This window comes from Sipha flava, unplaced genomic scaffold, assembly GCF_003268045.1.
Source record: "Sipha flava isolate LNK unplaced genomic scaffold, YSA_version1 164_pilon_pilon, whole genome shotgun sequence".
Lineage (NCBI taxonomy): Eukaryota > Metazoa > Arthropoda > Insecta > Hemiptera > Aphididae > Sipha > Sipha flava.
The window spans coordinates 270182-339409 of NW_020271825.1; the positions used below are offsets into that span (position 1 = coordinate 270182).

The window sequence follows — 69228 nt, forward strand, 5'->3', positions numbered from 1 at the left end:
GAATCATAGACCCATTATTTAGTTGATTTAAGTCTGTAGTGATGAATGTATGAGTGACAGATTGTATATGTTAGGACATCAGAGTTACATGGTGATGTGGGAGCGTAGTGCCTGCAGGTCTGTGTTGTCTTAATACTTTACCCCAGATATATGATTCAGTTGCACCTGTGAGGAAACACGAAGTCGATTTCAATCAGGTGCAACTGGAAATCCACGAAAATTCATTCCTTCGTCACAAAAATAAAAGTCAACGGTAAATTTTTCATTCTTTTTTTTTTTTAATGCAAATCATTATGCCTTGCAGAGGTCAAAACGTGTGTTGCCGCGGAGATCCGGGTGAGTTGTACCTGTATCAACCGACGACGCTGATCAACCATCACCAGTCAGCTGACTATAGCGGTCCGCCCAGTTACCGATCGCGGACCAGCACGTTGCGGCCGGGCTGTCAGTTGATGGACCCGACGGCCGCGATGGTGATGGGCTCAACGACTGCGGTCAGCAGCCATCATAGCCGCAACCCGTCGCAGATGAGCGCCATGTCGGAGGCCGTTGGTGGTGGCGTCGGTGGTGACATATTGTCCGCGGTCGACAACAAAGTGCCGCCGCCGCCCGACGACGACGACAATAATGACGTGGTCGGAAGCGGCGTCACGGACAACGGTTGCGGAGACGACAACGTGCGCAACATTGTAGTGGTGGACGAGAAGACGGCCGTGGCCGACCACATCGACTGCAACCCGGTGACCATCGTGCAGACCACGCCGGTGACCAACGCACCGGGCACGGTGATCGTGACCGTGTCCAGTGCCAACAATGACGCCACCAACGTGCGGTGCCGGGAAACCGAGATGGAGATCTTGGCCCACCTGTGAAACGCGGACCGTAGTCTTTCGCGGTCGGCTCGTCGTTCTCCTGACTCGTCCACTGCAGCTGTAATCCTCTATATCACTACGTGTTTTTCAAATATACAATGTTGTTCTGAAAATTTGTAAAATTATTCCCCAACGTTATTATTATTATTATTATTATTATTATTATTACTATTAATGTATTCTTATTAGCGTATATTTCAGTCGATTCCTTTTGTTTTGTACACGATTTTCTATAAACTAATAGACGCCATAAAGTTTTTTTTTTTTAATAAAATAAGTAAAAAACATAACGTTCTCGAACGTTTCCAATTATCCGTAACACTTTGCACTGTATGCAGCTTGCACCGACTAACGGTAAATATATTATGTTTTATTTTTTCACGACTAATTTGCTGGAAAAAAAAAACGAATCAATCGAGCCGTTTCTCTACTCCATCGTCGTACATCGCGTGTGCATTTATCTTCGACCGAACAGCAATAATCGTGCAACGAACGAGGTTTCACGTTTCTCAAGTGTCATCCAACCGACGGGTATTTAAAATATTTATTGTGTACAATTTTAACGATTGTCCGCGTCGTTTTCGATTCGACTCGCAAGACTCGTGAATCACGTGTGAAAAATAGTGATTTTGCACCAATGTAGTACGGTATTGTTTAAATCGTTTTTTTTTTTGCTCACGTTTTATTCGTCCGTTTCCTAATCTTATATCATCGAAGCGGTTTTTTTAATGATGTAAAAAGTAAGCGCCCACGCATGTTGACCCGAACGATGATATTACGCGTGTAAAATGAAAATATTTCTATTATTATTATTTTATACAGTTACCTCATAAATAATTAAAAATCTATATTTTATAAATATAATTCGATTATTGATTTTAAAATTAAAATGTATGTATAGTTATTATTTTTTGGTGTTCATAAATTATTATGTAAAAACAAAATAAAAGTACTTCGTAAATCAGCTGTACTCCTATGTAACATGAGAATCACATCAGTGGGGATATGATGATAAGAAAAAGCTCAGATTTAACTGATAATTAATGTGTATTATTTTTCTGCGACCTTATATTATATTATAGACACTTGAATAGACTTTTATGAACTGTTGTTAAATTATTACATTATAATGCTGTTAAGTGTGTAAAACATCACTTTTTTTTTTTTGTTGTTGTTAACCATTTCTATTCATAGTTAAGGAACTGTAAAGATTTTGGATGTGATGTATTTTAAGTTATTGTAAAAATATACATATTACATGTGAAATAATATTTATGTATTAGTATGAAATTGTACAAAATTATTGTGATTATATAAATAGTGTACGTAAATAAAGTTAAATAAAACGAAATTATACAATCATTGCTAATCATTGTTTTTTCACAATCAAATAGATCATCAGTAATAACGGTTCGGTCACGACCGGTTCCACGTAATCGACCGACTTATGGACATTACGGGTCCAGTCCATAATTTTTCTCGGTGCCCTTTTCCAGTCGAAATTATGGATGCTGCTGTCTTCCTGCACGGCATGCACCTCAATTGTGTCTGGCTCACAGCCTTGCATATCGCACCACCCGTCCACGGACGTGGGGCACATGGCGTTATGTCGATTTCGGTCGCCAATCGTATACCACTAAGAATGACATTGGAATTTCGAAAAAACTTATTTTTTAATTTAATTTTAATTCATCCCTGTACATAATTTTATAAATAACTTATTATTAACTCGTGTCAAACTCTGATGTCGGCCTTATGTTACTCTGATCAAGGACCAGCTGAGCGCTGTTGCTCGGCCATCGGATCCGTTGCTGCAGAGACATATCTAACTCTAAAGCATTAGATCGGATGAAACACCAATAGCAACAAATACCTCATAATTTTTGAAATATGCAGATATTAAAACAAGCATTTATTATATTTGTTTTAAATCGTTAAAAATATTTGTTTGCTAATAATTGACTAGCTAAAGTCCTAAAAAAGTGGTTATAAGTTAGACAATTTAACTTCTTAGAACCATATTCAATATTTTCAATAAAACAACTTGATTTCAACAGAAATAAAGGCTCTGATAAAGCTTTAATGACAGTAATTAGTCATATATCACCGTAGTTAGGTATGTTTCGAATAACTTTACAGTCACATACAGTGTCTTACAGAGTGATCATTTGTTATTTAACCACTACTTTTTATTTTGTACATAAACGACGTTGGCTCAATTTTTAAACATGAAAATTTTAATATATACACTGATGATTTAAAGCTATATTACAATATTAATTCATTAAGATACAACTCTAAATTACAAGAAGACTATGATAATTTCAGAGCCTGATTTTATGAAAATGGACTACAGTTGGCATTAATAAATGTAATTCTATTTCTTTTTATCGAAATAATCCCCCGATCAATATTGTATATTACTCCGATAATTACAATCTACCTAAAGTTGACTATATAAAAGATCATGGAATTATATTTTCAAATTTACTCTCTTTTTCTACTCACATTCAATCATGATAAAAGCAACACGGACACTTGGCTTTATTATCAGAAATACTCGAGACTTTACAACATTTTATCGTTTAAAGACTCTTTATTGTGCGTTTGTTCAATACTTGAATATAGCTACATCTCTAAATCAACAGTATTAAAAAAGTACAAAATAAATTTCTTAGATTTATTATTACTAAAATTCCAAATTATTGTATGATCACCGATATTTGCTATGAACCTCTAATAAGACTTGTATCAATTTCTAAGTTCAAGATGTTTATATTTTGACCTCATATTTATTTACAAAATCTTACATAGCACAATAGGGAGGACGGTTTTCTTCTTAGATTAGTTAATTTATCAGTTCCCACTTTTAAATATAAAAACCAGCCAACCTTTCATTTTACTAAGCACAGAATACTTTACAGTTATTTTTCCCTTATCAACAGAGTACGATCCTCCTGTAATAACTTATAATATAATTTTAATATTTTACATTCCTCTCAAAGAACGATACAAATTAATATCTTCTCTTTTTAACCATTTTTTCACATTATATTTTCACACTGTTTACTAATTTATAAACCTAGAACACTAATAGATTTATTAAACATTGTTTTTATTTCGCTAAATTTTCAAATTATTATATGCCTAAATCATTCTATACTGAGGCTTCAGGGGGCGTATATTTTAAGAAAAAATTTAAAAAATATATTTAAATATGTAACAAATAAAATGAGAATAAAGCAGTAAAAGGACTTCTTCTAAATGTTAAAAAAAAATTTCGTTCGGTTTATCATTTAATATTACTTGCCAAACTACAAAAATAAGGTATCAGGGGCAATGCAAAGAACCTAATATATCATTTTCAAGAAAATCGTATTCAACAAGTTAGAGTAAATGATAGTTTAAGTGATTGATTTCAAATTATGGGATACCACAAATTACTATATTGGAAAATATTTTTTTTATTGTGTATATTAATAACTTTATGAGTATAAACTCTAGAGGATTAATTTTCTGTTTTGCTGATGACACATCAATTATTATTGATGACATAAATAAAAATCATATTCGTAATAAGTTTACTCATGTATTAAATATTATAAAACTATGGTTTGATGTAACTTATAATCTATTAACCTTTTTGAACTTAATTTCTTAATTTAACAAAAACTTGTTGTATGAACTTAAACATAAATAAATTGTCACTTATTGGAAATAATTATCTTAAAGCACCCCAAAAAAAAAAAATTTTAATGAATTTAATTTAAATATAGTGACTGCTATTATTAACAAGGGGGTACTCTGGAGGAGGGTAGGTGAATTTGATATTCGCCTCCCTCATGGCCTTTTTTTTTCTTCAAACTGTTGTTATTTTATTATTTATATCGTATTAGAAAAATACATGAATGTGAATATATATATATATGAAGTTCACTCCTCTTCCTATAAAAGGGTCTAAGGAATCCACTAATTATTATTGACAGTAAATATAATTACGCTTCTATTTCTTTAGTTCAAAGGAGTAAAATATTTAGGTATTACTATAAATTCTAACCTCAAATGGTTAAATCATATTATTATTACACCTACAGATTATTATTTCATAAACTTAAGACCCATAGAAATATCCTTTCACCAACTACAATAAAAATCTCTCTGTCTCTGTCAATATATTCATATGGTACTGGGAGTTGGAGTGGTACCTACAATATATTCCTTAATTCACTTGAAACTACTAAAAATTATCTTATTTAAATATAATTTAAAAATCTATATAGGATAACATTGTATTGTTTTATAAAGAATATAATTGATTTAATTTAAATTATTTATATGCGAGAAGTGTATTATCAAATATGTTATTTTTTGATATTCAAAGATTTAAATTTAAACATGAACATTCTACAAGAGACAAGAGACACCTTTAACAAGATGCACAGTGAAATAATTATTGTGTATCGCATTGCAAACCAAGAAAACAAACGATATATTTCTAACCATGGGATTCGTGTATTACTTGATTATACACATTATGCACTGAGAATGCAATGGAAACTATGAGTAAAAGTGTACTAACGAATATGACGGTATTATGACTCACAACCATCACAAGGGTAGTAATCGCACATTATGTGTATAGGTGTCTATAGTAACAAACAACATGTTTCTGTTTAAAGCCACACGTACATTTGTTGTGTATATAGTACGCCATTATAAAACCTAATAATGCGTAATAGTTCTAGCGATGAGCTGGCGTGGTTACTTAACTTTATGATATATTCAATTTAATTCATTATAATATTTCATAATTAAATAATAATAATATGAGTGAACAGCAGGAGGATAAAATGGATGCGTCCACAATAAAAAAACTGGTAATTATAAATTTTGAACATTTTCATGAATATTGATAAAGTAACTTGGCGTAGATAAATATCATTAACATCATTAAATTAAACATAAAGGAAAACCATACCAATCGTACGAAGTATATTATTAGTACTAAATACTACCAAATTACCGTAATAGTATAATTAGCTCTGTAGAAATACGTCTATTTTATTTTATAAAAATGTCATTTGTTATTAAAATTTCATTATTCAGATTCATGAACAAGGAAACTAATAGATTTTAAAACCGTATTTTTAATTTTTATTTCTCCTCCTTAGATTTTCAACGATTCCATGAAAAATGCAAAAAAATTAAATTTTAGTTACTTTTTGTTTTTGTATTCTTAAAATTAATTAGTATAAATACTGAGTTCAACTGAAATAGAATAATATTTCAATTTTAATGATTTATCATCTCTTTCAAATGTATACAACCAGGCGTGTTCAGCTGTAGGAAGATAATTAAGGATAATCCTACCTTTATTTTGAATAAACTTTGAGACTACACTGTACAAAATTTAATTTAAATTAAAAATACCCACTTTGATCTTGGCGGGTACCGTTTTAATAAAATATGATAAGGGAATGATACGGGAAAATACTAGGTGGTAATGAGATTAGGGAGGATTTTAATTTAACATTACAACCGTTCTTAAACTACATTTTCCTTCAACATTTTTCGAGCACTACTGTGTAAAACAATATTTATATGTAAAGTGTTGGTTTTCTTTGAGATGAACACAAGGCAAGAACTCGTGCGGCACCCTGCAGATTATAATAGGTGCCATTAATTTTTTAATCGTTTAATGACTGCTAAGTGTATCTTAATGATGATAAAATATTTTTTCATCACTTACTGTTATACTTTTAAATCATGCTGTATACTCGTTTTTAAACGATAGATCAACATGTTGTTTCTGTATGATTTTAGGTAAATCGTATCAAAGCGTGCACCTTTCTGCCTTACTCAAAAGAATCTGACTGGACGGCTAGCGTCATATCCATCATCGAACAGTTCGTTAGTACGGATCAGAAAATACTCTGTTTGTTTTATGAAAACGACACGCTTAAAGCTACCTTTTGCATACCCGATGCTCGTACCGATTCCATAATGTGGTTCCTGAAGATGATCGAAAACGAATCCACACGTCTGGACAACACAAACTTTTTGAAACTTATCTCATTTGGTAAATTGGACACGCAAGTGGAGAAAACTATGTTTCTACTGTTGGATTCCTTGTATTCTCCGTTCATATTCTCGTGGTCAGCCAGTATCCTTTTACATATACAGATAATATACACGGTTTAACAACGTGTTCAAGCAATTTAAATGTCTACGTTATTTCATTGATCTATGGTGTTATTTATTTGCTCGATAAATTTACATTTTTCTTAACCCGTATTCACCAGGTGAAAAAGATCAATTTTTTGAACAATACAGAACAGTTATACAAGAATTATGTTCATTGAGGTATAAATTCATTGGGATGCCCAGTATTTACATTCCAACGATAGTTGGGAAAATTAATGATCATTCAAAACACGTGAGCGAAGAAACCCTTAAAGTACTTGAAAGTTAGTAGTTTATATTATGTGTTAAATAAATATAAAAAATTAAAAAAATATTAAAATAAAAGGTCATAAAACATTTCCAATACATTTAATTAAATTAATTTTTTAACTTTATTTGATTTTGTAAACTTTAAATTTTTTTAAAATATTAAAATTCATAAATCGAGTATTGAGTGTTTAGTTTTATTAATATCTGTAGCAATAATGATAGCAATGTTATAAAAATGTGTATAATGACTTATAAGCTAATTTGTATTATCAACAAATACTAAGTAATTTTTAATTATACTACTTAATTACTTATTATTAATTATATTGTTTATAAAGTTATATAGTTCAAATGTAATCTAAATCTAAATCAGAGCACTTTTAACTTCAAATGAATTGCATTGTATATGATTTATAAATATTGTTATACAATATAACAAAACTACAACTATTTGAACAATATCATTAAATTTAATTCCATAACGTTTTGCATTGTTTGTCTTTTATAGATATTTTAAACGTATATACTCTAGAAATTCAGAAGTGTTTAATGGATACCGAAAGAGTACCTAAAAAATGTGAATATATGATGGAACATATTATAGACGAAATAAGTTATTGGAAAAATCGACGTAAGAATTTACAAATAAGAACATAAATATATTGTTTAAATTAGTATTCAACAATATATGAGCCATATTATATTAATCTCATAATATAAGATTAAAACATTTATTGTTATATATACATCTATAGAAGTAAGTAATTAAATTTTAAAAAGCTATACAAATATTATTATTACAAATACAACAAATATTATTTGTATAACTTTTTAAAATTTGATTATTTACTTTTGTAGATGTATGCATAACAATAAATGTTTTAATTTTATAGTCATTGATTTATTTTTTCGTTTTAGTTACAAACTTACAATTTATAACTACTTTACTAAGCTATAAGAGTGTCAATGAAATTCTTACAATACTGAAGCAACATCAATCAATTCTTGTTAATTCATTCAATAATATTTTAGATGAAATTGAGGTACTCTAACTTCCTTTTTTTAAACTATAATATTTCTATTGTATAAAAAAACCATAAAACCACCAATTTTAATTGTTATTTTACACTTGTAACTTACAAGTTGTAAGTGATTAGCCATACATTTATAAATAATATAAGGACTATTGGTAAAAAAAATAATGAACGATAGTTACTATACTCGCAACAAATTAATAAAATATGTGCCGAAAAATCAATACATAATTTTATTAATACATTTAATATGATATTAAATTATGTAGCCATTATAACTTTTCAGTAGTAAAATAATAAGGATGTCACAGTAGTCTTTTACTATTGAAAAAAACCCATGCTCGAGCTACATATAAAATAAACAATAACTTTTAATCATTCCTCGAACGTATAAATAAAATAAGAATGCATATCAATATAAATGATGCAATGCTAATGTATTTTAAAATATTATAAGGTTTTCCAAATCAATATCGGCGCTTTATAATACTACCATATCATGAATATAATATAATAAACTATATATTTGTACAAACAAGTACATGTTTAAACTATTTTTCACCACAATCGTACTCGGGTTTTTTATTGTTTAACATATAGGCAGCAAAAATGGAATCCACGTCCAATCTTAATTACTTGCAAATTTTATCAGAACCAATAATGAGTTTGTACGATATAAATTCACCAGACGATGTTTTATCAAGATTACCTGATATATTTGTAAAGTTTATTTTTATTTTCGAAGAGTCGCCGTTCTACAATAAATGGTAAAATATTATCGTAATTTTATTATTATGATAAGCGATCGATTTTCAACGGGTAAGATGATTTAAACAGGTCTGATATGAATCGGTTATACGAATATCTTGGAAATCAAATCGTATATATCTGTCGAAAAACCATAAAAATGGCAGATTTATTCTCAGGCAATACGGAGAGCGTTTTGGACAAATTACAAATTTCAATGAACTGCTGTGAAAATTATATTTTAGTGTACAATAAAGTATAGCTATAATAATATTATATAAATCTATAGCTAAAAATATAAATATACATATAATAATTTAGTTTCGTATTAAACGTTTCTCAGGTTATTCAAATTTATAATTCCAAAAATAACCGGCAATGGTCAGTGGAAACAAAAGATGTGCATATGTTTTTGGACCGATGCAGAGATGTACACTACATATGCAAATCAATGATTCTATTCAAAAGGTATACCTAATAATAATTCAATATTCTTGACAGCTAGTTAAAATTTTCGATTTACAAACTGTATAACGTAGTGAAAATAATAATCAATTTTAAAACTCAGTATAACTTCTGATAACTATTTATATACAATATATTATTATTAATTGTACTTACTATTGGGGTTAGGATGGATGGAAATCATCCCATACCGAAACCGAAATTCTCGTTCACCAAAGAGTTGGAGTTTGAAAAAGTTATAGAGTCCATAGAGTTGCGATTCAACAAGCTAATCAACAATTTGGAAGACGTTCAGAACGTGATATTCAACATAAACACTACCGATTGGTATCAACACGAACTCGAGTAAGATAATCTGATCGTTAAAATATGTTTATATGTTTATAGAAACCCCGGTAGATATTTTATTAGAATATTATTATGGTCTACCGTAGTAGTAATTTACTATAACCCTTGCGTAGGAGCGCCTTCAGTTCAATTCCAGGGGAGGGGGATGAACATTTTTTACTCAAACTAACAAAAATATTATAATAGTCTCTCAATTTTTTTTTTAAATTTTATTAGCTTTAAACTATATATACATCGTAAAAATACCGTAAAACAGTACAATTTAAATTAATTATTTCACATAAATAATAATAATAAGGGACATTTAGTTACCTATGTAAAACATTTTAAAATTCTTTTGTTTGAAGTTACAAAGCGATCAATAATCTTATCAATATTGATACATCAATTTCAATGTATATTTAAAAACGCTAATCCAATCAGCCTCTACTCACTCATTCGGTTTCTTAACCTACTATTGATCTAATAAACTACACAGCAAAGCAATAATAAGCATAAGCTATAAGCGGTAAATCATTTATTTACTATTATTACATTTATTATTATACATTTATTTAATATTTTAATAGTAAGTTTTTAAATGAACTAGTGCATATTAATGAATAACCATAATCAATATTAAAGTATAATAATGGAATATGAATAAAGCTGTTACTAATTCTTAGTGTAGGTAAGTAAAAATATAAATGCATCTATTAGTAGTACAATTTACAGCACGTATCATTTTTATACTTTTATATAGGTATTTAAAATGTAAAATTCAAATTATGTTTTAGAAAAATTATATAATTTAGTGATAGGTTTAAATAAAAGTATAAAAATGCATTCATATAGTCTTTCTAACTGACAAATGAAAATGCTAACGGCGAAGTGACGAGAAGTTACGTTCTGCAGTTTCTGCACTAAATGTTTAGCCAACAAAACAGAAAAAACAAGATGTATTAATTACAATTTTTTTCTTAGAATTTTGGGTATTTTTTAAAACAAAACTATCGCTCGACGTATGAGGGAAGGGTCAACCGCCTCCATCACCTAGGGAAACATCTGCCTTTATAGTTTTTAATATCGATACCAATCATTCAAATGAATTCGAATCGGATCGATGGTGAATATTTTAACGTTTCTCAGATTCAAAAACGAAATGAAAGATTTGTGCGCGATCGTGGAGCAATTGTTAGACGACGCGCTGAGCATCACGTGCAACGTAGAAGATGCTCTGAATGTGTTGCAGAGTTTGCATTACTTCTCAAGTTGGCCGCAGTTAAATTCGCATTTCAAGAAGAAGACGGACGAAGTGTATGCCATGCTCATCAACGAAATAACGTTCGCCATGCAGTTCTACACGGGCAACAGCTATAGGATACCGTCGTTCGTAGCCAAATACTCAGGCGTATGTCTCACCGCCATGACCGAGTACAGACGGATCACATCCCTTAAAAACGTGAGTACAGAGTTACTTATGTTTGTTGCACAACTGATTTTAGAAATAATCGATAATACGAAATACCTGCGACGAAAAACGCGATATCGAAAACGTGTTCGAATCAGTTGATAATTTATACACCGTGTGCGCAAGTCCAGATTAAGGGAAGGAGCCACGTCCCGGAAATAAAAAGTCTATAACTTTTCGTCTTAAAATTATATTGAGTGGTAGTTTGTATTTTTTTATATTAACTACAAGAATATTTTTATTTTTTTCCTGTTGGGTCCTGTCAATCACCTACCATATTTATTACCGTATATATGATAAATGGGGGCACATGTCCAGGTTTGTGTGTATGGAGATAAATATTTTGATATCGCTTTATTTAAAATTAATCTAGGACAAAATATCCAAGGAAAAAATATCCTGTACTAAAATATCCAAGTCAAAACATCTAAGGTTAAAATATCCAATGGATAAAATATTCAGGGATAAAATAACCAATGTATAGGACAAAATATCCAAATAAAAAAATTATAAAAATTTGTATATTTGTACATAATTTTCTTATTTTTTTATTTATTTTTTATTTAGATACATTGTTTATTTTTAAATCAAAATTAACATTATTTAATATTTTATAATATAGTTATAAAATAATAATAGTAAAAATAAAACTATGTTACGTTGTAACGCACTACATAAAATTAAAAATATAATTATTATATAACACAACATATTATTTTTATTATTATTATTTTATAACTGTATTATAAAGTATTATTAATTTTAAATGTTATTAAAATGTAATCTAAAAATGAACAATAATATATTTAAATAAAAAAAATTATACTGTTATTAATAATACAGATTTTTATAATTTTTTTTTTATTTGGATATTTTGTTTTATATATTGGTTATTTTATCCCTGGATATTTTTTCCTTGGATATTTTGTCCCAATACCATTTAAAATAAAACCTTAGAAGCATTTGATACACAAAAAGCAAGGAAAAAAACTTTTACATAAAATACTTAATTTTTTTTTTTATTATACTTATTTAAAAAAGTTTAAATTAGTTTTATTATATATTTTAATGATTTTAAAGAATTGTTTTCTAATTGGGGGGGGGCTCATAACCATTTATTGGCCCCTGGACCCCTGAAGATTCTAATCCAAGCTTGTAGGTTCGTTTTAGATCATGTACACTGGATTGAACTATATATAAATCCTAATTATCACATGTAGTCTATTCAGTGTGTAAAGCATGTGTGTCATAGTAGTTGGCTGTTTTGGGTCCAAATTCTCTATCTTGCATATGTTACAGTAAACGCGGCTCGAAAAATGACGGTTAAAAACTTTTTCAACTATAAGCGCACGTTCGCACTAGTAACATCGTATCTTAATCATATACTTGATGTTTTTATTCCATATCTCTATTCAGTGTATATGAACTAAGTTGTGCGTGTAAATATAAATAGAAGATATAATACCGTAATAATGTTTAGTTATGCATACCAAATTATATGTTATGCATAGGCTCTGATCAAATTTTTAATCACACCTAGGCAAACTTAAGTTTTGTCGCCCCATACATGTAAGTTCTACAATAGATATTTTTTTTTACATAAATGATACTAAATTAGATTTAATTCTGAGTTTATTATACTTATTTATGTAAAATTAACAGTTGATTTGAACAATACATATGTAAACAAGTAAGTCACTACTTATTTAAATAAAACAAAACAATTTTTAAAGTCTTTTTTTTTACTACACATAATTTGATATAAATAGGTACTAGGAATTGTAATCATTTTTTTAGAAAAATTATTCATATTATAAAAATGTTAAATGTCACCCTAGGCGTTTTTTATTTAATTTATTATTGGCATACACAGACAATACATAGACGAAACACACCTAGAACGCAAAAATTAATATTTTCTACATTTTTGTTTCGATATCTCGGTAATTTTATTTAGGTTATATGAATTGTTTATAAATGAATCAAAAATGTTTGTTATGATTAGACTTTCAAAGTACTGAGTTCGATAGACTGTGAAAATGTACCTGTTCTCGATAATAATAGTATCACAATAATATACCATATTCGCATGTTTCAGTTTGAACAACCCCTCAAAATATTATCCAATGTAATGAGACGAGTACGGTTTAAAATATTTTCTGTACTTATTCGTGGACAATTATATAAAATATTTAAAATATCACCAAGAACATTTTCTTTCGATATTCAGCTACTGAATGATAAACTATGTACTACTTTATACATTTTTTATATTTATTTATATTTTATATTTTATATACATATCTAATGTAGATTCTGGATATTTTATTTAAAATAATACAAATATACTTAATTTAAATAATAATAAAAATTTATTTATTCAAAATAATAAGAATATTTTTTTGTTTTAAACAATCTTTTACATTTGGTTGCAATTTTACAACTATCGTTTGTTGTAAGCTTATCAAAATTTAAAATATATACAAAGTAATTTTTACTGAAAAAAGGTTTAGTTACTATTTATCACAGTAGATATTAAGACCGGTGAAATTCGGTAACAATTTGATAGTGAAGAGATGGGGTCTAATCATTTCTGTCCACTCTCTAGATTTACCACAGAACATAAATGCCATCATATGTTTATGTCACGTCTAACATTCTTTGAATACAGAAACACTATTAATTTCGAAATTTCATTGCAACTTAATTAATCTCTATAAATATCTATGAAAAAGCACCACTACTGAAAATGATTATTATGTAATTAAGTGTTTTACAAGTGTGCTAATATAACTCATTATAGTGTAATGTAGGTATATATAATGTAAAAAACACGATTGATAAAACTACGTCATAATTCATACCGGTATAATGCTGATTATGTTCCTTCTCTCTTTAGTAAATTATGTTGTTGTACTCATGATAAATAAATAATAATACATAATTTATTTTCTAAGAAATAAACAAATACATTTACTGAAAATCAATGATTATACACCTCGGAGAAAGAAGAAATAAAGAAACGAAAGTATTACTATATTTATAGAGTAATTGTAGTTGTAAACATGACCAAACAGAAGAACTAACGTAACTCAGAAACACATCGACTGACGACGATCACACGGTCGATGTCTCGTAATAATGTCAACTAATTCCGGTAGAAGGATTATAAGTACAGAGTGGAATTCAGAAAGACCAAAAAGCACTGAGGACTTAAGCTAGTAATTAGTGAACACGACTTTGAAGATAGTTGTTGATCCATTGCAGCTAAAATGTCAACCAATAAACAAACGTACACGACAAGCTTTAGTCCGAATTGCCAGTGTAAACTCGAAAATACTTATAAAACAAAATCAATTTTTATATTATACAATCAAGCGATTTCATAATATTCTTCTCACAGTATAATTATAATATAAACGTACATCAATTCATACTAATAATTTTTCACAATCTAACACGATTTATTATAAATATTGTACTTAAATAAATAATAAAATATAATAATATAATATTGTATATTTTAGATGATTTTTGAACGTCCTTGGTTATTGTCATGTACGAATATGAAAAAATTCCAAAAATTATACAGAAGTTTTAAAATTACGTATAAAGAGCTAATAAATAATGTATATGAATTGTGGAGTGATCAATTAGATAATGATTATGGGAAAAAACTAAAAAAAAATATTTTAGTTGGAAATCAAAATGATCAATATTGGCATTTGACTATAAATTTGGACAGGTATTATACTTTATACATTATACACTAATACTTTATTGTAAACCTATTTGTATTGAATTCTAGTGAAGTATTTGATTTGGTAACTGAAATCCAGTATTGGACATTGGTTGGTTTTGCAAGTACATTAAAACCAAATTATATCGTTAAAAATGCAGAAAAAATTAAGCACCTTCATCGAAACTCTTCAAAAATCGTTAACGACTACAATATTCTTATAGCTGGTATTTTATCTTTAATTAATTTTAGTCTTGAAGTTTTACATTTTAATTCAAATTAAAGTAATTTTGGTTATTTATTCATGGAAAAATTTTTGCCGTAGTAAAACATAATATATTTTTATAAATATTTTATGTGGTTAAGTTTTCTTTGCTTTAAATTATAGAGTATTTAATAATTTGAATTTACAATTACTTATTTTGTTACTATATTCAATAACATTTTGTTTTCAGTTTTATTTCAGTTTAAATAATGTAAAAAACAAATAAAAAATCTAACATTTTTTTTTTTTAATGTGACTAAAATACTAAAACTTGAAAAAGTATGTATGATAAAATAAAAATTAAATATTTATATACGACATAACTGATTTTCAATCCAGTGAAGTGTTTTAGAAATCCTATGATTCAGTTTGATTAGCCAAAAAAGTGTTTATAGAAAGAAAAAAATTATCGCAAAACGGTTTTATTTAAAATATTTATCTAAGCTGTATCAATAATATTTTAAGCATTATTATTTTTCATAATTTTAATCTTGAATATATTTCTCCATCATATACTGATGTGGAATTCAGTCTGCCGAGTAAACTAATTAATATAAACAAAATTAATACATTCCTTGCTTTATTCAAAATGTAAAAAAAATTTTATTCGATTTTTTTTTTATTCGTGCTTTTAAAAGAAAATGGATCTATTTTCTTTTATTAGTACAATAAATTGTATAAATAAATTCAATTATTAAATTTAACTATTACGTATTATATGAGCTTGGTATGGAAATTATAAATAATATTATTTTATATAAGACCATATTTCTTGGTCGAATAAAAAGTATAAAATGGAATTTTGGAAAATACGTAGGAATATGGTAAAAATGATTTTTATTGCATAAATCTAAAAATAAATATATACATAACAACATACAAGTAAAATGTGTGTAATTAACAAGATTAATATGAGATTATTTTAAAATTATAGATGGAACGAATTGTGTGAACAATTCGCTCATAATAAATTATAGGCATATCAATAAAAAAAGAAGTACCTACTCCTAGTACTCGTTAAATCTCGATCAGTATTTTTCTACATAGACGATAACAAAATATATTTTTAAAATACACATCAACTATATTTGATACATAATTAACCACTAATCTTTTGAGTTACATTTTTATTTAATTGTGAATCTATGGAAATTTAATGTAGGTTTATCCGAGCAAGAAATGTTATTATTTAGTGAATCGATAGAGTTATGCAACAGAATAACGAAACCGATGATTCAAAGCTATACGTGGAATGAACTGGATATTGATAATTATTTACTCGACTGTTTTGATCAAATAGAATCAGTTAAGTGCAATTTTAAAATCTAATCAAAAATTATTATAACTCTTAAATATTTTAGGTTCAACGCTGTATAGATGATTATAAATACTGTAATATAGAAATTGTAAATGTATGTGAAGATATGTCAAATTTAACCATTTTTAAAACAGACCAAGTGCAAGCTTTGGAGCTCAAGGATATTAAAAGAAAAATTGAAATAAATAAGTACAAGTTTATAATCGTTTACATATTTTATTCATTAGTGGTTATATTTCATGTTATTTTTCATGGAATTAAGTTTTTAAATAATAAATAAAAGGGTATACAGTAATCTTCTTCAAAAATTTTTTAATCCATAAGTTTCCGACACAAATCTATAGTATACCTAAAATTATATTTAATAACTAAATAAAACAGTTGTTAAAATGAAATTGTAAACATTTAATTTATTTACTACATTATTTGTACATAATTTTTAATAAATAAATTTTGGATATTAAATTAATTCAAATAGGAATTACAGTTTAGGGTAAAATAAAAAAAGTATTCATAATTTAAAAAATACAGAACTTTGCGTTGTTTTGTAGAATATAACTAACTTCGGTTACAAATTCATAATAAAATTATGGGGCTTATGTTTCAGGAATAATAAAATAATGAAAATATTTGATAATTACCAACTTATTATCAAATACATAATGTTCATCTTTGAAGGATTTAAAGAATACATCAATAACGTATACTACTACACCTTTTCATATATAATAATTCGTTATACTTCCAATAAAATTAATTTTTAATAACTTTTAGATCATGGTTTATTGGACACATTATGTAAAGAAAATAGATAGTCTAATTTGCAAAGCGTTAATTCTCAATTGTCAACATTCATTGGAAAATATTTTAGAATTAAGTGTTGGTGATGGTTCAGGTCCAACACCGGTAATACTAATCCACGTTAGCTTAAAGAACAATAAGGTAATCCTTAATGTAAAATAATAGTGAAATTAAAAATAATATAATTACTAATAATAATTAATGGTTATAAGCAGATTCATTTTTCTTCGAGTCTTTCCGAAATCTTAGCGTTTTCTGTAAACTTTCTAACAGATGTGTTAATAACAATAAAAGCGATACCTAACTTAAGTCAAACATTAAAATTATCTGCAAATAATTGGATGCCGTATGAAGATGAAATTTCCAGAGATCGGATATGTATAAAATTACAAGAAAAAATTAATATAAGTAAGAAAAAAATGTTCAACGACCTTTTATTAAAATGTATGTAATTATATATATATTTGATACCCATTATCAGGGACTATAAATGCTTTAAGACGGTTAAGACAGTACATGCACGAGTTTTTAATGTTCCGTGACATATGGACAATGGATAAGAATTTATTTTTTGAGAAATATAAAACTTTCAATAATTCAGCGACTTATTTTAATCAGGATATGACTCAGTAATTCACAGTTTGTTTTATTATTAATATAAATATTTTCTATACTTGATCATGATACTAAAGAAATTAATTAAATTCACAGATACTCAATTTATATACGAAATATATTCCAAATTAAGCCCGTAGCACAAGTTGCTCATTTCCTAGTATACACAAATATGTTAAAAGATGAAATTATTGGACACTGTTATGAATGGATAAACAACTTTTCAGATCTTCTTCTTGATATGACGGTTAAGCTCTTGGAAGGATTTTATCAATATACACAAATTAATAGTATTCGGTATGTTAAAGTTAGATAATAAATTTAAAAATTTGTGGGCTATTTTTTTTTTTCAATAGAGTGATGACACCGCCTAAAAATTTGGCCGAAATGACTTCATTTATTGAACTACGAAAACAAATTTTTTTGGAGTACGATAATAAAGCAAAAGAATTTACGATAATCTCTGATAATTTTCAAGTATTAGGTATAATATTAAATCAAATAAAATTAACTTACAGTTATTTGAAAAATACTTTTAATTATATTTTAGAAATTAATAATATTCAAATGCCAGAAGTAATGAAAATTAAATATGAAAAATTATTTAAAATATGGAGTGTATACAAGAATACTCTTGAAGACGCCGAAATAATGTTAAAAACAAAACAAAATGAATTTATGAACTCATTAATGGAAAAACAAACGAATTTAAAAATAAATGCTAAAAATCTATTGCAGTCATTTTTAGAAAATGCTCCAATTTCTACAGAATGGAACTCAAAAGGTAAATTAAAAAAAATTCTTTACAATTTTAGATATTTATAATAAACGATTCTCATTGATTTTAAACAAATATCTTTTTTAACAATTTTCCAACCATTAATTAAATTATTAAATGCTGTTTGAGTTTTAGTAATAATAATAAATATTCAAATTCTAATACTGAAGGTTTTAAATAATTATATATATTATAATAAATAATTTATTTTAAATACATATACATGTTTCAAAAAAACTATAATTTATTTTGTAGTTTTAAATTAAAATATCTGATACATATATTAAAATAGATAATTGGTAGGTAAACTTTTTATCCACCTTTCTCATTGTTACATAAGAGAAAAAATATAGAAGTTAATATATAACTTTAAAAATGTATATTTAAAAACCTAGTATTAATCATGTAGTGTTATTTCGAAAATAATAAAAATCAGTCTTACAATTTTCTTAGGAATAATTTCTTAAATTTTAAAATCATTAGTTTAATTTTATACTTTGTTCACATTAAATCAAAAATATAAATAAAATTGTTGTATACGTATTGATGAATATTATTATTAAATATAGTAAACTTCATTATTGTTTTTATTTCATAAAAATATGTAGTATAAATCACATATTTATGTGCCTTTTTTTTATTTTATATACAATTATTTTTTAGATGCTTTAACTTACACTGAACAAATACAAAATAAATTAGAATTATTAAAATCTGAAGAAAAGCAAATAAATGACGATCTCGCTGTATTTGAAATAAGATATGTCCATTCAAATGAACTTGGTAAACTACAAGAAGTAAGTGGTATACATTAAAAAAATAATAACATAAACAATATCCTCAACTAATCTTATTTTCGATTCTTAATAAAACGAGGAATATGTTGATTTAACTATGATGTGAGTTTTTATTTATTTTTTTTTTTATGTCTATGTACAATATTTTGATCACCGCAATAATAAGAAGTTTCTGATAAAAATTGGTGTTTAGGTTAGGTTATGGAGGTTATGGGTTATATATAGGTCATTTTATAAATGTTCTCACAGTTTCACACAGTAATCCTAAAGCTAACGAAAAGTTATAAAAAAAATACAGCAACGTTTACGAAAAATTGATTTTCGACAAAATTTAATTTTTCTTTTCATCCTAATTCAAAAAAAATGATTACTAAATATTTATATTATCATAGGTTTTAGATAATATAATTTTCAAATAGTATTTTTAAGTAACATATAGATAGTCGAAAATGTCATTTTTCCTTAATTTATTTTTCAAAATGTGGATAAAATAATTTTGGCCTGACAAAAAATCTTTAAAATATTAATCAATATTCCTCATACATATCTGCTGATTATTGAAAGTAAAATTTTTTATATTACATTTTTATTTAACAATAATAATCATGAAAATCCACTACATTTTTTTAGTGAAAATTCATAAAACTTAATTTTTTTTTTTTTTAAGGCCTATTAATTGGGTATATGATTTTTCAATAGTTGAAAAAATTTATTATAAAGTCACAAGAAACTTATAAATATAATTAAATGAAATTTTGATAAAATAATAGGATATTTCAACGAATTTGAATTTAACGATATTAGTTATTTATTTGTTATTCTATAAATATTAATCGTAGTGTCTCAATATATTTGCTGAGTTCTTATATTAGCATTTTAAAGTCATTTAATAGTTTCAAAATATTTAAGTAACCGTCATTGGACATTTGAAATTTTCGATTTTCGCAAATTTAAATCCCTTTTGTTTTGCTAATAGTATCACGTAAAACACCATTACAGCAATATCTTTTCTCTTATCTTATCTAACCACTGAATTTTACCCAACCTCAGATTTCTACCCTTTATTTAATATTTGACTTCGTGCTTATCTAAATATATAAACACAAATATATAAAATATGTATCACCTATATCTAATTTACTATAATCCACTGTTAAAGGTTAAATTGTTATATTTTAAGGAATTATTAGTTTTGCACTCGGTTTGGAAACTAGTCAATACGTGGGATAATATGATTAAAGGTTATAAAGAAATCAAATTTTGGGATGTCCAAATTTCCGAAGTCAGTATAACAGTAGATGCGTTTTTCAATCAATTTATTAGTTTGATTAATGGATTAACAAATAAGAAATTGGAAATAATAGAAACAACATGTAACAACATAAACGAATTCCGTCGTTTATTACCGGTGATCGATGATTTAAAAAATGCAGCCATGAAAGATAGACATTGGGATGAAATACGAGATATAATAAACAAGTAATCATAATTCAACAATGTTAAATTGTATTGAAAGAAAAAATAAATAGATTTTTTTTCAATAGTAAATTATTGTATTTGATTAGACGATTTGACGAAAATAGCTCCGACTTTACGTTAGGAATGTTAATGGAAGTTAAAGTGCAGAATTTTTACAAACAGATTAACGAAGTGTCAAAAAAGTCGACCATGGAACTTGGCTTAGAAAATGTATAAAATACACATACAAAATATTAACAAATTGTAATTATAATTTTTGATATTTCTAGGCAATAAAAAATATAAAAGAAATATGGTCAAATATATATTTACAATTAGAACCTTACAAAGATAAAGGAATTTATTATGTGAAAGTTAATGATGAAATATTTCAATTGTTAGAAGACCATTTAGTGCAACTGTCATTAATTAAAACATCCAAGTACGTTATAAATCTGAACAATAATTTGAATATACATTAATTGTTTTATTTTACCAATATATGATCCATAGAAATATTTCCGTTTTTCTTAACGAAGCAGATTTTTTAGAAAAAGCCCTCGGTCTTATCATTGAAGTTTTAGAAATTATACTTTCCGTCCAACGACAACACATTTACTTAGAAGTAAGCATTTACTAACTCAACAGTTAAGTTTTATAATAACAAATTATTTTATAATAATTTATTTAGAATATATTCATAGGAGATGACATTAGACAAAAAATGCCTATTGAAAGCATCGACTACGATATTTTAACGGAAGAATGGAAAGATATATCCACAAAAATGTACAATGATAATAATTTATTCAAAGCTTGTTATTCCAAATGTAAGTTTTTGTCTTTTCTTTGCAAATTATCAAAAATATATAATATTGAACAAAAATTCATGTATTTTTAAGCTTTGTTCAAACATTTAAACACAATGAACTATCGTTTGGAAGTTATCCAGAGAGCTTTAGAAGTTTATACGGAATCAAAACGTCATATATTTCCAAGATTTTATTTTATATCAAATTGTGAGTTATTAGAAATATTAGGGAACTCCAGAAATCCTGACTCTATACAACTTCATTTCAAAAAAATTTTCAACAATATTCATAACCTCAAAATAATTGTAAGTTACTCTTTCATTTAAATATATTTTATTATTTTTATATTTTTTGTAGTAAATTGACGTTAATTTAACGATTAATTTATTTTTAGACAAATAATAATCAAAAGAAGGAAGCTCGGGGCATGTTTTCTGAAGATGGCGAATACGTAGATTGGAATCAACCGATTGTATGTGAGGGACCAGCTGAAATTTGGCTCAATTCTATTGGTAAACAAACAAACCCTAAAATTCTACATAACACTAATTCTACATAAGACTTATACAATATGCTTAATCAAAAACTATAGAAACTGCAATGCGAGATTCTCTAAAACAAACATTGAATCAAGTAAAAATATCGCTAATGAAAAACTTAAGAACCCGTGAGAAATGGATATTGGAATGGCCAGGACAACTATGCATCATAGCGTCACAAGTAAACTAAAATAAATAATAAAAAAAAGAAAATTAACTAAAATTCATAACTATATAATAATAGATTCAATGGACGGCTGATTGTACTCGAGCATTAGTACAGTCTAAGTACTTGAAACACAAATATCCTTTGAAAAAAATGGTGAAAAAACAAAAACATATTTTGTCAAGGCTCTCGAAGGTTATTCGATGTGAATTAGCTAATACTGAAAGATTGAAAGTCACTGCTTTAGCGGTGGTAGAGATACACGCAAGGGATGTGATTGAATATATTTATAAATCAAGTATGTACTATTGTAATATTATTATGTAATATTAATATCAAATCACCTGCTTCAATAAATTGAAATTATTTAGATTGCATGGACGTATCTGCGTTTGAATGGGTATCTCAATTGCGATTTTACTGGGACAAAAAAGCCAACGATATTATTATAAAACAAACTAACACCAAACTACAATATGGTTATGAATATCTTGGAAATTCCGGAAGATTAGTTATCACTCCTTTGACTGACAGATGTTATATTACATTGACCACAGCCATGCATATGTGTCAAGGTGGGAATCTTAAAGGTACGACGTGCACAGGAAAAACGGAAACTGTAAAAGATTTAGCAAAACAATTGGCGCAATACACCGTTGTCATCAACTGTTCTAAAAACCTAGACTATAAAAGCATGAATCGGATTCTTTTAGGTAAATGTATTGTTTTATATTAGGTATAGAAAATATTTGTTTTTTTTTTTTTTACTTGAAACGATTATTTCTACTGTTACCTAGTTTTATTTGTTCAGGTCTAGTACAACAAGGAGCTTGGGGTTGTTTTGACGAAATTCATCGGATGAAAATTGGAATTCTGTCTTCTATTACACAACAAATATTGTCAATATTTTTGGCTCTAGCGGCTAATTTAAAAACTTTGGTCATTGAAAATATGAAAATTAATTTGGTTCCAACTTGCAGTATATTTATTACGACATGTTTCACTAACGAAGACAATTCTAACCTACCTGACAACTTTAAATCGATGTTTCGCACTGTATCTATGATTGTCCCAGATAGTAAGATAATCGCTGAAGCACTACTTTTTGTGGAAGGATTTAAAGAAGCTAAGAGTTTAGCTGATAAAATATTGAATCTGTTTTCGCTGTGCAAACAACTGTTGAACAAAGAAACCCATTATAAATACGAACTTCGAGATTTGATCGAGTTAATAAAATACGCCGGCAAGTGTAAATGGAAACAAATAGAAGTGCCTGAAGAAGAAGTATATTTTATTGTATTTTTTATGAATCCACAAAACACCAATTTAATGTACTATGTGTTTAGGTTATTTTGTTAGCAATTCATAAAATATGTTTAGCAAGTATAAACAACGTATATTTACCAATGTTTATGGACATAACAAACAATTTATTCCCCGGTATAAAGTCGCCAGAATCAAATCACGGAGTCTTAGTAGATGCAATCAAACGAACCATGCTAAAAAAAAACCTTCAACCTTCCGATGCCTCTATCTTGAAAATAGTCCAGTTGTACGAAATCAAAAATTATCGACGTTCCGTGATCATAATAGGACATTCTGGTGCAGCTAAAAGTACTACCTGGAAAACTCTGAGAGATACCTTAGTCTTACTTAACAGAGAACAAATCAATAAATTTGAAACAGTTATCGTATGTCGTATTTCCATCGTTATTATTATTCATGATAAAATAATTTTAAAAATATACTTTTATGTACTGCATTTTTATCACTAAACAACTATATCATATTTCATTATAAATACATATGTTATTACAATTTATCTAGGATTATGTTTTAAATCCAAAAACATTAACTTTGGAAGAACTATACGGCCATTATAATCTAGCTACTCGTGAATGGATGGATGGTATTTTGTCATCAATTATGCGTAAAGTGTGTTCGGGTAAATATTATTTATTTACTATTTTACTGTGATAATATTAACATACATTGTATTGAATTTAGACTCATTATGAATAACTAAAATTATAATTGATATCATATTATAATGAATAGAATTAAATTCTTAAAAGTTTAATTTATTATTGTGGTGTTGTTAAACATATACATTAAATTACAAATTATTTTTTAGACTCTAAGTAAGTGACTTTAATATGTATAAATTAAAATATTTTGAATAGATGAAGGATTAGAACAAAAGTGGGTGATATTTGATGGACCGATTGATAGTGATTGGGTTGAAAATATGAACTCAGCAATGGACGAAAATAAAAATTTAATTTTAGCAAACGGAGAACGCATTTCAATACCAAAACAAGTAATAATTTTTTTACTGTATTACGTCTTTATGATTCGAAGGAGAGTTGCGTAGAACATGCATTAGATATATAGTATTTAAATTCAATTTTTATAGCAAATATGTTTACAATTCAAGGTGTCGTATTTATTTGAAGTAGAAGATTTAAAATCAGCATCTCCTGCAATTGTCTCAAGATGTGGTATAGTCTATAATAATCACAGTGATAATAGTTGGCGATTGTATGTTGATTCTTGGCTGAGCAGTTGTAAATTCAAAGCTTACAAAGATGCAGTAAGATATTAATTAATGCACGTCTTTTCCCTAATTTTAATAAAGAAACATTTAAACATATTAATATAGATGAGTCTTTATTTTGATCATTACATCAGTGATTTACTAGCATTTAAAAAATTAAACTGTACTGAATTAGTTTCTTTGACGGATCAAAATTGTATAATATCATTGTGCAAATTGTTAGAATGTTGTACATTCAATAGTTTAGCCAATACAATTCCGATAAACTTAAATAATAGTCAATATCAATTTCTCATAAAAATATGGTTTATATTTTGGTACGTAAATCAATTATTTAATAAATCACCAAAAATCAATTAAATTTTTTTTAAAACAGTATGATCTGGTCGATATGCGGTTCACTGAACGAAGACGGGAAAAAAAAAATTGACGTTTATATCAGAAGGCTAGAAAACGTTTTTCCAATAAAAGATACTGTTTACCATTACTACGTGGACGATAATTACGCTAAATTTAAACATTGGGAGGAAAAGCTATCTATGCATTTCTGGAAATATAATACAGGGTATGTAATAGATACATAATATAAGAAACGTAAAAAAAACCTTCTGTACTAATTTATTTTCAGAACACAAATATCTAAAATTATAATTCCGACAATAGACACTGTTCGTTATAATTATCTAATACAGTTATATCTTAGTAAAAGTCAACCAATTTTGTTGACTGGTCTCAAAGCATGCGGCAAAACCATGAATGTCAATAATTCATTTGAAACTATGAATAGAAAAGAGTTTTCATTTTTGAATATTAACATGACAGCTCACACTACATCTAATGACGTACAAGAATCGATCGAAGAAAAGTTAGAAAAACGCACCAAAGAACTATATATTCCATTATCTGGTATATTTTTTTCGAATAATATTGTAAACTTTATACATTTTTTTGCATGTTTCAAATGTACACAATTTAATTTAATTCAAGGGAAAAAAATGGTCACGTTTTTGGATGATATGCATATGCCTATAAAAGAAACGTCCGGAGCTCGACCTTCATTAGAATTAATTAGACAATGGGTTGATTATGGATTTTGGTACGACAAACGAAAACAATGCCCAAAATATGTGAAAAATATGCTACTCGTGTGTGCCATGACTCTATGCGATAGAGTTCATCACTCCATAAGCAATCGGATAATGAGTTGCTTTAGTGTTGTTTCTGTAACAAGTCCCGAAGAAAACGTTTATAAAATATACAAAACCATATTGGGTGAACATTTAAAAGATTTTGATGAAACTGTATCTGAACTAAGTAGTATTTAAATCGCATAGTATTTTACAAAACAATTAAATATTTGTAATTGTTATAGACCATGGTTTGACCTCGATGACGATTAGTCTTTATAAAAATTTGATTATCTACATGATTCCAACACCGGCAAAAATTCATTATTTATTTAATTTGAAAGATGTATCTAAAGTAACGAAAGTCCAGATTTATACACGTAATCTCGCGAAACTATAAAATATTGTTATTCCTTAGGTATTCCAAGGTTTACTGCGTAGTAATGTCGAATATCAAAATTTTAAAGTTCCTATGTTACGACTTTGGTGTCATGAAGTGTTTCGTGTTTTTTATGATAGATTAATAGACGAAAAGTAATATCTTGCATTTTTATAACGAGTATTAATTGTGAGACATATTTAATGTACATTATTATTTATTACAGCGATCAAAAATGGTTCATAAATCACATAAATAATCAGCTCGAAAGCAACTATGGTTTAAAATATCGCGATTTATGCGCATCAGAAAAGAATCCGATATTTTGTAGTTTTCTAAACGAAAACATGCTATACCAAGAAGTAGATGACGAAGATTATTTGAAAAATTACATCGAGAACTGCATAAAAGAATACAACTCAAACTCGGAATTTGTACCTGTTGATATTTTACTGTTCAGAAATTATATTGAACATATAAGCCGTATTGTTAGAGTCATATCCCAACCGATGGGTCATATACTGCTTATTGGCATTAGTAAAGATATATTTTTCATATGCACCTGATTCTCGATTATTATTTATTAAAATTTCCAGGTGGGTCGGGTAGATCATCATTAGCAAAAATAGCCTCGTGGTTATGCAGATACAGCATATTCACCATTGAACTATCTAAATCGTATGGAACATCGGAATTTAAAGAAGACTTAAAATTAATTTATTCAGAAACGGGAATAAAAAATCAACCGACATCGTTTTTGTTTAACGATACACAAATAGTTGACCATTCTTTTTTGAAAATCATTAATGATATCTTAAGCACCGGAGAAGTGACTAAGTTGTTTAAAGAAAACGAATTCGAAGATGTAAAATTATTTTAACAATATTAAAATAAATACTTGATACTATATTTTAATTCGTATATACATTTTAGATTAAGAAGTCGTTGTTAGATGCTATTGAAAATACAGATGAAATACAATCAGATGAAGATATTAATTTAATTTTTATAGAACGCGTTAAATATAACTTACACTTTGTTTTATCTTTCAACCCTGTCGGAGATTCATTTGGGTAAGTACTATACTTGGCTATTCAAACAATAGGACTGTAAAAAACGTTAAACTATTAATATAAGCCATTACTGCTTTTTTAAGATATTTAACAAAAGTATAATTTAAATTTAAATTATTTGTATTTCTATTATATTATATTATAATAGAATAAGGTTGCAACAGTATCCTTCGCTAATAAATTGCACTACAATCGATTGGTTTTTGAATTGGCCAAAAGAAGCTTTGTTTGAAGTAGCATCGATTTCGCTCAAGGATGTCGACTTTTTGGTAACGATTACAGGAGAACCGAGAGTAAGTTTAATTTAAAAAATGATAATGGAATTAATAAATTATAAGTCTTAAATAACTCAAAGATAAAAAAAAGATTATTATATATGATCTTATAGAAGATATTAATGATTCATTTATTTGACATTCAGAGAAAAAAGTTTTTTTTTTGTTACATTTTTAATAGTAATTTGATAAATATATTTCCTCGTAGATTCAAAAATTTTTTTCATTACATTCCTATAATTATAAGAGCATCATTAAAACAAAATATATGCATTAAAATAGTATAGCTAGGGATAGCATAAACATGTAATAAACCATGATTGTTACTGTTATTGTAAGTAAGAGATTACGCACCATAGTCTGTTTGGTAAGTTCATTAAGGTTTTTTAAGCCGTCAAAAGCAAAAATATTTTTAGCCATCAACGAACCCTTACTTGTAATTATATTTTATGGCTTTATTTTTCTATTATATTACACTTTTTTAACTTTTATTTTATTTTATTTTTTCGCCATATTAATTGCTGTCAAGTATATTTAAAAATAATATAATTTTAATTCTTAAACTTATAACTTTGCCTAATATCGTTTATACATTTATTTCATAAATCATCCTAATTGTTACATTTTTTTTTTTTGAATTCTTCTCTAAATTATATATAATTTAAAAAAACAAAATGAGAAATGTATTTAGTTTATTTGTTTTACATAACAGTTAAAACTACTACCTATAATCAAAATTTGAACTCTTTAATGTGTCCTTATTTATCCTACTACTTTTACCATGACAATTGTCATGTACCTATCTTATAATTTAACGCTCTAGTATAGAAGAACGCAATGAATTGAACATTACTTTAATATTTTAATCAAAAAAATTTATGTTTACAGATAAATGAAATAGAAGGCGAAGGTCCAACTCAGGTAATTGATGAACAAAAATTGCTTATAAAAAACAAATACTTTTTTAGTTAATATTATGTTTTTAAAGGATAAAATAAAAATATTTCTGGCATCTATTTTCACCTCCATCCACCAATCTGTGATTGAATATTCCAACAATATGAAAGTCGAATCTAAACATACCAATAGTATAACATCTGCTATTTATTTAGAAATGATATACAGATACAAAAAGTAAGAAAGTTTACGGTTAAGTACAATTTATTTCAAAAAATATATTTACAATTTAAATTATACAGAACACTTCAAGATAAGCGTATTAAAAAACGAAATCAATCAATGAAATTAAGAAATGGTTTGCTTAAAATTAATGGTATGATTCGGAAAATAAGTGAAATGTCAAGTGAATTAGAAAAAGTTACAGAACTTATTTCAAAACATACTAAAGAAAGCGAAGAGTTATTTAATGTAATTACAAAATATAATATGAAAATTGACAATCAAAAAAAAGAAATACACATGACTATCAATAAGATAAAAGAAGACGAACTTAAATGTCAAGAAATGTATGATATAGCTTTATCTGAAATGAAACTTATAATTGCCAAATTAGAAGAAGCTACAAACGTCAGTAATATAATAGTTTAAAATACTATAGGTATATTAAATGTTAATTTGATTTTTGATATATTACAGAAAGTATGTGCTCTTAACAAAAAAGATCTCTCGGAAATTAAAAATTTCTCCGTGCCACCGGAAGGTGTCAAATTAGTTTTGGAAGCTGTTATGACCTTAAAACAAGCTGATCCTAGCTGGGCTGAGGCTAAACGACAATTAGATGATCCCAGTTTTCTAAATCAGGTAAAATGCATTTCATAATTAATGATAATACTGATAACTATTGTTGATTGATTATTGTAGTTAAAATGCTTCAACAAAGATGATCTATCGGATTCTATTCTAAAACAAATCGAAACATTTGTAAAAAATCCAGAATTTGATGTGGAAAAAATCGGTACTCAATCAAAATGTGCTAAATATTTGGGCATGTGGGTAATTGCTATTGAAAAATATGCTAAAATGTACAGGTAAAATATTCGAAATAGATATTTAAATAATAATTCATCTTACAATTGTCTTCATGAATATGAGCATTACTAAATTATAGAGCTGTAACTATAAAAAAAGCATCTGCTGACCTAGCAATGGCAACAGTTAAAGAAGAACAAAAAGCTCTTGGAGAAATGGAAAAAAATCTTTCAGTAGAACAACATTGCCTTGAAAAACATGTAATTGAATACGACGAAAAAGTTATGGAAAAAGAGCATCTTATTACAAAAGTAAATATTTATATTTTTTTGATTACAGCATTTTATCAAAGTTGTGATAATTTTACTTTAATAGGCAGAAGAATTGAAGAATAATTTAGAAAAAGCAACAAAACTAATTGATGGATTGTCCAAAGAAAGAAAAAAATGGAGTAAAACGGTAAATCAAATTGACAAGGAATTTGATTATTTGCCAGGAGATTGTGTTCTAAGTACCGCATTTATATCATACATGGGACCATTTAGATTTAAATGTAGAGAATTTATTATGAATTTATGGTTGGCATTTATGAAAGAAAATGGAGCACTTAACAACCCTAATTTTGAAGTCACTTTATTTCTAACAGACCCAGCAATAATCAGAATTTGGAATACCAACGGATTATCCAACGATAGATTTAGTTTAGAAAATGGTATAATTATCAGCCAAAGTTATAGAAATCCGTTTATTATAGACCCGCAAAATCAAGCTTGGAAATGGTTAAAAAATATTGAATTAGATAATGGATTAACCATTATTGACGGTAGACTAGAAAATTACACGCAAAGTTTAGAAATCGCACTACAAAATGGATATTCAACATTAATGCAAATCGATTTTGACAAACCAGATCCTTATATTATATCATTATTATCTAAATCAATTGTGAAAAAAAGTGAGTTGAAATATTAAATTTTTTAATTACGTTAATACGTAATATATGTGTATCCAGGTAATGTAATAATTAACTTTTGGTTTTAGAAAACGAGCTTTTCATAAGAATGGGTAATAAGCTACTAGCATACAATGAAAATTTCAGAATGTTTATTACTACGAAAATTAAGAATGCGCACTATGATCCTGAAATAATAAAGTGGACAACAGTTGTTGATTTCACGATTCAAGAAGAAGGTCTCGAAGAACAATTATTAACAATTTTAGTCAGTATGGAAAACTCTAATTTAGAAGAGCTTAAGGAAAACACGATCATTAAAATTGAAAAAGATAAAAAATCTCTTGATGAAATACAAGACGAATTACTTAAGTTGTTAGATGAAAGTGAATGTTCATTATTAGAAAATGAACAACTTCTCAATACTTTAAAATCTTCAAAAGCGAAGTTGAACATCATTAAGGAACAACTTCAAAGTTCTTTAACTAGTCAAGCAGAAATATACATAGCTCGAGAGGTATAATTGCATCAGTTTGTATCATTGTTAAGACCCATTATTTAAGTTAAAATTGTTGGGGAGCGCGTCCGATGTAGAACGCACAATCCAACATAATATGATAATCAAATAGCCATGATGTTCAATAGTATAACAGTGTTTATTATGGTGATAAACATGGGTACTTGCGCGAGTTACGTGGATTTATACAATCGATACACAAAACACAATCGACAGAAATAATGGTTTCTGGTGGATGGTCCATGACGCGAGGTTATGGTTTTCCAGTCGCGGGACGCATACACCGACGGACTTAGTATCGGTGCGTATCCGACGTCCTGGGAACGTCCGTTCCCAGTCTCACTCCTATGATGGATCGGAAACCGGGTGTCATGATGACGGTACGATCCGTGATCTAATGGTTGATTGGAAAAATAGACGCGGTCGTCGACGGCCGTTGTGATAACGTTCACCGCGCAGTCCGCTTCAAAATGTTTTTTTAATCTTGATTTAATCGTACACGATAAAATATTTTAGTTTTTCAAATGTGAGATAATAAGTTTCAATCTTATAATTTTACATTGTTATTATCTTTTTGAACAGTTGATTTGGGTATGAACAATATTTTAATATGTTATATAATAACAATGTATTTTTTATTGGAATCTAACCATCAATTTTATACAAACATCTAAAACACTTAAAAATGCAATTTATTATTGATTTTATAAACAACTGTACCTTTAATATCTAATTTTTATTACAAAATTATATTAGTGTTAGAAAAATTGAAAGTATAAAATTTTTAAAACAGTAAGGTTAACCTAACCTAATTTTATCTAATTTCCATGTCACAGCAGTATTTAAACATTATTTAATTAATAGCATTTCAAATAAATATGTGATAGCGTTTGACAACCAGAAAATATTTTTAAAAAACATTAATAACGTTATTGTTACAGATGGGGGGCTTATTTTACTTAATTTAATACAAATGCTAAGGACTTGAGATTATTGACCATAAATAATCACATTTAAATAATAATCAAATAATTATAGGTCATTAGTATAGTAATCTCCGTTTTTTTTTTTTTTTTTAGGGCTATAGACTATGTGCCAAACGTGCTTCCATACTATATTTAATTCTCGATAATCTAGATAAAATTAATCCAATGTATCAGTACTCGTTGGATTTTTATATCATCATGTTCAAAACTTCAATTAAAAAAAGCAATGCAGCAGATCAAATCCACGAAAGACTTACAAATTTAAACAATTATCACACTTATGCAGTTTACGAAAATGTCTGTTGTGGACTGTTCGAACACCATAAATTAGTTCTATCGTTCCAGATTTGTATTCAGATATTGATTTCAGAAAAAAAAATAAATGTAAACGAATTGGAATTTCTTTTAAAAGGTGAAATCAAACTGGAGAGAAAAAAAATCGTTACGGCACAACGGCCCGGTACTTCCACAAGTCAATAACTGTATTGTATATAAATATCTACATAATACTTAAGTATTATGTTTTTCTCTTTTTAGATTGGTTACCAGTAACGTGTTGGAACAATATTTTGGCGTTAAGTAACTTACCCTGTTTTTATGAAGTAGAAAAATCATTTGAACGATATTCAACTGAGTGGCAAAAGTGGTATACATCTCCAAACCCGGAAAATCAACAACTCATTGGTATAATAGTTTATGAAAATAAATACATAACATTTTAAAACAAATTAAAATAATTTTATTTCTTAATAGACCGGTGGGAAAACGAATGTAATCAATTTCAACGAATGCTATTCATAAAAAGTTTACGACTAGATCGATTATCGTTCTCTATAAAACAATTTATTTCAACGAATTTTAGTCCTCAGTTTTCTGAAATACCGATCAACAATTTTAAAAATATACTGGATAATTTTAATAATAAAAATTCTCTAATTTTTATTCTATCACCCGGTGCTGATCCGACAAATATAGTTACCAACATAGCTACAAACTACAATAAAAAAGAAAATATTCAATATCTTTTCATGGGTGAAGGCCTAGAATCAACTGCTACCAAGTAATTTATTTAAAAAAAAAATTACACAAATGCTAATAATTTTATTTTAATGTTAGTTTAATTCAAATGGGCCAAAAAGAAGGTCATTGGATATATCTGGCAAATTGTCATCTCCTATTATCATGGATGCCACAACTGGATAAAATAATTGATATTATGAAGGAAGGTAGAAGCCATCCTAGTTTTAGATTATGGTTAAGCTCAAAACCACATCCGAGATTACCAATAACATTACTACAAACTTCTATCAAAGTATCAGCTGAACAACCAAAGGTCAATAAATTAATTAATGAAATAAATAAATATATAACCACTAATATTATATACATTTGTTCAATATGAATCACACTACATATCGTATTTATGGTATTATTCCCATTTCTCGGATTGGTGGGATGGTAAGGGGATAATACTTCCCTTCTATATGATATTAAATTTTAAGATCAATCCCGCCCATAAGTTTTATTAATAACAGAGGAACGGTACTTGCTTTTCATAATTGCTTCTTTAATACACACAAAATACAAATAATGATAAGTTATAGGCACTTAAATTTTATAGTTATTAGTTTACAACCAAATATCAACATATAAACTTATATTAATGTTGTTAGAGTCTGAAATCCAATTTGTTGCATTTATACCATAATGTAAACGAAGACCAATTCTCTCAGAATCAATCGACAATCACATACAAAGCATTACTGTTTAACTTGTGTTTATTTCACTCTATATTAATTGAAAGAAAAAATTTTCAAAATATTGGATGGAACAAAATATACGAATTTAATGATTCTGATTTCAAGGTAAATATTTCAAATAATAAATTGATATTCCTCATAGCAGACTTTAATTTTAATATAAAAATATTTTATATAAAGTAAAAATTCCACAACTTGAAATACAAGAGAGATACAAAAAAATTTAATTATAGATCCCTCAAATAATATTGAAAGCCGTGATAAAATAGTAAACTCGTATTTTTAATTTCGAAAGAAACGTTACATTTTTCAAGTTGGTTTATCTCGTTCAAGTTGTGGAAGTTCTACTAAAATTATTCATATTATATAATTATATTCTGTACATATTTTTCGTCAATAATGAATTAGCATCAAAAATATTATCGAACACTATTTCACTGTTCAAAAAAAATTCACCTACATTTACAAATGCGCAGGCATCTGAAAGGATTTTGTCGAATTGTCTCAGTGAGTACGACGAAACGCCCTGGACAGCGCTAAAATATTTAATAGGAAATGTTATTTATGGTGGTAATGTAACTGATATTTGGGACAAAAGACTTTTGGACACTTACAATAAACAACTGTTCGACGAAAACGCTATTACATCACCGTTTCACGAGTATGATACATAAGTATCTTTATACCGCGTAAACACAAAATAAATTTATTATATTATTCACGCTTTGGTTTTGCATTTATTGTTTTTTAAAGGATATCGTCGCTGATGAATTCCTTCGTCCCAAAAAACGATTGTCTGCAGTCGTACAAAGAGTTCATCAAATCGTTGCCATCCGAACATCTGGCTCAGTTGGTCGGTCAACACTCAAACGCTAAAGTGATTTATTTAACGAGAGAAAACCATTTGTTATGTGAAACACTTGGGCTTCTACAAGAAAAAACGAATGGACCAATGGACAAGACAGCGGATATTGAACAAAAAATACCATTTCAACTATCCCAAATTCTCGAAAGTTTACCAGAATTAATTGACCACGAACACGTGATTCAAAATATTAAAATAAAAAAAAATCTATTGGATTTTGTACTTTTGCAAGAGGTATCGTTTTATTGTTATTTTCTTAAAAGTAAACCTCTGAAAACCTCAAACTTCTTTAATTATCATTAAAACAAATATATAGCGATGTTTTATGGAAAAAATAAAACGACATTATGCTTATGATTTTTTTCTTATTCATTTGAATATAACTTAATATGAACGCATTAGAGTTCAAATACCAACGTGAAGCAGTAATTTTTTAGTGACTGTTCGCGTCTCAAATGTGATACGATAAACTCGTCCATCTAGTTATTTTTAATAACGAATCATTCGTTTTATTTTCTTAATGTTGGAGAAACTCTAATATAAAAATATATTAAAATAAACATAGCTAGTATTCGTTATGTATAAACGATATTCATTTAACAATATTTATAATAACAAACAATAAAAATAATCAGATCAACTATTCAGATTTAGAAATGCATAAAAATATAATATTACGATGACTAAACAAATTTGTATTATTTCCGCGAGATAAAAAAATTATATTACAATATTTAATACATAATGCGATATTGACACGTATTCATCTAAGTCGTTTTAATTTCAGGTGACACGTTATAACGATTTACTCAAAGAAATTAAAATGACCGTGACAATACTAAATAAAGGAATCGCAGGCCAGGCTGTCGTGCCGTCCGATCTCAAAAACACACTTCGAATTATTTACGAAGGCAAAGTACCAGACCAGTGGCTTAAAAGTATTATTACAAATATATAAGCACTTATAGAGCATTTTACTATGTATAAATATGTTTTTCAAAGTTGTAAAATGTATATTATAATATAATACAAGAAACACTCAAAAATATATGGTGCTAACTGGTTAAATATATTACACAATTTTTTTGTAGTGGGTGATATTTAAACTGTATTTAACAAAACTTCAATGAGAAGTGTAAATTATAAAAAAAGTTCAGCACACAGATCACTATGAAAACGATCACATACGAGTATTGTTTGACTGATCGCTATAGAGCATACTTAATTTGCATTATATGCAATTTTGCTAAATTTAATTTAATACTACTGTTAAATTTATACCTAGGTAACAATACATGTTTATTTTAATCTTTGTGTTAGTCTTTGATGTTTGACTATTGTGATCGTTAAACAAAAATGTGAAAGTAAAACATAGAATTAATTATAAATTAAGCTCAAGAGAAGATATCTCTTTGAATTTAAACTGCTACCAAGATAAAATTGTTTATTTTTTGCTATATTAATCGATAAAATTATATTATGTCATACTCATATCATGACAATACATTTATTATATTATTTTTAGCATATCCATCTTCGATGACTTTGGGTGCTTGGATTCAAGACTTAATTAAACGTGTAAAATATTTTACTACTTGGACAAACTCGAGTCAACAGCCCATTTCGATATGGTTGGGAGCTTTCACGTTACCCGCCAGTTTCTTGACCAGTGTAATGATGGTATGAAAATGCACCATCATGAAAGCATTTATTACTACATAATAATGTTATATATAAAGCCTCATCAATAGCTATTGCATAAAACTGTCATGATTGATTTTACTTTACAGAATGAATCGAATAATTCTTCCATAAGAGTAGATTTACTTAATTGGGAGTTTATACCAATTTTAAAATCTTTGGATGATTTAATAGCGCCGCCAAAGGTACGTTTCATTCAAAACAATTTTGTAATGATATTCATGCTATAATATGTAAAACGGTATAATAGGTTTTTATATTTACTATTATTTTCTAGAAAGGAGTATATATACATAATCTTTACTTGGAAAATGCTGGTTGGGATAATGAAAAAACCTGTTTGTGCGAGCCATTGCCATTGCAATTAGTAACTAAATTACCTATTATACACTTCATACCAGTGGAAGGCAAAATGAGGCTCAAAGGTTTTTGAACATTTTTTTATAATTTAATATTAATACCTTCTCGAATTGTCCGTTGAATTTTGTTTTTAGACTTATACCAGAGTCCTGTATATTATTGTCCACAAAGAAACGAGACTCGCGACAGAAAGTTTTTCGAAATTGCACTAAACTTAAAATGTGGGTCACAAAAGCCAGAACATTGGATTAAACGAGCTACAGCAGTACTATTAAACTTAGAGTGATAACATAATTATATATTTCATAATTTATTATCTGTATAGGTAAAATATGAATATTGTGAATATAGTACCTACCTATATAATAATGTTTCGGTTTTAAAGTCTTATATTATTTTTTTTTTAATTACTTTTCTACAATCAAAAATTTAGATAGTTAAACTCTAATAAAAACCCTGAGAATTAAATCGAAAAAAATTTAGCATTTTATCTCAACTTATCGTCATTTTTCTAAAAATATGAAATAATCTTATTTTTTACTTAATTTATATAGTTCTTTTTTCTATGAGTATAATATTTTAAATTTTTTTATGCAAATGCCAAGAATAAATAATTATAATATATAATAATTTAGTTTTTAATAATTTATCTAATAGTGTAACAATTAATAATAATTTAATAATTATTAAATTGTATTGATTTATAAATGCGTTATTTTTATAATTTATTCAGTGTTAAATTATAATATAAGTATACAATATCAATTACATATTTTTATCACATTTTTTCGACTATATATTAAATTAAAATAAATGTGTAGGTTAATAACTCACTTAATTATCTAAAGACATGATTATAATTTTTCCGATATAATAAATAACAGTAAAGTAAATGGTTATTGAAAATACAACAAACCGGCTTATTTATACGTTTAAAAATTAAAACCAATTACACATAGCTCACAGGGTGGTCCTTAAAAAAAATATCAAAATTTTAACTGCGTCACCCTTAAATTTCTATCTATAAAAAATAATATTTGTGCAATTTAGTTACAATAGTTAAATTCTAAGCCTCGAGAGGGTTAAATTTCTTTAAAGAGGCGTTTTTTCGTTTTTTTCGTTAATAAAAAATATTACAATTAATGAAAAATTCAAAATAAAAAACTCCATACACATTTAATTAATTTAAACAATTTTACTTATTATAATTTTCAAACCTACTTACTATCTAAAAAATAAAAATAAAACAATACTTGATGGTTTTTACAAAAAAGTAAATTTTTTGGATATTCCTTTTTATATATTATTTGATCGCTTAGTCTCATATAATATTACCTTAATATTTAAATTTTACAATTTAATGATTTTTAACAGTAGATATTTATTGATTACATTTTATTTGAAAGTATAGATTATGTTGATGTAGTTTTTTATTTTGTTGCAAAAAGAGTATGAAAATTAAAATATTGATTAAATATACGATATTCTGTATTCTTAAATTTATTTTTAATTTAATTGCAATAAATATTTAGCAACTTAAGTCACGAATTTTAACTTTTTGTAAAAACTATGTAACCGACAATTTATTATTTGCATCAACATTTATTAGAATTCAATGTATAAAATAAATAAATTATAATGCATTTTGATACAATTAATAAATTGTCGGTTACATAGTTCTATTTTTTTACATCGATCCCTTAACTAATAAAAAGGATTGCTGCAGAGGCCCGAAGTGTGTTTATCTAACGATACAAATTCAGTGATAGGCTAAAAATCGGACCATTTTTAATTCCCTAAAGTTAAATCCAAACACCTACTAAATAGGCCCCGCAAAAGATTTTCGCGCATAACTGTAATATTCACCAAGTCGGCCTTGAACCAATCATTAATCAATATAGTTGCACAACCTTATAAATAAAAAATATCCCGCTATTTTAATCATTGGTAATGCAGTCGAAATTAATTCACCGTCGATAAATATCCTATTTCAAAGATAATACTCGTATACTAGACTAAATTATGGCGAAATCATGCACAAAGACGATCGTGTTCTTATAGTAATTTCAAGTGGGTTCTAATGTAAGCGGGAAACTGAAGGAAAAGTTAAATCTAGTTTAGGTGAAATTATCTATACAAAGTCAAACTTTTAGTTGACAACGATTATGTTTAGTCACGATTAATACTCGTATTGCAATACATTTTCACAGTGGACAACTTATCACTGCGGCATGGTCATTCGTTTCCATTTTATTGCATTGATGCTTTATGTATATATTTATACACTTATGCTCATAATTTGAATACATCTTTTTTTTATTTGTAATTTGTATACAAAACTATGCATATTATATGCACTGGGCGAAAGCATTGTACAAGTAGGTAACATCAGGTAGTCGATTAAATTTATAGAAGTCATGTACTTATAAAAATGTATGTGAATGTATGTCTGCGAACTTTGATTTATAATGTCAATCATTATAATAAACTAACCCGACAGACGTTGTATTGTCTTAATTATGAATACTGAATTCGAATTGGTATAATTAACTTCTAATCTTATCGAAAATTCTGTTTTAAACGATATTCAGTTTTTTTACATCCTCTTTGATGATATTTGCAGCACGCATTCTGCCAATTCTATGTCGAACGTCAAAAGGTTACATTAAAAAAATTTATATTGTCCAAAGTGCTAAGATTAGATAAGAAATAATTTTATATGGTGGTTAAGTATTCTTATATTTCCTAATTTTTCGCACAATTTTCTTAATTTTTTCTTTTGTACGAACCTTCTGCTGACAATAACAAACACAACAAAAAAATAATTAGATCCAGCCGTTCACGCGTAATGGCATGACTAAGGGAAAAAGGGATTCATTTTTATATATAATAGGTACATTACAGATGGATAGATAGATTAAATATATTTAGTTAATTTGGAATAAAAATTAATTTCAAAGATCTTATACATATTTATTTGGTACCAATAACTGACTAATTTGAATAATAACTAATAAGATACCTACTAGATTCATTTGCACTATCATATTAGTTATACTTACGGTAGGTATAATAATTATAGTTTTTAGTTATAGTTTAGGGACGCCAGATTTCAAAATAAAAAATACGCGTTAAAACTATAAACAATTAAATTAGGGTTAGGGGGATCGAAAAGTTGGCCGTTGGGTACTTACCATAATAGATAGGGTAATCTCTTTTCTATGCTACCATCCCAGTATGTTATAGCTTGATAAGTTGTACACAGTTTATTTTATTAAAAAATGCTTTTTTAGAAATCATATAAAAATATGGCACAAAACATTTCACAATGTAAGAAAAAATAACTAGTTAATTGAAAATAAAATAATTTTCAACAATTATAATATTCATTATTCAAATTATTCAAATCTATTAATTCTTATTATTTATTTAAATAAACTAACAAATTTTATTTTTATAACATTATTAAAAATAAAATTAGAATCGTATTGACTTATACCGATCATTTAATGATTAAAATGATCACTAATACATATATTTAATAATTCATGTATTTTATTTGGTAAATGATTGAGTTATAGTTAATTAATAATTAAGACTCAAGAGTTAAGGAACTTTCTTAACATTTTAGTATTAAATAACAATATGCGTAGGAAAACAATTTAAATATAATTTTAAAACTTAACAGTAGCTATGCCTACACTTCAGTATTTAAAACTTGAATATTATTAGATAAAAAAATTTTAAATATTCACATGCAAAAAATTGTAAAGAAAAAGAAAACAATATACTTATACTTTTATTAAAAAATAGAAATTTAAAAACTGATCTACTTACCTAGTTATGATTCAGACTTTTTTTAATTTTCTCTTATGTCACTATTTCCTTTGTATTTTTTAAGATGAATGAATTTGTTTTAATAAAGTTTTTAATAATGTCCAAACATAATTTGTTAACTCTTTTGCTGTTTCGCCAAACAAATCGGTAAATTTAAGAATAATTGTTTGCAAGCCACTATCTGGAGAAAAATATCTGACTAATAAAGGAATCATCTTTAGGTTTTTGTGATTTGAAGAATCGATCAAAATTGAAACAAAATTTGCATTACTAAAATTAGTTTTAAATTTTTCGTAGGCATATGCATATAAAACATTGACAATTACTGCTTTAGTTTTAGTACAACTACAACTGAACTTCTTGTTATACATTTTACGTATCAACTGTGAAGTACAGTCCATAGATATAAAACTATGATTATTCTGGCACACATTAAAATCCCACGTTCCTTCATTTGCGTATGATAATTTATCACATCCAACATTTTTTTTTGTAAAATAATTAGTAACTGAATTACCTTTTTCAGATTCAACAGCAAGCTTATGGCGTTTTGTATTAATGTGCTGAGTTATCTCAGATTTTCCTCTATGTACTATACTAAAAATTTCTCCACATTTGATGCATTCAATTTTGTCGATTATTCCTGGCTTCACACTTATTTTTAAAAACTCGTATTCTTTTTGTAAATTGCCATTAAAAATCTTTTAAGTTTTGGCATAGTTGCTATTGTTGGAGTTCATAATAAATACATAGTAGGCGAAGAACAGAAACAATAGGAACAAAATTTTATTTTTTTTAAATAAATATCTATCAAATTCAAATGATAAGTATTAATAACTGAAAAGTAAATAACTGATAAGTGATAAGAAACGAGTATGCAGTAGTTTACAATCTTGACTTTGGATATTGACGTTAAGAACCAGATTCCAAATTGTTTACCGTACGTTAAGTGATTGGAACGCATAGACCGGACAAATCGTAACGTTGCGGTTGGCAATTCTATTTTTACGGGACATACGGGACGAGAATTTCATAATACGGGACATTTTTACAATATTTGATCTATTACGGGGAAACCGGGACAATGTCATGAATTACGGGACATTCCCGTATAATACGAGACGGATGGCATCTCTATTATAGTCCCTATTATTCTATTTATATCAACATATATTATATTATTTTAAATACTTGTACCAATACATCTCATTTTAATTTAATTGCTACTTCTGATACCGAGATACTGTCCAAAAGTACAACATTTGGGCTTAGGTCATCTTACAAAATAATTCCAACCGTGATACAAAGAACATTTTTAACGAGTAATTTTAAAATAATGTAAAACAAATGCATAATTAATACCATATAATTAGATTTAATAAATATAATAAGAAAATAAAAACATAAGCAACAAAAAAAATTTAACAAACCACGTTAAATGGTCACTTTCATAAATTTCATAAAAATGGAAAAGTGATACTTTGTATTTATGTTTCCAATCTAAAGATACAAATAATTATTTTTGTAGATCTAATCATTAATTTTTAGTAAAACTAAAGTCTATACATTTTACATTTATATCAATTAACTTTTATTTTTAGCATATGTGATAATAATTTCATACCAATTAGATAAATAATAATATAATAAGTAATTTAAAGTTAATTAAATACTAAAAATAACTATTGCCTTAATAATTGGGATTAAAATTTTATTTCAAATCACTTACCAAATTTTCAACTGAACTTATTGCCATTATTAGTATTTTAAAAATTCTTATAATCGATATAATATTTATACTCTCCTTAATGAGGTTCTATTTAAATTATTATAAAAAGTACTAGAATTAATAACATTATTAAGATATATTCAATAGCTACACCAATCAAATCATTATTTCTCTTAGACAATATGAACATAATCATAATATACAAAGATAACATCATTATTAGTCACATCAATTTATACAGTTTAATTAGTTTATTTAATGACTATTTTTACAATTTGATTTAAAATAATGAGAAGCAGAATCTAATATTATGTCTATTTGCATGAATCGTTCACTAAGAATATGGACAGTAAAGAAATAATATAATTACAATGCATTTAATGTAAATACTACTTAAAAGTAATTATTTAAGGTCAGTAAATATAATTTTAAATGTATATTCAAATTTTTCATTAACTAAGTTAATTTATTATTACTATCACCAAAATTACTTTCGAGTATTAAAGCTTAATACATCACATAAAAAAATGTAGTACCTACTTTGATCATACCTAAAAATTATTATAATTTGATTTCCTATTAATAGGAAAAATCAACAATATTAAACAATAAACAGTCACAGTAATTATAAATAGTAATACTATGATATATAAATTAAGTAAATAAAAATGTATTAATTAATTAGTATATAGTAATTTACAAATAACTGTTTAAAGTAATAATAATTAAAGTTAAACAATTTCCCTTTCTTCTAATTTTCTATTGTAATGTTTTCATTATTATCTTTATTTTATTATGTTAATCTTCTAAAGACAACATTAAACTTTAAAGAGATTTGTTTTTATAGGTATCCCCATTTTATTATTGAACTATATCTGCAATAACATCATAGAAATAAGAAAATTAAGTTGATTTAAATAAATTAAATAATTTATAACTAATGACCAAGGCCGGATTAAGGGGGGGTCTAGCCGGAGCAGTAGCCCCGGGGTCCTCTCGAGTACCCAAGTGAAAGGGGCCCAAACAATTTTAAGCTAATACACATTTTTTATCATACTAAAATTAGTAGTTTTATAGACATAAATTGTATATACATATTAATTTTATTATTTTATAATGCAATTGACAATTTGTGAAATAGTTTAAAAAATGTATCGTTCAATACTGATGGACAGTCGATTTCTTAGGCCAAGCTGTTTTGAGACAAAAGTTGCAAATTAGTTGCACATGCAACTGTTTTGTGATCTAGGCAGCGTATAACTGGGACGTCCGTACACAGAGTGACCAAAATTAGATTAGTTTGCAATCAGTTTCAAATCAGTTGTACTCATACGATTTTCGCGGTCGCAGTTGCGTTGTAATTTTAAGTTGCACCGAACTTTCGTATTCGTGCACGTGTATTGTTTTAGTATTTTCGTAAACATGAGTGACCAAGAATTAAACATTAAGTTCGTTAGGTTATAAACAATCAAGAGTTCGCATTTTCTCTTAAGTATAGATGGACCCAATGTTTTCGCTGTATTCTGCGTAGCCTGCGGTATTGATAATAATTAATGATGTTATCTTCATCTGATTCTGAACTTCACATGTATAAAATCGAAAAAAACAACTGTACTGATCGAATAGATTAACACCAACTAATCCAAAATCAGTCATGTCCATGTGCGGACTGAAGTTTCATATTGGTTGCAAATTGATTGTTAAGCACAACTGATTTGCAATTTTTGTCCCAAAACAGTTGCACCGTGTGCGCTTGGCCTTAATCAAACAGACATGTTCAATTATTTTTGTTCAAACGTTATTTACAAACGTGGCAAGAGGAACTTGCAGCGGCGGAAACCTATAATAGTTAGTACTATAGACATATAAACTAAGTTAGTTTACATGTCTATAGTTAGTACCTACCTACTTGAAATTCCTCTTAATGAGGCAAAAACGTTTCTCATGTAGCCACAAAAGCGCTGACGGTTAGACGTATTTTAAGGTTAGGAAATTAATATTGGTCTTTAACCAAACAGCCCGCCAGAATATAAATAAATATAAATATAAATTCATTCAAACACACATTGAAGATAGGTTTATTCCCACATAACACAAACACAACTAATGGACGTATAATAGATATGACTGTATATCTATTAGATATCTACTACATATCCAATTGGCCACTTTTTTATTAGTTGATGAATATCCATAAGAAATCAGAAATTATTGAATTATAACATCCATTAAATATAAAATAATATCCAATAGATATAATATATTATACATTATATATTCATTGAAATTAATATTATTTAAAATAGAATACAAATTGGAAAAAATGTTGAATAGACAAAATCTTTATTTAATAATAAACAAAACCTTTATTTAATAATCAATAAAATCAAAGTAAAAAATATAAATACAGGTATATAATCCATCATTTCATCTTATTTATTAAAAAATAATAAAAATAATTTCCTGTATAATAAAAACAAATTCATAAATTAATACTACTTATTAGCACTTAGTATACAAAAGCAAATCAATAAAATAAAAATATTGTACATGGACTTATGTGAATATATAATGTTAACAGTAAAAAATATTCTGTTTGTAAAATATTAACATAGATATATAATCAAACTCATTTCATAATCTTAGAAAAAATAATAACACTAATATCTCCTGTATAAAAAAAAAAAATTCATAAAATAATACCACTTATTGGCACTTATGAATACAATTATAATATTATATAATTATATTATTTGATACAATTATAATTTGCATAGTACTGTCAACTGTCATCTATAAATTTATAATTTATATTTTATTTTTTTCTTTCTTTATTATTTGATTGTATATTTAAAATGCCAAATAAAATTTGTTACTTTCATTGCAACAATAGTAATAATGAAAAACTATCAGTGTTTACTCTTCCTACAGATTAATGTTTGAAGGAGAAATGGTAACAATCTTTAGGGATAGATAATTTTAGCAGTACAGCAGTTATTTGTGAGAAACATTTTTGGAATGACCAAGTATTAAGAACAAAGGATATTGTTGATAAATTAGGAAATGTTATTTGTTCAGTATTTGATGTGAAGAGCCGATAGGAAATAAGAAAAATATATTTTTCTTGTGAGCTCATGTCAATGACAACAGTTCAATATTTGTCTTATTTATAAAATAATTTTACCATTCAGATTTAACAATTGTTATTTTTGCAGATCTTAAATACAGTACTATAATATACTTATAAACAGTGTTTGAATTGAAAAAAAATAGATGTTGCAAAGTTTAAAAATAATATAAATACCTGAAGACTTAAATGTCTTGTTAATTAAAATATAACTTGAATACACTTGTTATTATTTTTTTTTTAAGGGGTCTCAATTCTACATTAAGAATTTAATATATATAAATAAATAATATTACAAACTTGGTATGGAGTTGTAAACAGATATTATAAAGGACCTAGTTGAATTTCGCCTGAATTAAGCAAATTAGTACCAAAAAAGTTCTTTTGGATTTCAATAAATAATTTAAGTAACTATAATAATTGTCTTTATGTGAAATGTGAATTTTCTATTATACTTTTTATTGAAATAATAATCAATGTAAATTATATTATTAAGGGTCTACGTACCAGAACTTGTATGAAGCTGAATGCAATACCACTTATGTTGTAATGAACATTAGGATTTACAAATATGATAATTTATAATTATTTACAAAATATGCCATAACCTTAAAATAACATCTGTAAAGCAGCGCTCAATTGTATAGTGGTAAAATTTGAAAATGAATTCGCCTCTCTAAGTGGATTACTTGATAAAGCTTAGTTGTCCGACCTTATTTTCTAAGACCGTGGTAAATACAATATGTATTGATAATGATAATACAGAATGCGTAAATATTACTAAATAATTGTATATTTTAGTTGGTAAATTGTTGTTTTTATTACTTCATAGTCGTCTGAGTTTTACTATCAGAATAAATAAATAACAATTTAGAATTGTTCACGTTTCATAAGAATTTTTTCCCGTTTGAGATGGCTTCAGAAGATGTTTTTGATCAGGTAATATGTCATTTATATTAAAAAAAATAAGACCAAATTATATAATATTTAGATACATACTTGTGATTGATTACTTTATTCAATGGAAAAAAATTATATTTTCATATTTGAACTAATTATTTTCGTTCTAAATCTAATTATACTGTATTATAAAATAAAAATTAAATTAGAACTATAGCTGTTGTTTTTAACTTATTTTTTTGGTGCTATAATCCCTTCTAATTGAGCTTTTAATTGTTGATTAGATCTTTTTAAAAAATTTATTTCTTCATTATATCTTTGTTGTTCAGCTATACGTTGTTCAGTTCCTTGTCTTTGATTCATTTCATACTTTGCAATTGCTGTTGCTAAGTCATCTTTAATTTTTTGTTTTTCAGCTTCCAATTCAGTCAATCGATCTTGCATGTCTGATTTGTTATGCTCTGCTGATAATGATTTTCTTATGCCAAAAGCTATACTACTCTCATATAAAGACTGATATGCATCCATTGTCATCTTAAGTTCGTCACGGACTTTCAGTAATAAAAGTCCACGTTCTGCACAATTTATAGTGACCTACAAATATATTTTATGCAAAACAATTTTGCTAAACATAAAGATATTATTTCAATATAAATATAATAATAACCTGTCGAATTAGTTCATCAAAACACTGTGAATAGAGAGCCCTTCTAATTGGGCAAATACCCGTTTCTCGTGCCTGTAAGTGTTGCAAATTCATATCCAACATTTCTGTCAACTTAATAACATCCATTCTAGTAGCTGGTTGATTTGAAACTTTTTGTCTCCACAGTTTACCATTTTCTTCCCACTCTCTTGGTGGCAATATACAATTTAGAATTTCATCACATTCTTTTATTTTTTCATTTGATATTAGGCCATCATTCCCATCTAGTTTCTATTTATAATAAATTATATTATGTTATTTATTACCTCTATCAAACCTAACCTATTTTTACTAATTTTAATTTACCTTTCTGGTTAATTTTTCTTCTCGTTCTTTAACTGATACAGGATTACTGTAGCGCACTAAATTCATTTCCAGTGGTACTATTTTCTCTCCCATTGTAGATTATAAGCTTAATTGATTATTATAATACAAATTTATATTTTATATAAAAATTTTATTTTATTTTCAAGGGTATATAACATTTAGTTAAATACAATTAGTTGAAACAAACTTTTTTTTTTCCTAATTTGATCCATAGGTATACTAGTTACCATGGTGAAAAAAACTTTATTGATCTATTAAATACTTTCTACATAGACATTAGACTTTTATATTTTAATAACATATTACAAGTAAGCGCGTAGTTAGAAATTTCTAAGGGGGGGTGTTATTCAAAATTAATTGACAAAATTATACACACGAACTTGATTACTTTACGTATATTTAAATTTTTCACATATATATTATTATAATAAATACTAAAAAAAAAAAATATTTTTAATTAGATTAACTTAATGCATCTCTTTTTTAAAGCTAGAGTATCTATTATTTCATCAGTGGTTATGACTAAATCTCGATGAATATTCATAACTGCTAAGCCATTCAACCGATTTTCATCAGTTGTGTTCCTCAAATATTTTTTTAAGCGCCATAAAGAGAAAAAAGATCTTTCACTGCTTGCAGTGGTTACTGGTAAAGTAATCAATATTTTTAAAAGTCGATGAACAATAGGAAATATTTATTATTGTGTAATGCCAAAAGTACAACAGTGTACAAGTAGCCAACTACAAAGTTTTGTTTCGGAGTTTAAAGATACATTTACATTTGATGGACATGTTTTATTTTGTGTACTATGTGGTAATTTTTTATTTAATGCTTATAAATGCATATTTTAATGATTTTAGAAACATATTTGCATGTATGTTAATGTATTTTTTAGAGCTATAAGCCCCTAAGCCTAGTAATTAATAATTAATGCCGGGTCCCGGCTTTAGTGTTTTACATTATTGTTATCGTAATACATATTTCATTTTGATAAATAAGTGTAAATCACGGCTTATGATTTATCTTTGTCTTGATAAAACATATTAAGTATACTACGGCTGAGGTGGGATGTACTACACCTGTAACACCCTTCTGGCTACGCGCCTGATTACAAGCATAGACAATGTTCAAAATGCTATTTCTATGATACGGATATATAACAACATTGATTATTTTATCATGGGTGATGAGGATAGCTATATGATTATGGTTATGAAATAATAAATTATATTAAGTATTATTTATTTTATATCTATAGGTAATATTTTATAAATATATGGACATCCTTTATATGTATACATTTATTTCAAATAAAATAGAACATAATTAAATTATACAAAAATAAAAAATATTTTTTTATGTTTAAATTATGATTTTAATAATGTATCTTTTATAAAGTATTTTTTCAATCAAAAATTATCATAATTAGAATAGTGACCTCAATACATATACAATTAAATACGAGTTTGATTATAATAACAGTTATAAATTATGTATTTTTTATATTCTCTATATAAAGTAATAAAAATTATTTAGTCATTTAATTATTTAACCTAATTTAAACTATTTGTTTATCAATTAATTCAATAAATCAATAAATAACTTCAAACCTTAGTTATTATTGATTTCATTATTTTTTTTATATTACTTAATAAATGTTTTTAATCATGTCTTCATATTTTATTTATAACAATTTAAGTATTTAAACTCAATTTTAAGTCAATCAAGTTCCATATTTTTATACTTTCTATTGTATCTAATTGATTAATAATTCAATCTAAGAAAAATTAATTTATGAATATAATTTACTAATTTATTGATATTTTAAAATTTAGTTTGATGAAGAAGAACAACAAGTTGAAGGACAGTCATTTACAAAAGCTGGCCGTAAACGTCTTTTTTCGAAAGAATTACGTTGCATGATGTATGGTTTTGGTGATGATGAAAATCCTTACACTGAAAGTGTTGACATACTTGAAGATTTAGTAATAGAGTTTATTACTGACATGGTATAAAATAATTCTTGTACTTTATAAATGTCATTAATACAATTATATTATATTTAATATTTGTTTAGACACATAGTGCAATGGAAATAGGAAGGTCTGGACGAGTGCAAGTAGAAGATATTGTATTTTTAGTACGTAAAGATGCTAAAAAATATGCTAGAGTCAAAGAACTGTTGATGATGAATGAAGAATTGAAAAAAGCACGGAAAGCCTTTGATGAAGGAAAATTTGCTGGTAAATATAATCATTTAAAACCAAATTTGATAGATCATGTTAATTGTTCTTAAAAGTATAATCAAATATTTTATGTAATAATTTGATTGTCTATTCACATAAAATCAAGATAAATTTTAAAAATGATATTATACATTTACCTGACAACTAAAAACATCTTTTAGTTTTGAATATTCTTAAATATTTCTTCAAATTTTAATTGATATAATATAATAATAATAATATATATAATAATTATTACTTTTAATAATATTTCTTTCTTTCCATCGTATTAAAAATGCTAACTGATTATTGTTTTATATTTTCAGGTAATGAAGTACCAAACAATGGTAATTGTAGTATTGCTAAATAATTAATAAGACTTGTATGTGTTCAAAATTGTATTTATTTTTATCTATTTTATTTTTACATGTACATAATTTAACATTGATTTTATTGTATACATTTTTCTTAGACACGTGATTTGATTATAATTACATTATACTTATTTCTTTATACGATTTATTTTATGATAGGAATAAACAAAGAAACCTGCCTATACAATTATTGGATAATATGAAAACATATTCTTGGTAGAAGTATTTTAATTTGTTATTGTCATAATTTATTTAGTAAATAATATTGTAGATAATCTCAAAACTTGCCTTTAACAATAATCAAATTTTGTGTTGTATGTAATTCCACTTACAGCACCTTTTTTTCTCTGAAAAATCAAATATTTTAGTAATGGACAAGAATGATTTAGTATGACCAACAAATTTGCAGGGTATAAATATACTTATCATTATTTTCTACTTATATCCACTGACCAATGAAATCTTAACACATTTATAATATAGTTTTTCTTTTTCTGGTTTTTATAACTCTCTAAGAGTTTTTTCTATTGCCGAATCACTACTTCTTCGCTTGTCTCAATTTTGTACTATCTAAAAGTATAGTTATTATATATATATAATTATATATAATATTATATAGATGCCATAATTAAATGTGTATTATTGATAATGTATATTTTATAACACTTTTTTTCAAATAAACCTAGTGGTAAATATGCTTACCACTATTTGCATTTGGTTAAAATTATAAAATATTTATTTTATCACAATATTGATGAGAAATAAACTTATTTATAAACTCAATTTATTTTAAAGGTATCTTATGTAAAATCTAATCTTAAAAATTCCAATGACAATCGTTTGCATTAATTTAAACTAAATTAGCTTACATAATATACTCTTATTAGGGTTTTTATATTTCTTGATAGATTAGTTTGTTTTATGGTTAGGAGCATACAAACAATCAATTTTTACCGAACTGTTGCAAAAGTTAATAACAATGAAAAGTCTATGGATAAAACAAGATTCTGTAATATCAAAACTTCCAACCTTCAGCGCCTGTCGTTATGTCTTACTGCTATAGTTATGATCAACCTATGTTTTATTAGAAATCGGAAAAGTTTGATTTTAAACATGTTCATTGGTGATTATTGTTATCCTAGGAATGAAAAACAAGTGATAAATGAAACTATTGAATAATGAACTTGATAAATGAAAAAAATTGACCTTAATTTCAAATAAAAAATTATGAACATTTATAAAATTAAACAATAAAAATTACGAAAATCCAATACATATTTGTAGTATAAAATGCATACAATTCAAGCTTAAAGCTTAAAATGTAGTTATGATTTTTTATAAAATTTTCTTTGTAACCAAAAAAATAATTACTGGAAAGTCGCAAAAATATTGTATAATCACTAAAAAACAAAATATGATATTTTAATAAATTTCAATTAAATATTTTTAATTATTCAGTTTATGGTTTGAAATATTTTAGTGACATTCGTTTTATTTACAGGTATTTGAAATTTTTGATTTTCTTAAATTTTAGATCACTTCTCTTGCGAATATAAAATCATAAAAAGTTCAACCTAACTTTTAAAGAATTATAGTTATACATCAATCATGAAGTTATAAATATATATAGAAAAATAAATATCATTAAAAATATTTTCATATAAAAAAAAAAAAAAACACAATATGATCGCTGGTTTGACATGATTATTATGTTGCCTATATTAAAAATTTTCAGAAGTTAGTCTTAAAAGAATTGATCATGTTATCTTTATGATATATTTTACGATTGACAAATTAACTAAATATTTTTATTTTCATAGCTGATGTATATTTTTGAAAAAATCATTTAGTATATTTAAGTATCAACAATTATATACCTATCTAAGCGGCTATGAATTTTTACCAAAAACCATCAAACTAAACCCCTCACTTTCCTTAATTCAGTATTTATTTTTAGCTTTCAATTATAAATCTAAATTATGAATAAATATTTATTTTTTTCGAATTTGATGATATAGAAATATTTATACTTTCAAAAAATTAACCAAGAATATCAACATTTGTTCAAAATCTGAGTATTACCTATGTAATATTTTCATTCAATTGTATTGTTTATGTAGGTATAATAAAACTCGTAGCATTATTCTTATTCAGTTTAGCCACAACTAATGCATTTTTTCCCTGTTTAAATACTATTTATATTTTAGTATTATATGTTAATTTTTTTTTTAACTTAAACTTTGACAGCAACGGTTATTAGCTTTTTCTAATGAATATTTACATTCTTTTATAATTTATTCATACATTAAAATATATTTATTTTTGTCTTATCAGCCTTTTAACTGTGCACAATTTTTTAGTTATGTCAGCATACAACTTACCAACATTCTATGTATTAAAAAAATCTAGGAAAACTAAAGTTAAAGTCTGGCCGTTCTATCCAGCTGATTTCCTTCATTTTTTTTTTTTTTTTTTTTTTAATGAAAGGTATTTAGACACAGATAAGTCATCAATCATTGAAATTTACTCAACTCCCACCAACGCGATTCTTCCCTGTATATTTCTTATGGGACACATTCACTCAAGCAATTCAAATTCTCATAGCTCCTCTTCTAATGAATGGATCTTGATCGTTTCACTTCCAGAACACTCAGTGGACCATGCTCTTTCTTTTAAACAATTAACTGCTTAAATTCGTTGTGTTTGAGGAAAGTTATGTGTGCACAATCAACTTTACTTTCAATTTTTTCCAAATACTGCATTCTCATTGGCTCTTACTCAGTGATATAACAACAAACAACTCATAAACAATACTAATATTATTACTTATATTAGCTAATATTGTCTGAAAGGAAGCACTGTAAAATTTAATCAACATTCTCTGTCATTTCGATGTGTCTTTCAATTTTCGATATTATATTCAATTATTGATTTGTTAAAATGTATTTATGTACTGATTTAACTTCACCTATACTTTTTTATTATATAAATAAATTATTTATTGCAAATTTTCGCAATGAGTATACTAGTATTTTATTTTGTTAAGTTAAAAAATGTTATATTTTCAGACAATATAACTGTTATAGAATTTAAATTACTCAATAGCTACGATGCATTAAAAAAAAAAAAAAAAAAATTTAAAAACGAATACAATTTAAAATGTAACATCACATTAATATTTCAAGAAAATTGACTTGTTGATGAACATGATATCAAGAGAAATTTTCGAGTTTTTATTAAATTAAAATGTCAAATTTTGGACAATTCATGCCTGATGTATGTATGATAGCAAACAAAATTTGGAAAACAATTTTAACACACAGTTTAAAAAATTTCCAGAAAAAAAGTTGGGATGGAAAAGAAATCCATTTTCTATATAATATAAATAAAATGGATTCTGAATTAAGTTTAGTTATGAAAGAAGAACTAATCGAGTTATCCTCCGATGAAAATCTGCGTATAATATTTAATCAAATTACAAATGATACATTTTGGATTTCTATAAAATCAGAATACCCAGAATTGTCAAAAATAGCTGTATCAACACTTCTACCATTTGTAGAAACTTACGAGTACTTGTGTGAAACGGCGTTTTCAACTCTTACAATAATAAAAAACAAATATCGGACAAAATTAAATGTAGAATCAGACTTAAGAGTTGCAGTCTCTAATATAAAACCTAATATGGAATCAATAATATCAAAAGTTTAAGCTCAAGTATCCCATTAACACGTGAATAAAAAATTAAATTGTACATTTTTAAAATTTTATTTATTTATTTTTTATATTTAAATTTATTGTAGATAAGTATATGCTTGTATTATTTTAAAATAATGTTGTATTATAAATTAATTAAATTTTTAAGTGTAAATTAATCAAAATCGTAAACCATATAAATATTTTATCAGTAATTAAATCAAATTTTGATGAATAAAACATTTTTTTTTTTTTTGAAGGGAGTCGCAGTACAAAAAAATAAAAAATAGGGGGTCACAATCCAAAAATGGTTGAAAACTGATGAACGCAATACGAACACTTACAAAAACGTTATAGGCCGTACACTGTCGCCAACTTAAATGTAATTAAATTAATAATATTACAAATTTCAGTCAATGCTAAAAATCCATACATAGGTGATGACACGTGTTTTGAACTATCACGTTAAACGGATTCCCATACAAATTAGTCTATATATAGATGTATATTTAGATATACCTGAATTGTGTGAGTCCACTTCCGAGTGTCTGTAGTCTATACAAATTATCTACATTCTACATTTTATCAATTTATTCATTTATTGAAACAGGAAGTGAAGTGAGTGTTAATAAATACTTCTATATAATATCCGTATAAGGATCAAGCTGACACACTCAACTCCATACGAAGATCTTGTCATTGAATTTAAACAAAAATGTTTCTCATGCATCCTTGAATGATTACTTGTATATTTTCATAAGTTACTGATTTAATATATTTATTTTTTGTAAACTAATGTTTTAATATTTTCTAAAATAAGTTTAATATAAGTATGTGTAATAAATAAAATTAAATACAATAAGTTTTTAATCTTAACTATTGCTCATTATTATTAACTATTATAACAGTTATTTTGTTGGTATATGCCAAATTTCGTCAGATTGTATTTCTTTATCAAAAAAAAAAAAACATATGATTATAGTTGTAATTATCATCAATAAAATAATTTAAATGGTAATTCTACATATATGGATTTTAGATTACATACAGATCATTTATTCAATAAATTTATATTTACAAAGATAAGTGTACCATATATACACAAGCAGTATGACAATATATTATGAAATCAAGCAATAGCATAGAATTTCTGGGTCAGATATATTATATACATTTCGATCCACTCGTGTATCATTCAATTATTCCCCGAAAATCTTCACAGTTGAAGTTTACTAATATTTTCATATCATTAGTATAATACAACCAATGAGTTGTACAATCATTACCTACGATTATATTATGTTCAGATATTCCAATTAATTATTAAAATTGTAACAAATTGGGCAAAACAGGCACGGTCAATGGTATATCCAATAGTAATAATTACACAAAATGAGTATAAATACAAATCCTACACATGATTGAAAGCTATAATCATTTAAAAATATACAAAAATCCGGATTAAAAGTAGAATATGTTTTGAAAAAATACATGGAAACGTATTCTATAAAAAGATATGACATCAACAATTATTAAGTCACGGTATGAATAATTATTCGGAAACTCAGTTTTAGTATTCTGTCTTCAAATCGTATGGCGAATTACTGGTTTAAAAAGATTTATTACGGGTATAAAAGTTAAATTAAACTGACCATATTAACCAGTCGCTTAGACAGGGGAGGAGAGATTTTAAGAGGTTATTGTAAATTATTAATAGTACAACCCCCCAAAAAAAAATCCTATGTGTGAAACTGATATTAACATTAAGTACTTCCTCAGTGGTCTTGAGTTTTCGTAATACGTATAAAATATAAAACGCTACGAACAATACATTTATTGATCGCGATCAAAAGGTAATGAAAAAACCATAAAAAAGTAATTCTGGCCTCAAAGTTTAATAATTGTATTAATGCAGCTGTATATACGATAATCACGAGAAAGTAACCCACGTAAAGACAATTGTCTGGATCAAACCTACAAGGTTTAAATTATTGATTTTTTTTCAAAGTTTATTTGTAATATTGTTTATATATATTGTATTTTCACTGTCCATCTGTTTTAACCGCAACACTGCAATGAAGACTTTCCATTTATATTCGTTTCCATTCATTCTATGGATAGAATGATTTACGATTTTGTTGCCATGAGGTGTAAACAGTAATTAGCATTGTTCAGCAATTCTAGAGATACCGGGTAACTTATATAAGATACAAATAGGTTTCATAAACCGATCACTGATCTAAATTTACTGGACTTTTATACAGTTACATTATGAATATAATTTATTTTTGATCATAATAGTATAGTGCTCGAAATCGTATTCCTACTAAATAAATAATATGAGTATTGTCAATTAGTATACTTTTTAAGAGTATTTGAGATGTATACGGAGTGACTGGAGTGACTTCGACCTAATAATAACCGTATACCGCATATAAAAATATTATTAAACTCGAGTACCTATGACATTAACCGTCGTGTACAAAGCATATACTACACACTGAGTCGCACTAGTGGTAGAGTGAACTGTCGAGTTATTGAACATAATATCCAGTCATTATAGCTCAACTAATGTTTTGAAAACTAAACATTTGATTTATTAAATATTGTTTGTGTTTAACATTAAACATAATTATGTCCTGCTGTTGGTGCAGACACAGTTTGATAGCTTTAATATTGCGATCCTATGCTGTTTTCAGTTAATCACTAAGATTTCACTTATCCGTTTAAACTATACGAAAATTGATTTGGTCGTATATTGCGGTATCGGCTTAAACGCAAAACAGAATATGCACCGACGTTCAATTGATACGAGCACATATGTCACGGCAAACGAATTCTCGACTGTTCAACCCTACGCCGGTCTTGTTCTCGCCCTGATTTTCAATTTCGTTCGCTTACCGACTCCTTCGCGGGTCATTTTTCTAACCCGCAGGCGCGTGCGTACCGAAAACGACGCGCGTCGATGAAAATAATAATGATAATAATACACGACAAGAATTACTACGTGGAGTGCAGTGCACGGGGTTCCGCGAACAGGTTTCGCGCGGCGAGCTGTTGTGAGCGACAGGCCCATTTAAGGGCGTACCGATACACTTCCATATTTGTCGAGATTCATTCGCCGTCGTCATTAATGAACTTCACGTGGTCGCGCGTGCGTACATCGGACGCACGTTACGAGCACTGTACGATTACCATAATTATAGTAATTATTTGTGTTATTTTAATTATTCGGTCGTTGGGTCCCCCCTCCCCCGGGAGGAGAGGGGAAGTTTTAACACGCACGCGTGCACTCACGTGTTACAGACGTACAATATATTTTGTATATATATATATATTATATTATTGACGAAGTTATTTCCTCCGTCGCGGAGTAATACTTATATGCACACCGGACGGTTCAATCCGTCCGTCCTCCCGCTCGTCGGCCGACGGATATGAAAATAATATGTTACAGGATAAATTATTTATACATTGTGATCGACAAATAGTAGGTCTGGTCCATGATATCGGGCCCCGGGGTCAGTGGTTTTCAATGGTCTCCTACGAAATTAATTTTGATTTAAAAAAATAATAATAATAGCGATCGCCTGTTAATTTTATCAGAAAATACCGTAGAATACTTGAACAAGATAAATTACTCGTATTTAAAAAGGTAGGATAAGTGACAATAATTTTCTCGGAATCTTACCTACTGCCCGCATGTACAGTTTATTCATTAAAATGTTCACCATATCCCTTTCGGCTATATGACCTCTGAATGTTCAAAATGTACCCCCGGCAATCGCCGGAAAGTGGAGTGAACTAGACTGACACTGGAAATAATATTATTTTTGCCATACTGTCAGAAGTGTAACATTATTATTAGAAATGCGTATTGAACCGTGTTCAAGATATTTATCGCGTATTGTATTCGAAATCCCCGATGTATGTCACAGTTTATAATATATATATTATTTTCACGTTTTTATAGTTCTCCATAAGCTTTTTTTTATCAATTTTTTTTTTAATGTGATATATTTTATTTTTAATCACTCCATAGTTTTTTTTATAAACACCAACATTTCTGACGTGTATAAAGTAAACAGATACGGGACGAAAAACGGTTAAATAATACAAAATAAAACTCTTCCACTTTCCACTCCGTTCATTGCTCGATATATATAATAAATAATCAACAATCGGTCATATTTTCAATTTTTATACATGAAATTTTCAAAAATTAATTTTTCTTCAGATTTCGAATTACAAATAAAAAAACTCGGACAGGATAAAGTAATTTTACTGTATTTGATTTGAATGCAATGTTGCATTCGAAAAAAAATGATTCTGAGTGGACGAGGGAATCTTTTTTATTTAATTTTATTCGTTTCTATGGTGATAAACAAAGCGTTTTAAGAACAGCTTAAGAACGATTTATATAAATAGATAATTTATATAACTATAATTATTACTTATAATTAGGAAATATCATAAAAACGAAAAAAAATATAAAATAAAAGAAATAGCTCAAAAGTCGCTCAAATATTTTGAAAATTTTACCATGGCTAAGCAATGATAATATAAGTAAACAACCCAAATTTCAAATTTTTATGAATGTTTTTAACCGAATTACAATAAAAAAACTCCCAAAATTAAAATGTCTATAAAATGCTCAAAAATGGCTAAAATTTTCCGAACTTAAAACCATAAAAAAACAAAATCCAAAATTTAACAAAAAAGATCTCTTGTCATTTTTCATTTGAAGCAATATTTCTAGTATAAAACGTCTTCCGTAATTATTTAATATTATAAAATCGTGAAATCGTACATATTTTCTCCTTTAACCGCTTTTATTTCGAGTACCATTTTGAAAATCGAAAAATTACCTTATAATAGTACCAGCTCAAGAACATTATCTTTCAGAAAAGATGCTATACTTAATACTTTTAAGCAAATTTAGAGGGAGAAAAAATGTTTACAGAATAAAAAAGGAAAGTAAATAAACATCAATGTAAAATCATAACATTTCTCCGTCCGCTCAGAATCTAAAATACAAATCAAACTGTAAAGTGAATGCCTTATAATGAACTACCGAATACATAAAATACTCGTTATATATTATATAAAAATATAATACGACATATTACCCTATCTTTGTAATAAAATAACTATACGTTTACATAGCAACAAACCCATTACTTAAACATATATTATATTTTACTATCTGAATCACCTGGCCAAGTCGGAAGATATTTTATTGTTATAGAATACTAATCACAATCGACATCAACCTAATTATTAAAATCAATTTTTTTTCTTTATATGCTTAAAAAGGCTTTTTAAGACAATCACATCTCACACTTACTTCCTCCATTCTTCTTTATCAATTTTTCTTTCTTTCCAATTCGTTACTCCAACTAGCGATTGAACATCCTTGTTGACGAAGTCTTCCCATATTTATTTATTTTCAATATTTGAATTTCCAAAGTCAACATATATAACTAAATATAATATTCTCCGAGTAACTAGAAAGTGAAGAAATGTATAGACATCCTTACAAATCCCAAAACTATCTCAATCCTTCGGAATGAAATTTTCGAAAATTATTTCTTAGAACGACTGTATACATAGTAATAAGTAAATTCCCTTAATATTTCAAATGCTTCATTGTTGACTGTACGGTAATCAGTCAATCAGTTAGTGGTATTTAAATCATATATATAAATATATACAATCAACGGTCATTATAACTTCATTGTTTTATTAGATTATTTTTATTGTAATAATTATTGAATGCGCGGCGCTCACATTCAGATTATATAGATGTACCTATAGGATATAATTTATGCGCGTACGACATAATATATAGGTACATATATGTGCATAGATTCTTTGGATTCTATGTGACCGCTCTTGGAATAAGTACGCAGTATATCAATCACGTGGCTTAAAAATATAATTTTTCATTTGAAGTTTTTGATATATCATTCAAATAATTGCTCACCTATGTTCGGCTGTAGTAAGACAAAACAACTATTCGCCTTCAAATAATACGTTTAGTAATAATATTTCAAATTTTTTCACGTGTAATATTATACATTATACGCATTATATAGTTCAGTTGTTTTATAAATTTAAATATTTTACAGATTCATTATAGCTGTCACGTACCATATTTTGAAACGCTCAAATTACGTGCACGTAATACACGGCCAAGGTGTTCCAAAAAAAAAACCTTGTCAATGTGCTTGCTTCTAGATAGATTTTACTTCACTTTACACTTCATATTACTCCATATGTGACTGTAAGACCCTATGTGCAGCTACACAGAGTCTAGGTGGCGATAACACGTTTAAGTATATTTTTCGACGTCAATACAAATTCACCTTGTCTCTAACTTAAAGTTAAGTATTTCTCGGTACAATTCCATACGAATACCAAAAAAACACTATTTAGGTTGTACTATACAACTCGAGTGTATACCTCGAGAAATATTGTTTCAAGTCATACATGACAGTTAACGTAATTTCAAATGGTATTATGACTGATTCTCATTTACATTCTTTAAAATTCGTATGAACAAAATATGTTCCCTATATAATTAGAAATAAATCTAGTTTTAATATTTCACAACGTTTTTAGGTTTGGTTGCATTTTCTAGTTGAATAAAAGTATTGGCTGTTGTGTTCAATTTGAAATAATCTGTACTCGGAAGTACCATAATATCATTATATATAATATCATACTGATATAATTATATGCACCGACTTTTACCAGCTTGTGAACCACTGAAATTATATAGAACTGGTATACACGTATTGATTTAATTAGCATTGAAAATAAATGTATAACAATTATTACCTTAGATAAAGGTGACCATACGTCCATATTATAAGTAAATATTTCATATTTCAACTTTATGCCCTGTTATCCTGATAAAAATTTTACGGGACAAATAATCCTATTTTTTCCTTACTGTTAGATTATAATTTATTATTAGATAAAATCATTATAGTGGTATATTTTTGGTTTGTTGTTTTGACTATTTCAATGGATACATTAGATTACTAAAGAGTTGTATTTTTACATAAAACATTTTACTTTTGCTTAAAAATTTTTATACATTTATTTTTTGTTGTATGATTTAATGAAAAAAGGGCTTCTTATATTTTTTAAAAAAAACTATGAACATACTGCCCTAGATCTATAAATAAAATTATATTCGGGTATAATATTGGATATATAAATATATATATATATATATTTCAATATTAATATCTACTTGAGTTACTAATATAAAATAATTTATAATAAATAGAGCATTATTTTATGATGTGTGATCGAATATCAAAACAAAACAAATACATCGGAATACTATGAATATATATATATATATATATATATATACGTGATATAGGTATGATAATTAATAAGTTATGTACATACAATTTATTATACTACGTACGCGTTATGCGTACAGTTAGTAAATAATAAAGGGCTAAAATTCCATTTGAAATTCCTGTGTTATAGACATCGACGTTTAAAAATATCGATTACACATACAACACAGTACTTTCGTTTTGTTATCTGTAGCATATAACTACTGTTATAACAATATGAAATTGGAACAATTTCGTTTACGACTGTACATTTTTACATAATTTTATCATATATGCATAACCGCGATATACCTAATACAACGAAAATTTTAATTACGCAAATCTTAATTAAATAATAATTTTTAAAACATGATCACTTAAAATTATTATACATCACAATATAACATGATAGTACATATATCTAAAGCTTTTAATCACACAAAATACTACATTTTTTTCTTATACGCGCCTGCAGATAATTTAATTTTGTTATGTTCAAGGTACCTACATAGGTACGACTATAGACATTATTACGTACAACACACAACATTCCTATTAAAGTAAATAAATACTAGTAACTAGAAATCAAATTTTTTAACATATTATATACAGCAACGTGCACACAATACCATTTAAAGTTCGACCAGTCGAAGATTCGTTTAGGTTTGTATTGGCACATAATATGACAAAACAACTTTTGACCTGACAAATCTCGTGATTCCGTATATATTGTTGGATTTATGGTTTGAAATGCCTAGATCATTATCGTTAAATTATAATCCCAGCAAGAAAATTAATTTATAATATATTTTATTAGATAGGTAACTCTAAAAGCTTAAAATATATAATTAATTTTTGTCATGATATAGATACTAAAGATCACTAAAAACAATAAAATAAACAAAATCATTTTGAAGGGGAAATCGGTATACACTATATGCATGGGAGAAAATATTTTTTTCACCTCGTAAAACATGGTATTGATGTATTCTTTTAGCGGTCACAACTTTTGGACAAGTAAAAGTTATCCAAAATTTTAAGTAGATCTATTTATATTAAATATAATTTTGAACATAAAATATATCTTCAACTTCTCTTCACATTAGACACTTAAAAAATTAAAAAAGTTGAAAACTTTAACAGTTGAATGTGTAAAAAATGTTTTTATGTACCATGTGCGTTTATAAATAAATGCAAGGCGTTTCGCGAGGATTCACCGACTTTAAATTTTACCGGTGCATAAAATTTAAAAATTGCATGCAGAATATGATTACGGAACATAATAAAATAACGTCATAGAAATACCAATACGTCATAATAACAGTAGTCACTATTTGCGTGTACAGCGCACCATACATCATTTACGTGCGTTGAAAACAGATATATGCCGGCAAATATTGCATTGCGTGGAATATCATATCAGCTGTTGGTTGAAATTTTGTTGACGAATCGCACAATGGCCATTTAAGGCGTGGAATCCACGAGCGAAAATTTTTCCAAGCGGATAGGCTCCGTTTCGGTCGACTACGAAAAAAAAACTAAGAATTGACGTAGTGGGAGGGGAGACGAATACGACCGATCGCATTTTCCACTTCACCGTTTCCTCATAAATATAAATATTAATAACAGTCGAACTCAATGCTAAACTTAAAGCCCCAAAGCAGCTACTAAAGAAGAGGGCTTTTTAAAAATATATTTATAAAAACGGGTTTTAATTTTTATGTGTTGTACATATATTCAACACGCTTTATAAGAAACTATTATACGTATATCATAATCATAATTTAAAAATAAATATTTATATGTATTCAGTATTATATAACAGATTAATGAAAAAAAAATTGACAAGTTTTAACGACTCTGCTTACTTAACATAACGACAAAATGAAATTGTTACACGACGAACTTTTTTTTCTGCAAAATAACTGTAGTTCACTGATAGCATTATTTCTGACTCAATGTACAACACGGAAAGTGAATTAAGTCTGTAATCTTCTATATTAGATCTTAAACCATTTTTAATTACTTTATGTATTCATAAGAATATAGTGTAACATAATATTAATTTCCAAGTTACTATCTTATCTCATAATAATATTCTTATAAGCCTATTTCTACCCAACCCTAGACTAGTGAAATAAATATATAATATTTTAGACACGAAATATTTTTCCATGATGATTCATTTTTTGTGATATTTTTTTTTTTTTTTTTGGTACTTGACCATGGGCCCGGGCCCCAGGAAGATAAGGACCCTAAGCAGTTGCCTAGTTTGACTAGGCAGAAGTTCGCTACTGGTCAAACCTCTATTTTACAACTTTATATTTAACGAAACACTTAGGGAACAAATAGTTTTTTTTTATTGGTCCATGACATTTTCATTAATAAACGTTTGTAATTGACGAATTAATTCTAAACTATTATTTTATAATTATAAAATAGTAATATATTCCGGAGTTTTAAAAAAATATGTCAAAATTAAGTTTCATAAACAAAAATCTGGTTTCGATAATATTAATTTTGGTTATAATAATGTAGGTACTATAATACTAACTTATACTGTTATTCAGTGCTCGACTTGGCAAAATTAAAGAAGGGGGACTCTATTTACTTTAAAAAAAAGAACGTCCCCAAAACTGGCTGAGCGTTATGATTATAGCGTAATAATAGTAGGGGGATGCTAAAATTTCTGAAAATTAGTTGGGGTACTCTGTCCCCCTACGTCCCCCCTCAAGTCGAGCACTGCTGTTATTAATATCAAGTGCGTAGCCAAAGGTGTTTTGGGTGTTACCACATTCGACCCTATTAATTCAAAATCTATTATACACTTTATGTTTTGGGTTCCTTCAAAATAAAAAAAATATTTAGTTCAATGATTCCGTTTCATATATGATAACACATTCTAATGGAGGAAGTATAACCACAACTACAAGGTGTGTTCAAATATACATATTTAAAACCCTCTACTTTTTAACTAACCTGGCTACGCTTTTGAATACTACGAATTACAATTGTATCATTATTATTATTAAATACTTTACATTATTAGCATAAACGTGCGCAGACATTCCTGGCAGATTAGTCATAAATAACACATTGACGCTTAATATTAACAACAAATCTGGATGGGGTAATTTCATTTAACTTAATAATTATATTTTTCCAATATTCGTATACATATATTTACCGTTTACGTTTTTACGTTTCGAAATGGTTGGATACAATATGGTTATTTATTATTGTGATAAATATTGAATATTTCGGTAAGGGAGGGGAGGTACACACAGTAGTCAAGTGCCTATTCTGACTACCCCGTGCGCACGATTATTGTTATTAATATATACGTTACATGACATATTTTCATTCGCATCCATTTCGTGTAGCAAAAACGTGTTTTTAAGTAAAAACAACGTACCTAACAATGTGAAACGAAATGTTTGTCGTACGAATTTGTTTTCTTAAAGCACCGTCAAGTTCGTAAAATCGACTGTATGTATATATGTGTGTGTGTAATAAATGGATAAATCACCGCGGCGGCGTCGTCGAGAGTACATCGAGCGTGCGCGCGACCTGCAACAGCCTCAAAAAGGAAATATTATTAGCGTGATTGACCGCGTCAGATATGGTCATAAACTCGCGTATTGTAAATGACGGACGACCTTTATCCATGCCACCGCCGCGCCACAGCCTGAACCCTACCACGGTTTTTACTTTCGACCGCGGAACGTCGTTGGTATATAAATCGACGCGGACGGCATCATTGCAGTGTACACTGTTTGCAGTTCTTCGGTCGATCGTATCGCATAAACGCACACCACGTTCTACATTTATTTATTCCGTTTTTTCGACAGGTAAACGGATTTGAATTTTGAACAACGCGATTGTTCTCGTCGTCATTCGAATTTCTCTTGTAACCGACCGTCTGTTTGTTTACAGATAACAAAACCGAAACAACCGTCATGTGCGACCAAGAAGTAGCAGCTCTGGTGGTGGACAATGGTTCCGGTATGTGTAAAGCCGGATTCGCTGGTGACGACGCGCCCAGAGCCGTGTTCCCGTCGATTGTCGGACGTCCGCGGTATCAGGTACGTGTACCGAATCAACATAGTGATTATCGCACATCGTCACGGGTCGAAATAAGGACGAATGTTGTGCAAGACCTTTTTTCTTTGGAGGGAGGGGGCTGAAGCTTACAAATATACAATATTCTATATAATATAATCGTTTATATTATTTGGGAACTGTAGAAAATCTATGAGAACAAAACCATCCTAGATCTCTCGTATTTGCGCTTATGAGCACAGACGGTTGCAGTTGACTCGTAAAAAAAAATTAGAAGCTATTGGAGAACTTTTCACTTTAACGGTATTGTTCTAAAAACCGATCATATGCTTAGAGCATTAGAGTTTTTAAAATAACATTGTAAAATAACGATTATATTACCGCTAATTATTACAAATCGTACAAATCAATTGAAGTAATTGTTATTAAGTAATTCAAAACTATTACAGAATACAAGTAATTTTTCTATTTCATTTTAACCCTGATCGAAGCCTGAATGAAGTTGCGTGCAATATAAGTCCAGATATAATAAATTTACGAACAGTAGAATAGTATTACTTACTATTATTACTACAATGCTCAAAATCGTAAAAAGCTGGTTCGCCTTCCCTCTGTACTTTTTTTGGCCATCTTAAGCCTTTCCACGTATATCTTATAACTAAATAACGACCGAACGAGTCATCGATTTGGTTTATCACGATTAATATAATCTATCTAAATCGCTATTCTACAGGGAATCATGGTAGGCATGGGCCAGAAGGACAGCTACGTCGGTGACGAAGCCCAATCCAAGAGGGGCGTGCTCACAGTTAAGTACCCCATCGAGCACGGAATCGTCACTAACTGGGATGACATGGAAAAGGTGTGGCACCACACATTCTACAACGAACTCCGAGTGGCACCCGAAGAACACCCCGTGTTGCTGACCGAAGCGCCACTAAACCCAAAAGCCAACCGCGAGAAAATGACTCAGGTGAGTTATTATACATAACAGTCAGAGAATAGGTACCTACTGCGTATAATGCATACGTACTCATACCAGTCATCCCTTTGGGAATCAAATTTTTTCACGAATTCGACAGTCCAAATAGTGAAAACGAAAACATATGAAAGACCCAAAAATCAAATATATCATTAATAAACGAGATCACTGTTTTCTAATTGATCGTCATATATAAACATCTTGTCATGTACATGTAGGTACATTCGTATACAAAACGAACGTCTCCGGGCTGCGAGATTCATTCAACGCTGTCATGTTAACAGTGCGCCTATGACCGGAACCTTTGAAATCTCTTTTCAGATTATGTTCGAGACGTTCAACACTCCGGCCATGTACGTGGCCATCCAAGCCGTACTGTCCCTGTACGCTTCCGGTCGTACCACCGGTATAGTATTGGACTCCGGTGACGGCGTTTCGCACACCGTGCCCATTTACGAAGGTTACGCGCTACCGCACGCCATCCTCCGTCTAGACTTGGCCGGTCGTGACCTGACCGACTACCTTATGAAGATCCTCACCGAAAGAGGATACAGCTTCACCACCACCGCCGAGCGAGAAATTGTCCGCGACATTAAAGAGAAACTCTGTTACGTGGCGCTCGACTTTGAACAAGAAATGCAAACGGCCGCGTCGTCCAGCGCTCTGGAGAAGTCTTACGAACTTCCTGACGGACAAGTATATACTGCATATTAACTTTTAGGGACTTGCTTTCATGGTCTTGTTTGTGGAGGAGGAGGAGGAGGAGGAGGAGGAGGAGGAGGAGGAGGAGGAGGAGGGCAAACATTAATGTAATATTGTATTAACTGTGTTCCACAGTTTTTAATCGCAGCGCCAAATAATGCTAAGGTATTGTGATGTTTCCGTTGCGTCACAAAAAACAACGAATACAATATGAAAGTTTTTTTTTTGCGTTAGGTAAATCCGGAAACATTTTTCGCGGCATTCAAGTCTCTTGTGTAGTGTACATTTTAGGCAGTGGTGTATTGGAGGGTATACGCTGGTATACGCCGTATACCCGGATCTCTGTTTTTGGATTTATGCGTATACTTTTAAGAAAATTCGTCTTATCATGGGTATACGCTAACTAATCATTCATTCATAATAGGTATACGCAAGTTTCTAATTTTTCATCACCATAAAGCATACATTATATAACAACAGTAAAGAATTTATTATTATTATTATATACTATAGCCACTATCCAAAAATAGCCTCGTGTCCGCATAAACTTCAATTAAATTTTTCCCGACTTCGGGTATTTGTGAAGACGGTCGGAAACTGCCGAGCGCCTACAATCTGTAACATCAGAATTTTAACAATACCGGTGGACATGTGCGATACTGCATTGTCGAGCGTATATTATAATTGTTAAAAATAAATCAACAGTCAAAAAGTTCTGTTTATAAATTTATCACATTATTAACCGATCTGTCTACGATGTTTTGGATAGATTGTGATTATTAATTATTATATTGTTGTCAGTTTGTCACTTAGTCAGTATTTATTTGTCGCATGTTTGTGCAAATCATTTTAAATTAATACTAAAATATTATTACACATAATAAAACATTAGGTTTCGTATATGATATATACCTACGAGTTAATTAAAAATAAGTTTAAAATGTAGAATTCCATATCAGGCGTAGATCCAAGGAGACTAAGGGGGCGCGCATCCATTAAAAATCCCCCAAAAATACTTTTCTTGAAATTTTGTACACCCCCCTTCTTAGGAAAAAGTCTGACGAGGGTATATCCCACGTCCCCATCATATTATGTAATTTTGAGTTTAGGCAGGTAGAAAATTTTCTTTTTAAGGGGTTTAGTCCCCCCTCCTCCCACCAATAAACGCTTATGTGCTGAACGTATACCCTAGAAAAAAATTACGAATACACCAGTGATTTTAGGAGAATGAGGAGATCAATATAATTTTCAAATTATACATGGTAATTGTAAAAAACATTCCGTGTGTGTGGTAATCAGTGGGGAGGGGGGATAAGGCAGGAAGAATTGACAAATGCCTAGTTTACAAATCAGTATTTTGAATATAAAAATAATTATAATAATAAGATAAAAGGATGATCATAATACGTTTGTAAAGACAGATCGGAGAAAAACAACGTTAGAAGCAGGATCAAAACTTTTTGTGGCCATTAATAAATGACACGTTTCATACAGTCGATTCAGAACATAGTATTACGTATAACACATGCTAATTATTCATACAGGTGATAACCATCGGAAACGAACGGTTCCGTTGCCCAGAGTCGCTGTTCCAACCATCGTTCTTGGGAATGGAGTCGGCTGGCATTCACGAGACCACGTACAACTCCATCATGAAGTGCGACGTAGACATCAGGAAGGACCTGTACGCCAACACCGTGTTGTCCGGTGGAACTACCATGTACCCAGGCATTGCCGACAGGATGCAGAAGGAGATCACATCGCTCGCACCGTCCACCATGAAGATCAAAACGATTGCACCGCCTGAACGTAAATACTCTGTTTGGATCGGTGGATCGATCTTGGCGTCTCTGTCCACTTTCCAACAGATGTGGATTTCTAAAACCGAATACGACGAGAGCGGTCCATCCATTGTTCACAGGAAATGTTTTTAAATGCCACGGCGATATGGTACAAACATGCCACACTCGCACGTACGCACACACATACACACATACACACACACACACACACATACACACACACACACACACACACACACACACACACACACACACACACA

The 69228-nt window shown here is 27.9% G+C and overlaps 5 protein-coding genes across 5 annotated transcripts in view; 4 read left to right on the forward strand and 1 right to left on the reverse strand.

Moving 5' to 3' along the window:
- Positions 1–1619, forward strand: part of LOC112679572 — a 214805-nt gene extending 213186 nt beyond the window's left edge. Inside the window, exon 9 of the mRNA XM_025549440.1 lies at positions 305–1619. Coding sequence (XP_025405225.1) covers positions 305–872 — 568 coding nt within the window. The 3' untranslated portion in view covers positions 873–1619. The remainder of the gene's footprint in view (positions 1–304) is intronic.
- A 4023-nt stretch (positions 1620–5642) lies between these two features.
- Positions 5643–37487, forward strand: LOC112679586 (dynein heavy chain 2, axonemal-like). The gene is made up of 67 exons (XM_025549457.1): positions 5643–5749; positions 6696–7035; positions 7175–7339; positions 7834–7956; positions 8244–8368; positions 8960–9126; positions 9197–9362; positions 9450–9574; positions 9740–9916; positions 11048–11360; positions 14897–15114; positions 15178–15335; positions 16536–16678; positions 16735–16880; positions 17299–17392; positions 17466–17633; positions 17708–17900; positions 17974–18121; positions 18204–18404; positions 18464–18591; positions 18658–18891; positions 19549–19682; positions 20863–21161; positions 21248–21371; positions 21431–21582; positions 21654–21765; positions 21832–21970; positions 22043–22257; positions 22347–22464; positions 22545–22672; positions 22736–22955; positions 23029–23370; positions 23469–23941; positions 24004–24348; positions 24485–24602; positions 24841–24977; positions 25095–25250; positions 25320–25531; positions 25591–25779; positions 25843–26120; positions 26202–26528; positions 26587–26696; positions 26760–26875; positions 26947–27257; positions 27317–27585; positions 27654–27793; positions 27942–28086; positions 28957–28989; positions 29057–29202; positions 29268–29595; positions 29665–29829; positions 29890–30056; positions 30137–30308; positions 30373–30952; positions 31039–31466; positions 32546–32912; positions 32990–33136; positions 33206–33512; positions 33569–33785; positions 34126–34317; positions 34689–34873; positions 34966–35311; positions 35865–36015; positions 36603–36757; positions 36868–36963; positions 37056–37203; positions 37273–37487. The coding sequence occupies exons 1-67, from the start codon at positions 5699–5701 to the stop codon at positions 37422–37424; spliced, it is 13374 nt and encodes a 4457-aa protein (XP_025405242.1). The 5' UTR covers positions 5643–5698; the 3' UTR covers positions 37425–37487.
- A 9052-nt stretch (positions 37488–46539) lies between these two features.
- Positions 46540–50422, forward strand: LOC112679595 (transcription initiation factor TFIID subunit 13). Its single transcript, XM_025549465.1, has 4 exons — positions 46540–46770; positions 49600–49773; positions 49842–50007; positions 50316–50422. Exons 1-4 carry the CDS (start codon positions 46744–46746, stop codon positions 50357–50359), a joined length of 411 nt encoding a protein of 136 aa, XP_025405250.1. The 5' UTR covers positions 46540–46743; the 3' UTR covers positions 50360–50422.
- On the reverse strand, positions 46957–48124 carry LOC112679594 (33 kDa inner dynein arm light chain, axonemal). Its single transcript, XM_025549462.1, has 3 exons — positions 47744–48124; positions 47399–47668; positions 46957–47325 (listed from the first exon to the last, which is right to left on the reverse strand). The coding sequence occupies exons 1-3, from the start codon at positions 47834–47836 to the stop codon at positions 46963–46965; spliced, it is 726 nt and encodes a 241-aa protein (XP_025405247.1). The 5' UTR covers positions 47837–48124; the 3' UTR covers positions 46957–46962.
- A 14653-nt stretch (positions 50423–65075) lies between the features above and the next one.
- On the forward strand, positions 65076–69217 carry LOC112679522 (actin-42A-like). The gene is made up of 5 exons (XM_025549362.1): positions 65076–65271; positions 65357–65505; positions 66216–66455; positions 66786–67160; positions 68711–69217. Exons 1-5 carry the CDS (start codon positions 65088–65090, stop codon positions 69098–69100), a joined length of 1338 nt encoding a protein of 445 aa, XP_025405147.1. The 5' UTR covers positions 65076–65087; the 3' UTR covers positions 69101–69217.
- Positions 69218–69228: the final 11 nt, after the last annotated feature.

What these genes read in the sequence shown, in the direction of transcription:
- LOC112679586 (XM_025549457.1), top strand. Translation starts at nt 5,699, where the DNA reads ATGAGTGAACAGCAGGAGGATAAAATGGATGCGTCCACAATAAAAAAA. An exon ending in CAAAGCTTGTTATTCCAAAT is followed by an intron (nt 21,971 to 22,042) that starts GTAAGTTTTTGT and finishes TGTATTTTTAAG; the next exon opens with CTTTGTTCAAACATTTAAAC. An exon ending in AAGGCGAAGGTCCAACTCAG is followed by an intron (nt 28,990 to 29,056) that starts GTAATTGATGAA and finishes ATGTTTTTAAAG; the next exon opens with GATAAAATAAAAATATTTCT.
- LOC112679595 (XM_025549465.1), top strand. Translation starts at nt 46,744, where the DNA reads ATGGCTTCAGAAGATGTTTTTGATCAG. An exon ending in TAGAGTTTATTACTGACATG is followed by an intron (nt 49,774 to 49,841) that starts GTATAAAATAAT and finishes ATATTTGTTTAG; the next exon opens with ACACATAGTGCAATGGAAAT. An exon ending in TGATGAAGGAAAATTTGCTG is followed by an intron (nt 50,008 to 50,315) that starts GTAAATATAATC and finishes TTATATTTTCAG; the next exon opens with GTAATGAAGTACCAAACAAT.
- LOC112679594 (XM_025549462.1), bottom strand. Translation starts at nt 47,836, where the DNA reads ATGGGAGAGAAAATAGTACCACTGGAAATGAATTTAGTGCGCTACAGT. An exon ending in AAGAAAAATTAACCAGAAAG is followed by an intron (nt 47,669 to 47,743) that starts GTAAATTAAAAT and finishes TATTATAAATAG; the next exon opens with AAACTAGATGGGAATGATGG. An exon ending in TTGATGAACTAATTCGACAG is followed by an intron (nt 47,326 to 47,398) that starts GTTATTATTATA and finishes ATATATTTGTAG; the next exon opens with GTCACTATAAATTGTGCAGA.
- LOC112679522 (XM_025549362.1), top strand. Translation starts at nt 65,088, where the DNA reads ATGCCACCGCCGCGCCACAGCCTGAACCCTACCACGGTTTTTACTTTC. An exon ending in TTATTCCGTTTTTTCGACAG is followed by an intron (nt 65,272 to 65,356) that starts GTAAACGGATTT and finishes GTTTGTTTACAG; the next exon opens with ATAACAAAACCGAAACAACC. An exon ending in ACGAACTTCCTGACGGACAA is followed by an intron (nt 67,161 to 68,710) that starts GTATATACTGCA and finishes TTATTCATACAG; the next exon opens with GTGATAACCATCGGAAACGA.